Genomic DNA, 68,553 nt, shown 5'->3' on the forward strand with positions numbered 1-68,553 from the left:
GACCTTTAATAAATTAGGCTCCCCTTATTAACTTCGAAAAAATACATCTTAATTTTTAGACTTTTTTAAAAAATATTTTTTAGTTGTAGATGGATACAATACCTTTGTTTGTTTGTTTATTTATTTATCCACTTATTTTTTATGTGGTCACGCATGCTAGGCAATGCACTGAGCCAGAACCCCAGCCCAACTCTCTAGAGGTTATTCATCAAGAAAATGGCGATCTTCATGCTGGGCTCTGCAGTAGACATCATCGAAGCCAAGCAGACAGCCCTAAGTTAACTCTGAGCCCTGCAGACGCACCTCGTCACGACAGGCTCAGGACAGACGTTCCCTCTGCGTGCCAAGCCCGGTGCCAGGTCTAGAGTTCCTAAGTCCAGCCGACGTGCGTTCCCTCAGACGGCAGTGACAGGCCAGGAGCTGGGGGAGCCTTCTCTGACCTCTGACTGTATCAGGGCGAATGGCAGTGACTTCACTGAGTTCTATCAGGTTGTGGAAAGTGCCCGATGACAATATTGGAGGGCTCCGTGGGCAGGCCTGGTGGGAACTGGAGTTTTATTTTAAAATGGAGAAATTAGGCTAAGGCCCTTCTTGGGTTAAGGCCATCCTTACACTGATAACAGAATATTTTTTTATCAAATCATAAAATATTAAACAGCATAAATTAATCCCCACCTAAATCTGTTATTTCTACATAAATCTGAAAGAGCCTACAGCTACAGACAATTTTAGCTTGGAGAATCCAGCTTGGTAAAGTGCTCTCCTAACTTTCCGTTTTACTTGAAGGATGTGAATACATTTAATATGCAAAGAAGTCAGTGACAGCATCACACTGCACTGATGTCCTTGTAGTAACCACGCTTAATTTTTAAAGAGAAGTTTGGAATCCGTAGGGTAGGGGAATAAACCCAAACAGCAGTCGTTTGTTTAACTAGTTATACAAACCCTGATTCCTTTAAGACTTGGCTTCCGCGAGGAATAAAGCCTACCTAGACACAGACAATTGTTGATAGATAAGACACATCAATGCTCAGTCTTTGCTTCCTATTGTTAGGGGACAGATAGCGGGAACATGAAGTTAAGAGAATAAGTTCATAAAATGGGCCCACTGAGCTGACCCCCATGTGCTGACCCCCACTGAGCTGACCCCCATGGGCTTTCTTTTCCCAGAAGCCACTTACCTGCAGCCCTGTCTGGCCTACGTGGACAGGATATGTCACATTCCTCAGCAAACTGCCTGTTTCTGCTGGAGAAATGCAGGCCCAAAGTAATGTTGATAAGTTACCCCGAAGGGAAGGGGGACACTATTATGACCAGATCCTGAAACTCTGGAAGATAAGCAGAGTCCCTCCTAACCATAAAATCTGTAAGAATGTGGTCAAGAATCCAATTAGAGGGCTGGGTTGTGGCTCAGAGGGCTCACCTAGCGTGCGGGAGGCACTGGGATCGGTCCTCAGCACCACATAAAATAAAATAAAGCTATTGTGTCCACCTATAACTAAAAACAAATTTAAATATATATATTTTAAAGAGTCCAGTTAGAACCAGCCAGCATGGGCCAAGGTGACATAGATTTGTCATGGCACTGGGGACTTGAAAATCTGATGTCTTCTTGCTGTCAGTCAAAAGTGAAGAGGTGGACCTGGGCAGAATTCTCTGGAAATTTATCTGAGATTCCCAATTAAACTTGTGTGTAGGAGAGGCATGCTGTCCCTCTCCTGAGAGGACCCACTCTCTCCCTTGAGAGTGTCCCCTTCCCCTTTCCTATCCCTTTAATGAACTCATTCCTGTTACTCGTAGGGACATGTCTGAGACCTTGATGACTTGATCGCAAGAGTTGGGGTGAAGCCTGGCAGGCTGTCCTCGCCTGATAAGAGGGAAAGGCCAGAAGATGGGGTGGGGGAGACACCAGACCAGATGTTTCTGACCCCAGAGTAAATGATGTCACTGAGAATCCAGTGGCAGCTGATAAGGATTGAAAGGGGGGTCAAAACCCCCAAATTTAGTAAAAATAGTACAGCTAATGAACAGGGATTCAGCCAGCGGAAACAAGGATGCACTGGAGCTGGAGAGCCTGGTGAGGACCTGGCATCCCATCACTTGTCATCCTTCCTGAGCCTCTGCGTGATCGTCACCACTCTCAAACTCTACCGCCCCATCTGAACCTTGGTGAGAGCCGCAACTTCTCCCTAAGACCCCCTCCTCCATGGGCTGTCCACTCTACACCAGGAAAAGCCTGCTTGGTTGTCTGAGTGAGTGGGCATCTGCTGGACTTAAAGCCTAAGACTTAGGACTTTTGAACTTAGCCTGCAGAGAGGATGTCTGTCACCAGCCTGTCATGATTAGGTGTGTTTGCAGTGCTTAGACTGAATCTAGAATTGTTTGCTGTGAAGTGATTATGTCTGTTGCAGTGCCCAGCATCAAGGATTGTCGTTTTCTTGGTTAAGAACCTACAGAGTGAAACTGTATGGAGTGATCTGAGTGAATAAAGCACTGAAAGGGGCAGAAGCACACGGACATTCTTTATCTCTCCCCTGCCTACGTCGCACTGTTGCCCCCTTGCGACACCTTTATTTCTCAGCTCTGACAGATAAACTGTGTGTCTGCCTGTCTCCTTCCTGTAGTGCGTGTGCTCAGGGGCAACCAACTCGGGAAGAAAAGATAACACCGTCTCCCCTTGTTGGGGAGGGGGAGGGGAGAAGAGAGAGAAAAATAAACCTTGGAGCGTGAGGACCACATTCCCACTCTGAGGGGACCCTGCTGTGCAATCACAAAGGCGGAGTGCAAGGAAGGGATTTGTAGGGTCAGCCAGGGAGACCAAAAGGAGGCAGGCTTAGTGGAGATCTGGCTTCCAGGCGGACCCCCGGGCCAGCAGGGTGGGGGCTCCAGCGACTGGAGTTGTTACTGGGCTTAGGGCAGGAACATGGGTTCTTAGAGCCCCTTGTCCTACAGGGTTTGTGGGGGAGCTGGCTAAGGTCCAGCGTGGCCAGGAGACCGGCTGGTTGAAGGTGGTGTTTCTTCCGCACACACGCAGGTTGTTTGGTCCTTTGTTCCTCAGTCACCTCCACTGACCTGGCAGCCTGGCCTTTTTGGTGAATCTAATCTGTCTATTTCCTGCTGCCTGGGGCACTGGGGGGTGGGGAAGGGGACGGCTTGGGGTCAGTTCCATGGGGAGGCCACTGCAGGGGTGTGGGAACATGGGTCGTAGGTCACTCTGGCAATTTCACCCCCCCCCACAAAAACATTAAAAAAAATAAGCCTTGGAGCCGTGAGGACTACATTCCGACTCTGAAGGGACCACCGGGTGAACCTGAGGAGGCAGGGAGCAGCCTACTACTAACAGGAGTGAGAATGGCAGTCGGCCATGCAATGGGGGCAGAGTTCAGCCAGCTGGCCACGGTCAGGCTGTGTAAGAAGAGACAGGTTCTCCCTTGTCTGCCGTCCGGAGGCCTACGGTGCTGTAACGAAACTTGGGCAGTAGACAGGGAAGCGGGAGAGGCAGGCGACGCTCCACCGCCTCCCGAGGTGGTTGTTGAAGCTTCTGAGTAGTGGTTACTGCAGAACCAAGTCCTCCTGCCCCCAGTCCAGCGCGGGAGGAGGCCAGGGAGAGGCCAGCTACTTACTACTGGTAGGAAGATGGCCCTTCTTGTCCTGGGAGGGGAGGAGGTGACAAGCCATGCTAATCCGGCCTCACTGGACAGAGTTAACTGGGGGACCAAGGTGGCAGGAACACAAAAAGCAAACGGCATGTTGAGGCTTAGCTTTTTCTTAGGGTACCATTGCACCAGAAAAAGAACCCAGCAGAGCAAAGGTTAAGGAAGAAATTCAAACAATCTGGTCACAGGGCGCAGAACCTGAGGCAGTGTAGCAGCAAGAGAAATTCCCTGAAGAGTTACGAAAAAGAGGTACTTCCTCAAAGGCTGGAGGGGGAGCCCTTGGGGTCTGGTTGAGGTATTGAGAGGAAGGTCAATGGGAATCTCAGCTGATGGAGTTTGATCCAAACCTGCGCAGAGGAGACCGTCCGAAATGTTATTCACTCTGGACACATTGGGAAGCTGAAGGCCTGACGTATTAGGGCCACCCATGAGAAGGGGTCGGCCCTAGGATGGACACCTGCATCCAGCTGGGGTCGGAGCTCCCTCTCCTGCTCCTGGGTGGTCATGTGAACTTGAGGGAGCTCTTGTGTATAAGTTCTCCAGATTCTGAGAGAGGCTGAGGGTGATTGGCAAAACCCCAGGAATAAAACTTACCATCAGCACCAGAAGCCCATCTTGGGCCCCCACTTGGTGTAGCTCGATTCTCAAAGCCAGGCTCCTCTAGGAAGCGTGTCAGTTACAAGGGCACCCGCCTTAGGAGTCAGGCCAGCGCTTACAGGAGTCCTCAGTTTGGTCTGCTATGAAGCATGGCATGGCTGTGCACAGGTGGGACGAGGCGGCCCTGTTGAGTCCAGTAACATTAAGGGTGACGGCCGATTACAGCCAGTGAAAGGGCAATGGCCTTGGCCCATGAACTGAGAGCGGGTGGTGCCATCCTGCTGCCACGTCGCCTGGACGTAGAAGCGCCATCTGTGGGTTGGGATAGAAGCCTGAGAGAGAGTAATGATTAGTAAAAGAAGGAGAGGGTTGGCGAGAAACCTTGAGTTTGGTGGGCCCCAATGTGGACAGGGGCCTTCCTAAGGAAGAACACATGGTACCAGGGGGAGTGGCCCCAGAGCTTGGCCACTGTTGGGGTAGTAAGTATGACTGGGGTCCCGTCCAGCGAGGTTTCAATGATTGAGGATGCAGCTCTCGAAGTAAGACTGCGTCACCCGGTTGAAGAGGGTCCGATTCAGTTCCTGGTTGTGCTGGGACAGAGGTAACAGATGGTGCAGGAAGACAGCCGTCTGCGTGTTCCCTTAGGAGTCTGTGTAGAAGGGTGAGATAGGGCAGGTAGGACACAGGGGAGGAGGAGTGACTGGAAAGGGCGCCCATAGAGCAGCTCAAAGGGACTCAGGCCTGAGGGGCCTCTAGGGACTGGCCAGATTCGGGTGAGGGCCAATGGCAGGAGATTGGGTCAGGACAGCCAAGTTCAATAGCAAGGTTAGTGAGATGATCCTGGAGAATGCTGTCAGTCCGTCCACCTTACCCGAGGATGGGGGTCGGTGGGGGATGGGGAGCCTCCAAGTGACGTTGAGGCCTTTGGAGACTCGTTGAACCTGAGAAGTGAGGGCTGGACCGCTGTCTGACTGGACAGAGGTGGGAAGTCTGGACCTGGGAATGATCTGCTCGATGAGGATGGAGGCGACAGTGTAAGCGGTTTCCCTGGGGGTAGGGAAGGCTCCCATCCAGCTGTAAGAGTGCTGTCCCCAAGTCACAAGCAGTTAGGTCCTGTGCCAAGGCCTGACCAAGGAGGTGGCGACTGTCCCTGAAGCCTTGGGGCAGGGCTGTCCAGGTCAGCTGTTGAGACCTAAAGGACGCAGGGTCTTCCCATGTGAAGGCAAAGAGGTAATGAGAGTCGGGATGGAGGGGCGCTGTAAGGAAGGCAGATTTAAGATCCAGGACAGTAAAGTGGGTGGTCAGAGAGGGGATATGAGAAAGAAGGGTGTCAGGGCTGGGAACCACCGGGTGGAGGGAATAACCGCCTCATTGATTAGGCGGAGGTCCTGGACTAAGCAATGGCCCCTGAGGGCTGGTGTACGGGCAATATGGGAGTGTTGAGGCGCAGTCTGGAGGAATGAGCAGTCGCTGGGCAAGTAATGGGTCTAGGATGGGTTTAAGTCCCTCCCTGTGGGTCTTGGAGATGGGAAATTGGGGACAAGAAGGAAATTCAGTTTGGGGTTTCAGCTGGAATCGACTGGCTTGTGGTGGGAGGCTGTGACTTGCTGGGAGGCGTCCCGACCTGGGGACGCCTAGGTCAGGGGCAATGGGACGGTAGGTACTGTTGCGTATTAGAGAGGAGAGGATTAGAGGCAGAAGAAGACGGTGGTAGTCTTCTTGGAGTGTAGTTGGAGGGTGGCTCCTAGGAGTTGGGAAATTTCTGCCTAGAAGAGGAACTGGACAGGATGGAATGACCAGAAAAGAGTGTGTGAAAGGGTGTCCTCCAGGGCACAGGCCAGCCAGCAGTTCGGTTTGGGAAGGAGGGTTTGCTGTCCATAACTGAGATATGGGAAGGAAACAGAGGCCCAGAGTGGGCAGGCAAGACAGAATAGGTAGCCCCATGTCCACAAGGAAGGTCATGGACTTACCCGCTGCCTGGAGCGTCACCCTGGGCTTGGCCAGGGTGATGGGGGTCCTAAGTCCGGGCTTCTTCAGTCTTCTGTGAACCCCAGTAGTTCAAGAGAAGGGACTGCCTGGCTGGTCACACCCCCACGTGGAGGCGCCGAGGAAGGGCCAGCCCGGGGCAGTCACTGTTCCAAAGTCCTGTCTGCTTAGAGGTGGGGCACGGCCTGGAGGGGGCCGTGGGTTGGGCATTGGTGGGCCGTGACCTTCGCATGCACATTTGAAGCCAGCCCCTGGTGGAGAGGAGCCCACCTGAGCGGTCGGCCTCAGGCCCGCTGCCAAGGCCTGGGCTTGGGGTGTCACCTTCTTGTGCAATGGAGCCTCTTTAAAGGCCAGCTTCACCAGGTCTGGGATAGGGGTCTGAGGGCCCTCCTCAGCTCGTTTGAGCTTTGGGTTCGCTGGTAAGAGGGCCTGGTGGGACCGGGTGTGGGCGCTGACGGGAGAAGAGAGTGAGTGGGTGGAGGAGTCCGTTGTCGGGGGAGGGGAAGGGTCCGTCAGTAGAAGAGGTGGGTGCAGGAATCGTGGCTGCAGGAGACGGGGAGAAGAGGGGAGGGTCCTGGAGTGGGGGAGGAGGAGCTGTGGTAGCAGGAGGAGGGGGAGGGGAGGGGGAGGAGGGAGGGGGAGGAGGAGGGGGAGGAGGGAGGGGGAGGGGAGCAGGAGAAGGGAGGGAGAGGGGAGGGGGAAGAGGGAGGGGGAGGAGGGAGGGGGAGGGGAGGGGAGGAGGGAGGGGGAGGAGGGAGGGGGAGGGGAGGGGGGAGGGGGAGGGGAGGGGAGGAGGGAGGGGGAGGAGGGAGGGGGAGGAGGGAGCCGGTAGGTGTGGGCAGGGGAAGGCGGGAAGGTGGGGTGAGAGCAGCTCGGGTAGGTCTGAGGACGTGGAAGGAGTCGTGGAAGAACAGTGGAGAGGGTTTGGGATCTTCCCTGGCAGGGAAGACTTGAGCAGGAGAACAGACAGAACAGAGGGTGGGGCGGAGCGGACCTCAAAAAGCCTGAAAGTGCCTCCAGATGTAAGGGACTTCTGCCCGCCTCCCAGTCTGGTGACAGAAATGTCCAATTCCAGGCGGTTTCGGTGTAGGTCTTGAGTGAGCCCTAACTTGGCAAAATTTGAATAGAGACATCCACAGGACTTTTGGGGTCTAAGGAGGACTCGGTGTTTCCCAAGACCTTCCGGCACCCTCGGGGGTGGGTGGGAGCAGAAAAAGGCGTCCCAAGTTCTGATGGCATTCACCTGAGGAACAGATAAGGGCTTGGGGGCGGTTGAGGCGTCCCTGTAATCTGCCAGGGGCCCAAACAGATCGGAATGGCTCACACAAGGCCTGGGAGTCTCCGCAGTCCCCGGGCCTTGAACGGAACGGGTGGGAGTCTATGGCACACGCGTGGCTTACGGGCAGACCCCCGCGGATGGAAAGGGGCTGGAAGGTCAGGGAACATGGAACTTACCCCACTCTTGCCGGCCCAGTGAAGGGAGAGGGAAGGAGCAGCTTAGGAATTTCCCGGTTCCTTTGAAGCCGGGGTGATGGACCTCAATCCCTCCCGGGTTCGGCACAAGATGTCAGGCCAGACAGCTGCGACCAAAAGGAGGCTGAGGGAGGCTTTGTTGAGATTTCGCTCCAGGGTGGAACCCTCAGACCAGCAGAGCGGGTCTAAGGAGAAGCGTGGGGGGCTCCACTGGACTGGAATTTTTACTGGGCTTAGGGCAGGAAGGGAGGGCTTGGGACAGGAAAAGGGGTCTTTAGAGTCCCTTATCCAAATGGGGTCGATTGGCAGAGTTGGCTAAGATCCAGGATGGGTCAGATGACCCGCTGATTGACAGGTGGCTCCGTCGGTGTCTGGTGTTCTTTTGAGCGCAGGTTGCTTGGTGCTTGGTTCCTCAGTCACCTCCATCGACCTAACAGGATCTACTTAAGGGAGAAGAGGTAGAGCCCGCCATCCGGAGGGGCCTGATGTAGAAAAGCCCAGGTTGGTGTGCCAGCCTGGGAGTTTACCCACGGTTCTGGGCAGAACCTGAGCACAACCCGGTAAACAGTTCTAGATGCCCTCCGGGTTCACCTTCTGGCTTTTCACCTGTTGGACAAAGGAGCTGGTGGAGGTGTTCCCACAGGTGAGCCTCAGGGTCTCTTACGTTTGAAATAGGCCTGGCTGGTGCTCAAGACTAGGTCTCCCTGACCCCCCGGAGGTGCCCTCCCTGTGCTTAGAGAAGACTGACCATTGGGGTTTTCATTCATTATGACACTGAGTCTTTTCTTGCTCAGTAAAGGAGAAGATTTGCACATATTGGCTCTCCCCTTTGTTTTTATTCATCCCTAGCCCTACAATTTTTACTTCATATTGAATTTCCCCATGTGCATTTCATTTTTCACCTCACCCCAACGTGTGTTCAATCCCCCTTTTGGGGGATTTCCTCACACCCAGGACCTCACTGGAAGGAAGCTTGCAGAGTACCACAGAGTCCAAAGACCATGCCTGTTGCGAGGGGCAAAAGGTGCGACTTATGCAGTCCAGGGGGAGAAATAAAGAATGTCCATGCCTTCTGCCCTTTTTAATGTTTTATTCTGTCAAATCACTCCATACAGCTTCACTCTGTAGGTTATTAATCAAGAAAACGACAATCCTTAATGCTGGGCACCGCAATAAACATAATCAATTCACGGCAAATAATTCTAGATTAATTAATTCTAAGCACTGCAAACACAATCACGACAGGCTCATGACAGACATTCTCTCTGAATGCTAAGTTCGAGTGTCAGATCAAAAGTCTCCAGCCTTAGTCTTGAAGTCCAGCAGATGTGCACACTCAAGACTGCGGTGATCAGGTCTGGAACCAAGGCAGGCTTCTCCTGGGGTGGAGCTGATGGCTGGCTTAGGAGACCATGTCCTAGGGAGAAGTTGCGACTCACCAGGGTCAAGATGTGGCTGTAGAGTTTGAGAGCGATGAGAACTACACAGAGATTCAGGCAGATGAGAAGAGTAGGGATGACAGTCCAAGTCCTCACCAGGCTCTCAGGCTTGTGTGCATCAGGATCAGCAGGCTGAATGTCTGTTTATTTACTCTATTATTTATACTAAGTTTGGGGACTGTGACCTCCATTTCAATCCTTATCAGCTACCACTCTCAGTGACATCTTTACCCTGGGGTTAAAACATCTGGTCTGGTGGTCCCCGTCCTGATCTTTTCTCTTTCCCTCTTACAGGGAGGTCAGTCTGCCGGGGGCTTCACTCTGAGCTTGTCAGGGTGGGGGGAGTGACTTGTTTGTGTCTGAGGGCCTTACTGGAGGGCTCCCGAGGTGTGCCTGGTGAGACTGCAGGTTTCAGAATGGAATATTTAAAGTTGCTTAGGCTTCAGGCCTCAGGCCACCTTCACAGTGCCACACACTGGAACCCTGCCAGAGTCACGGTCAGTCGCTGGAGGCAAGCCGGCCAGGCTGTCCTCCACGAGGGCAGCAGCTGTGGACACTCAGAGCAGCTTAGGGCCCCAGGAGGAGCCTGGCAGCTGCCTGAGCTGGGTGGGGCTGGTGTTCCGTCGCAGGCCTGTTCTTACGGGAAGTTCAGCAGCTTTGCCTCAGGATCCAAACTTTGGAGCCTCTAGATAAAATGGCTCCCAGCCTAAAAGAGTGACTCCGTCGCTGATATTGATCTGCTGCCAAATCCGCCCACATACCAACCCCCCGGGGGACTTCTTGCTGTCTTAGGTCCCTGTGTGTTCAGTTTCGTTCAGGGACTCCTTGCATTCCTCCCGTCCCGTTTTCCTGTCTTTTTTGGGTACTGGGCATTTAACTCGGAGGCACTGCACCGCTGAGCCACGTCCCGATGAACCCGGCCTATTCCACCTTAAGGTTCTGAGCCATCTTGTCACAAAGTCATGAAAAGTTGATTTCTGTTTTACTATAAAATACTGAGATTTCTGAACTTGCCTGGGATGCCTGCCCGTGCCTTGAGCTCACCCACGCCTGGCTTTGCCTGACCAGAGAGCAGCCCTCCCTAAAACCTGAGTAGCACCTCATAAGTCCTGGCTCCCCCTGACCAGTCACAGCCTCTGAATTCACTACTTACCTTGAAGATCAGGCCACGGAGATCCTTACCCTGCTGCCTGCCCTTGCATGGTGTTTGCCGGACCCTGTTAGCCCCAGGTCCCAGGACACCCCCTTTGTAACTTTGTGCTATCTAAACCTTTTCTTCCCTGAGAGCTGGGCTGAAATCTAGGTGAGACACCCCCTGGCCAGCTCTCTTGTGTACACAGTACAAGTCTGCTTTAATTTGCTTTAAAATTGGACTCAGTGGTGTTTTCGTTGCATTGCGGGTTCAACCATCCCCTGCCCTATTTTATGTTTCATTTAGAGACAGGGTCTCACTGAGTTGTTTAGCACCTTGCTTTTGCTGCGCCTGGCTTTCTTTCTTTCTTTTTTTTTTTTTTTTTGGTAGTGCTGGCTTTGAACTTGCGATCCTCCTGCCTCAGCTCCCCGAGTCTCTCGAGTCACAGGAGTGCGCTGTGACCCGCCTGGCTCCCATCTGCTTTCCCTGATGTGATCTTGTAGCAGGGCCCGCTGCCCCTGTGGGAGAGAGCGCCCCCTGGGTTTCTTTAAAAGGGACGAGTTTTTCTTTTCCTCTTCTCCCTCCTTAACCTGGGGGCTGAAAACAAGATCACCTAGAGTTACCTGTCCTGCACAGGGGGAAGAACTGGAAAGTGACAGTCTAACAGGTGGATGTCAACACAGCACCGGGTGCACCCTGGAGTAGCCTTTGAAGAGCGGCTTCCAAAGCCCTGTCCCCCTGCTGCGCAGGACCACAGCCTCTGGGCAGGAGCCCGTTCCTCCTTGGCCAGCCAAGAAGCAAACTTGTCTTTCCTTTTTCTCACAGAGCTTCTTGTTGTTATGCTGGCTGTGGGATTGGCATTGTCACAGCACACAGCTATCAGTAAGGATCCCGTGGTTCTGAGTCACACAGGCACCGCCCTCCGCGAGGGCTGGGCCCTGGAGCTCGCGCCCTCAAGCCCCAGGATGGCTGCAGCCTGGTCTGGGCAGAGGCTGCGGGGTTGCCCGGCCCTTTCCCGGTGCGGCCCACCCACTTCTGAGCCTCTCTGGATTTGGGTCCTTGGTCAGCCTCAGGGCCGTGAGGGCCTTCTCTGAGGAGGGTGTAAAGTCCTGGCTGAGCCTCTGGGTGGTCTCCAGGGAGATTCCGCTTTCACTCTCCGCCCGAGGGCCTTTCTGAGGAAAGCTCACCCCTCCCTCACACCAGCCCCACCCTTCATCACCACTTCAGGACCTGCCAGCTCTGCTCCCTGAGCCACCCCTAAAAGTCTCCAACCCGAGTTTGTGTTGCCTCTCTGTCTAGGGAGAGACGGCCGTTGTTGCCAGCTCTGACACATAAACTCCGCCTTGCACCCCTTGCCCGCCTCCTGGTTCCTCGCTCTCCTTTCAGAGGGTCCTTTAAGCCCTAGGTGGTGCATGGAACCCCATGTTGGGTTGCAGGAAACCAAACGCGGGTGGAAAGTGGGTGGGCAAGGCAGAAGGGCTGCTCTGGACCTGGCCAGCAAGGGCTCCTGGGTGGGCAGTCCCCAGTTTATATCCGCAACCTGTGGCCCCACGTCCCTGGGCTCTGACGGGAGGAGCTCTGGGTGGCCACCTCGGCAATTAGCTAATTTTAGAATCAGGAAGCTCTGCACTGGATCCAATTAAGGCTGAATACTAAATTTGGGGGGTACCAGGGATTGAACTCAGGGGCACTCAACCACTGAGCCTCATCCCAGCCCTATTTTGTTTTTTATTTAGAGACAGGGTCTCACTGAGTTGCTTAGCGCCTCCCTGTTGCTGAGGCTGGCTTTGAACTTGCCATCCTCCTGCCTCAGCCTCCCGAGCTGCTGGGATGACGGGCGTGTGCCATTGAGCTCGGCCGAATACTAGATTTTGAAAAAGAACCACCACTTTCTATTTTGCACACTCAGGGCATCTCCTGTGGAAATGCCCTGCCTCACCCTCCTGCGGCTGGGCCAGAGGCTGCCCAGACCCCTGTTACAGAAGATTTAGGGAGTCTTTCGATGGGGACTCATAAGGACTGTGGGGGGAGGAAGGCAGAGCTGAGGGTGACGCCCTTGGAGCTGTAGGGGCTGACTGTGGCTGGCCGGGTGCAGGTAGCTGGGTTTTCCCTGCTCCCTGTGGGTCCGCTCACGTGAACAATTGACAGACAAAGGGACATAAGACTGTCACCACTTGCCCTACACCAGGCCCTGGGGCTATTTGGGTGGGAGTGTGGTGGTCTGGAGAGTGGGGAGGGGAGTGGGTGGGCTGAACTTGGCTGGCTGCTCAAGGAGGGCACTGGCCAGCTCAGCTGGAGCCTAGACCTAGACCACACCCAACAGGGTCAAAACCAAGCAGGCCTCCCTCAGGCCAGGGTGCAGAGTCCAGGGTGCGGCCAGTGGTGCAGGACCGAGCTTGGAGGGCCACGTGGCCGTCTCCCTGGCTGCACCGGCCCTTTGTTGGCAGTGCCCCATACAAGAAATCAGGCCCATGCCCAGGTCATTCAGCAAGGTCACCTTGACTCTGCAGAGGACCACAGTCACAGGCTGAGCCGCACTGCCCCTTGCGCTCACAGGCAGCGCTGTGCGGGGCGGGAGGTGGGCGTGCTGGGTGCACAGCTGACCCTTGGCTAATTCTAACACTGGGGCAGGAAAGGCAGCGGGGCTGTGGTTAAAAAGGCTGCGAGTGGCTGTCACCGAGTGGCTGTCACTGAGTGGCTAGCTGAGCACTGTATTCTGAGAAGGGACCCAGACTCTCTGGGTCTCACACTGCACACTCGCCCTGCCTACCACCCTCACAGTCTCCCTGCCCCTCTGAAGGGTAGTGCAGCTTGGGGACCCCTGGCCAGGGGCCTGTCCTCCTAGGCACTGCACTCCACGTGGGCAAAGATGTCCCCCTTTAGGCCACTTGCTGGGGTCAACTGCCAATGACACCCTAGCAGCAGCCAGCACCTCTTGGCAGGACAGTCCCTGTTCCCATTCCTCCTAGTGGGGCCTTCCTGACCAGGCAGTGGGGCTGGCCCATCTCCCACCCCAGCCACCACGGGTTTTCTGACACCACTTGCTGTGGGGAGGGGTTCCGGGTGGAAACGGGCTGGCCAGGTATGCAGGCGGCCTGCGAGCCTCCCCCTGCAGCGGTGCTCCACCCCTGAGCGTCACCCCAGTCTCCATAAGTTGACCCTGCAGGCCGGCTTCCCATCCTCTAGCCTCAGCCTCCGGGGCGGCTGGGCTCTGAGGCTTGGTCTTGAGAAGCAGCTGCAAGAGCAGGTGTGGCGCTGCTGGGCGGGGACGGGAGAGGGTCTCATCCCTTGCTGATGGCGCCGGGCCCTTCCGCACCCAGCCTCATCGTGCAGCCGGCGGAAGCTCCCGGCCTCGCCGGGGAGCAGGGTCTCCACTGGAAGGCTGCCTGTGCACCGCCTGGCAGTTCGGGAAGGAGAGCCCTCGGGCCAGGGCAGTCGCTGCTTTTAGTTGCTGAAAGTCACTGAGTATAATAAGAATTTTAAGAGACCCTCATTTTCAAGAACCTTTGAGCTGTAGGTCAGAACAAGAGGCTGAGAAGCCATAGGCCCGTGGGCACAGGCCTGTGCTCCCAAGGTAGGGAGGCTGACCAGGAGGTCAAGTTCGAGGGCAGCCTCCACAACTTCAAGACCAGCCTCAAAGTAAAATAAAAAGAGGCTGTGAAGGCCCTGGGTTCCATTCTCAGCACCAATGAATTAATCAGTTAAGTAAATTAAATAAGAATAAATAAAGGGAAACCTCTGCAGTTGGCGGCAGCACGGCCCAGCAAGGAGGCTGTGGAACCCAGCGGTGGCTGCAGCACCGCCAGCCCGGTAGGGCTCAGGGCCCTGACGCCGGAGGCTGGAGCCCAGGCCTTGGGCAGGCCTGGTGGGCACAGCCTGCTCCAGAGACTTCCCCAGAGCCTGGAAAGCAGAGGGCTGCCGGGCTGGAGGCCAAGGCTGCCTGGACCCCTGCTCAGGGCTCTGGGCTGAAGGCAGCAGCAGGAAGCGGTCCCCAGGAGCCAGGTGGACAGGCTTGGAGACAGAGCTGGCCCACAGGGCTAGAGGGAGGGGGAGACGGGAGTGCCACAGCCTTTGGAATCTGGAGAGCCAGGGGACAGGCTGAAGCCAGCTGCCCCCGCAGACTCCAGGGGCAGCCACAGGAAGATTAGGACAAAGCAAACAGAACTGTGGGCAGCAGAGAGCAGGAGGAAGGCCTCCAGGGCTGATCTTCCAGCAGTTTCTCTGCCCTTCAAAAAGGCCACCTCCCCTACTCCTCCCTGCACTGGGCCCAGGAAGGAAAGGGAAGGGACAGGAAGGAGGGTGTGTGGTTCTTAGTGGCTGCTGGGGGCTCACAGCTGCGAGCTGTGGCTGGGGTGCGGTTGGGGTGCCCTGCCAGGGTCCACTGGGAGTGCAGGCTTGCTCTGCAAGGTGGCACCGTGAGGAGGCGGGCATCTTTGGAGCTGAGCCTCGTGGGCAGCCCCTGGGTCAGTGAAGGGTGGCTCTTGGGGTGGGTTGGCAGAGCCTGCTGGCCCTGCCTGGAGATGCCATGCTTGCTCCAACACCCCCCCCCCCAGCCCGCTGTCCCCACGCCCATGGTCATGAGGCCTTCAGCAGCACTGGGCCGAGGCAGGTGCCATGGCTGTGAGACGCCCACCCTGAGCTCACTCAGCCTCTTCTCTGTGTGAAGTCGCCTGCCCCAGGCGTGTCCTCACAGTGAGGCCGGACTGACCAGCGGGCAGCGGACACTCCTGCTCAGTTCTGCCGGCTCACAGTCCCAGGCCAGGCCGCTGACAGCCTGGGTGTCTGGAGAGGCCCTTTCTGGCTGTGCTCCCACATGGCAGAGCCCGAGCCCCCTGGGCCTCTCTTCTGAGAGCCTCCCACAGGGGCTCTGCCCCCTCACCCAATCCCCCTCTGATGCTCCAGGGATCTGACATTAAACTTGGGGGAGCGATGAGGCCATGCAGTCCTCCTAGACACACCCCCGTCTCAGATGCCCAACACACTCTTTCCCTTCCAGTGGCCCCAGAGTCCGCTGAGTAGGCTACGTCTCGCGTCTCAGGTGAGCCTGTCCATCACAGCAGGGTGGGGCCAGGCCCCATGAGTCAAGCTGGTCTCCCTGTGTGGCTGGAGGTCCCACCAGGTATGTGCTTCCAGAGCCCGAGGGGGACAGGCACAGGCAGACGTTCCCACTCCAGAGGGGGGAGCGGGGAAGTAGGAGGTGTCACGTCCCAGGCCAGCCCACAGCCCAGCAGGGCACGGGGGCTGAAGGTTCAAGAATGATCTTTCTGGGCTGGGGATGTGGCTCAAGCGGTAGCGCACTCGCCTGGCGTGCATGCGGCCCGGGTTCGATCCTCAGCACCACGTACAAACGAAGATGTTGTATCCGCCGAGAACTAAGAAAAAATAAATAAATGTTAAAATTCTCTCTCTTTGTCCCCCTCTGTCTCTCACTCTCTCTTTAAAAAAAAGAAGAAGAAGAAGAAGAATCTTTCTGCTGGGCACGGTGGCACACACCTGTGATTCCAGTGAGTTGGGAGGCTGGGGCAGGAGGATGGCAAGTTTGAGGCCAGGGTTGGCAACTTAGTGAGACCCTGTCTCAAAATAAAATCATAAAAAGGGCTGGGGGTGTAGCTCAGTGGCAAAGCATCTTTGGGTTTAATCCCCAGTGACAACAGAAACCCCACAAAAGCCCCACAGCTTTCTGACTTAATGCTCCGCCCGTAGGGATGGACCCTTTTCAGGTGTCCTTTTCGAACACCTTCAAGGATGGGCCACCTTCCAGACCTGGTGGCAGTCGGCGTCCCCCTCAGGGGTGGCAGAGGAGACCGCCCTGACCCTCTTGCTCTGTGCCGAGTCACCGGCTGTCCCATCTCAGGCTGGAACTGTACGCCAGTGTCCCCACTGGCTTGGGGAGTCGGGGACGGCTCTGCCTGTGCGGCTGGGCTCCTGGGGTCTGTCACGGCCTGCCCATCGTGGGTCTCCGTCTGGGCCCACAGCTTGCAGTCCAGGCGGTGGCCATGTGCGCACAGAGCTGAGGAAGGCGCGTGGGTGGGGGCCGTCAAGGGCTCAGGCCCGATGTTCTCGCAGCCCAGACCCTTCTGCCGGCCCTGAGCTCGCTGAAGTGCAGGCCCACGTGGACAGGCCCCTGAGCTGAGGCCTGGCTTCCCTAGGGCAGGGGCCTGGCTGCAGGCGGCACACCAGCCGTGCTGTAAGGCCGTCGGTGGCACACAGGCCGCCGCAGCCACCCGGGAGCTGAGGCAGGAGGATCACCAGCTTGAGGCTGGCCTCAGAAAATTATTGAGAACTTGGCTCAAAAAAAAAAAAAAGAAGAAGGAGGAGAAGGAGAGGAACCGGTGTGTGGCTCTGTGTTGGAGTGCCCTGGTTGGTCCCCAGCACCAGGGAGGCTGCTTCTCCCTCTGAACAAAGGCGTCCCACACAGAGGTCCCAGCCTCCAGACGGATCCAGGGCAGGCAGCGCGCCTCGGGGGCCTCCCGCTCCAGGTCTTGCTGCGGGAACCTCAACAGAGTGTGTGCGGGACAGGCGCCGAGCATCCCAGGTGTCTCCTAGCCCAGGCCCTGGGCCCATCTTGTCCTGGTCTAACGCTCATCAAGACTCAAACTGTCTCCTTCCCCTGGTTTTGGGGGGCCGTTCCTGGGCTGCAGGAGACTCCATCTGACTCCATCTCCCAGCAGAGCTGTTGGCTGCCAGCCCTGAGAAGAGCTACCCCCTGCCCCACCCGCCGCCCAGACCCTTCAGACTCCTCTGCTCCTGCCGGGACCCTGTCCCCAGGTCCCCACCTCCAGGCCCCGGAGCCCCTGTGGTGGAAATCTCCCCGGTCTGGGGGCCCCTCTCCTGGAAGGCCCAGAGGCCCCGGCAGTGACTCACCGGGGAAGGGAAGTGGCCTTGGAGAGGGGTCTGGCGGAGGCCCAGCTGGGCTGAGCTCCACACTCTTCCAGAAAGCCCCTCCTGCAGCCTGGGCCAGCGGGCTCCCAGGGGGAGGTGGGAGGGCAGGGTCCTGCCAGAGCCTCTGGTTGGGGGGCTGGGGCGGCCCCTCCCACCACCCTTGCCCTGGACTGGCTCCACAGAACGTCCAGAGGCGGCTGTCGGCCATCCCTGCCCCCACCCACCCTGGGCCTTTGGCCAGACACTGGAAAGAGAGGGCAGCCTCTGGACCCCTGCTTTTCCTTCCCCTGCCAGGGCTGGCCTCCAAGCCCAGGGTGGGAGGGGAGTCAGCAGGGGAGGGCACAAAACAGCAGTTCTAGGGTGAACCCGACGGCAGGGTGGCCAGGGCTGCGCACTGCACCACCAGGTTTCAGGCTCCAGGCCCCTTCTTGCCACTGTGCACATCACACACTCACCCAATCCTCAACCAAACCCACACTCACAGTCACTCCTGTGGACACTCACACCCACTCCTCTTGCACACCACTCACTCCACTTGTATCCCAACCCCCACTACTCTTGCACACCCACACCCAATCCTCTTGTATACTCTCACCCACTCCTCGGGCATACCACACTCACTCCTCTTGCACACCACACCCAGTCCTCTTGCACACCCACATCCACTCACCAAGCACACCCACGCCCCCTCCTCATGCCCACTCTCACCCACTCCTCGGACATACCACACCCACTCCTCTTGCACACCCACACCCACTCACCAAGCACACCCACGCCCCCTCCTCATGCCCACTCTCACCCACTCCTTGTGCACACCACACCCACTCTGGGTTGGGCCCAGAGGCAAGCCAGGCCACCAGCTGCTCTGGGGACGGGGACGGGTGCTGACTAGCAGCGCTGGTCCCTGGTTGCACCGCAGGACTGGTGTGGCAGAACTGGAATCCAGGGGATGGAGTTCCTTTTGCCTCAAGTTCACCCGCATTTCTGAGGCCCCTGCTGAGTGGCGGTGGCCTGAGACCCCCTCAGGTGGGTGTGTCCTAGCACACTGTGGGAGCTGCAGGGGCAGTGGGCTGGGCTCAGGGCTTCCCGGGTGCAGAGCCCAGGAGCCCAGCATCCATCTCGCAGACAGGTGGGTGGACCCCGGAGAGCTCCTGGTCCAGCACACTGAGGCGATGCTGAATCTGGGGCTCTTGTTTTTTCTTGGTATACATCAACATTTATTAGTGACCATCCCTCTGAAATCAGCAACAATATTAAAAAAAATAATGATAGCACTACTTGGTCAAGCAGAACTAGCAACTTTCATTTAAAAAAAGTACAAATCTGTTAAAAATTTCAATCAGTAAACACATACATGATACAACATACTAGTTATGTTAGATGCTACAAACCAATGTGAATCCAATGGAACAGAAAAAACCACACATTTAATCTTTAAGAACCATTTTTTTCTCTATATATTAGCATTTTCTCAAATGCATGGGAAAAATGAGGTCAATGTACAATGTGCAAGGAACAGGGCCCCCGAAATCACATATATTTATATATATATGTTACTATGTCTATATAAAACCTTTCTAACACAGAACACAGGCGCTGGGCCCAGCCAGGGCTGGGGAAGGTGCCCACTGTCATGCCTAGGCCAGAAGTTGGTGAATAAAAGAGTAAACAATGACAAGCCCCCACCCCAGGAAATCCTGGTAACATGGCATCTATAACAAGGTCAGCAAATCACAAACATCCTAAATAATTGTTTCATAAATCTTTTTTTATGATGATTAAAAATAAATGTTGTTTCCTGCCCAGTAGCTGCTGTTGGAATCATTGCTGCAGCCAACACACAATCCGTGAGCCTGTTTCCGCCTGCCCCAGGAATGGTAAGGGTTTGGAAAACCTTTTGTTGGGGTGGGACGGGAGGGGGGTTTTGGGAAGGGTGGTTCTTTGTGTAAAACACGTAGGTTTTCAACACAGCTATAAATACAGAAACGTCACCTGGAGTTATATACAGTAAGACTTTGGGTTCTCCATGGGGGTAGGACCAGGCTGACGGGTCCCGTGGCAGGCAGGGAGCCAGGGCGCTGCGGGGAGAACCAGGGGGGCTGGAGCACCCCTGAGGCAGCAGGCGCCAAGGGCTGCCTGCTAGGATGTGCCGGCCCCATACGGGGTTCGTTCAGGGCAGCAAGCCCAGCTGAGGGTAAGAGGGGAAAGAACGGCATCAGAGAAGGAAGGTGGGGAGCTCAGCCAGACCCTGCAGGGGCTTCCTGCAGACCTCGAGGGCAGGGATCAGGCTTAATCGGGGGCTCTTAAAACGGGGGTGGGGGGTGGGGGGTGGAACCCTTACGATGTGAGCCCTGGGCAGTGCAGGGGCCCTGGAAATAACCAGGAGATGGGCAGCAGGTGCTGCCCAGCCTCCCAGATGGGGACATCCAACTCCATCTGGGTGCAGCTAGTGGAGCCCAGCGCCGGTGCCCCCTCTGGACGCTGGTCAGCACCATCTAGTCACGAACATGCTGGCGTGTGGGAGCCACAGAGGCAAAGAACCAAGCTATTGCTACGACTTCTGCGCCGGTGTGAACCGAGCTCAAAACTCCATCAGCGTGGGCATTGGCAGACTCGCTGGGGGCTGCTTAGTGGGGTTCTTCTGGGGAAGCTGGCCCAGGTCAGTGGGGGACAGGGCAGTGCCAGGCAGTCTTGGAGCGGAGGCACCCCCTGAGCAGAGCACTGTAGGATTGGGTCCCATGGAAAGGCCAAACCGGGAACTGATCATCGAGAACTCAGTGGATTTCAACATTGAAATAGAGGGACATCTCTTTATGTAGAGAAAATATTCCTGAGGATCAGATAGATATATTTAAACTTATCAACATTGGGAAGTGCCACATGAGACACTGGGTGGCATGTGAGCGTGTGCATATCTGTGCATCGTGTGCACGCATGTGTAAATCTGCACACGTGAGGTAGTAGGAGGGGCCTGGAAGCTGCATTTCTGGGTGGGGCTCAGCAGGTGCCTGTTATTCTCCCACCCTGTTGGCCAAGGGCCTGCCCCTACCTGGGGGAGAGGCCTGGTGACCTCCCTGAGGGTCTCTTCCCTCTCTCCACACCAGCTTGCTGTGGGAGGATGGAGTGTGTATGTGCTGTGGCTGCTCATGGGAAGAGGGATCCTGTGAGCTCCAGCTGTGCCTGCCACTCTACGCATGAAGCCAGGATCAGTCACCTTGGCTAGGGATACAGCTCAGTTGGTAGAGTGCTCGCCTCACACCAGGCCCTGGGGACAGTCACCTCTGCCAGGCAGGTGCAGTGACTCAGTTTATAATCCCAGAGACTTGGGAGGCTGAGACAGGAGGATGGTGAGTTCAAAGCCAGCCTCAGCAATGGTGAGGTGCTAAGCAACTCAGTGAGATTCTGTCTCTAAATAAAATACAAAATAGGACTGGGGACGTGGCTCATTGATTGAATGCCCCTGAGTTCAATCCCCAGTACCACTCTTCACCCTAAAAACATCAGTCACCTCCACACCCTCAGTGATCAAATGGGGAGAGAGACCCCTTGCAGCAAAGCAAGGTCCTGGTCTGGTCCCTGAGGTGGTGGCGTTAGGGTCTGCACAGGACTTGCACACAGGGATGGCGTGGTCTGCTCCCAGGGCCGAGGCCGATTCCTGTTTGTTTCATGGCACGGAGGAGCTCGGTGTTGATGGGTGCAGGGCTCATGGGAGCCTGGCGTTCATGGGTGCGGGACCTGCAGTGTGAAGGGAGCAGAGCTGCCGAGGCTGGGCCCACCCTGGGTGAACTCCGACCCCTCTTGGGACCACAGGCAGCACCCCGCACAGTCCCGGGCTGTGGAAATCCTAGTGCACTGTGCTGCCCGGGAGCGAGGGCAAGGAAGAGCACCTGCAGGTGTTGGGTGAAGATGAATTTCCCCCAGACACCTTCCACTTGAGACTGGCCGGCCGCCCCGGGGCCTGGGATGGGAGCGCCTACTGGGTCGGTCAGACACGAAGTTGGGAGCGGCGCCCCGTGAGAACGTCACCACATCCCATGGGAAGACGACGCCTCGGCTGTGGGACGCATGTGCAGCCTGGCCCTCACCATCTGTGGTGTCTGGAGTAAGGCGCGCCCCTCTGAGAACGGTGTGAAGGCCCCTCTGTGGTGAGGTGCGGAACAGGCTGGGCACCAGGGCAGCGCGGCAGGCGAGCTCCCTGCACATTTCTTAGGCCCCAGCCTGCCTGCGCCAACTCAGCCTCCACTGCCTGCACAGCCTCTCGGCGAGTCCCGCCGACGTGCCGACCAAGACTGCCCTCTGGCGTGGGATCCCCACGGATGGCTGCCGTCTGCCAAGGAGAGTGGGAGGGCCAGGCAGGTCCTGAGCCCCGGAGGACCGCCGTCCTGGGTCAGCAGCTGTGAGCAGGTGGTGGGTCTGGGGGTCTGCAGGTCACAGTGCCCTGGGTCAGCAGCTGCCTCCACAAGGGACCCGTGTTTTGGCCGCCCTGCACCCCTGGAGGGGCCACTTCTCACCGAGGTTTCAGGGCTCTCTTGGTAGCGGAACCCACAACGGTGGCAGGATTTTTGGAGGAATCTTTCTTTAAAGAACCCTGGCTGGACGGCAAAACCGGGCAAGAAGGCAGGGCATCGAGGCCCTGGGCCTGCTGCCTCCCTGAGACTGGAGACCCAGGAGAGCAGAGCAGGAGTCCTGCCTCCCAGAGGCAGGGCCCGTGGTGAGGAGGCTCCTTGGGAGGCAGGAGGCCTCCCTGAGGGTGCTCCTCCCAGCTCCCTGACTCCTGGTCTGGGGGGGACCAGCCACCATCCTGGGGCGCTGCAGGTCCCGTGGGGGCTCGGGATCCCGCAGAGCCCTGCAGCCAGGCCGGGTGCGGATTGCAGGGGAGGGGGCTTTCCCTGAGAATAAGCAGGTGTCCCATGGGGGGGAGCTGGGTCTTGGGGACCCTGGGAACCTCTGGGCTTCCCAGACCTGAGAGGGAAGAGCTGGGGTCACTGGGGGCTGGGAAGGAGCCAGGTGACAGAAGGAATCAGGAGGCAGCACCTGACTCTGCTAAGGGCCTCCTCACACCACCTGGGGACATGGGCAGGTGCCCCCCCTGGAGGGAGGGGGCCAACCTGGGAGGGATAGGAGCTATTATCCTATGCTTGGGGACAGAGCTGACCTGGCAGGGGCGTCATGGAACCCTCAGGAATCGGCCACTCAGGCTGGGGCTGAGGGGACCCTGGTTGGGGCCAAACCTAGAGAGACCCCTTGCCACCTGCTGAGAGACCAAGGACGTTCACGGGAGAGGCTTGCTGGACAGCATTTATTTCTCCAGGCAGGTGTCCTGTCCGAGGGCCTGGGCCTGTTGGGTGGAGGTTCACCCACAGTGTCTGCAGAAGGCAGGGGCTGCGAGCCGGGTGTGGGGGGCAGGTGGGTGCTGGGGGCAGGTGGGTGCTGGGGGCAGGTGGGCAGGAGCCAGGGCCTGAGCAGGCTTCCCTCAGGGTCTTGCCGTGCAGCTGGGCGTGTTTGCAGGGCCCGCGGTGCTGTGTGCGGGTGCAGTGTGCGTGCTGGAGGGGGGGTGACGTTTGATCCCCTGGGCGGCCAGGTGGGCTGTGACAGTGCCCTGCTTCCTGGAGGAGGGCTCCAGGGGTGTGGAGATCCTCACAGCAGGGCCCAGAGGAGGGCGGGGGCCAGGATGAGCAGAAGCCGCCCTGCCGGGGGCCCTGGGGCGCGGGCCACCGACGGCGGCCTCTCGGGGCGGGGCCTGTTGCAGCGGTCTTGGAGGCAGCAGTTCACGTCCCTCAGCTCCAGTCCTGGGGGAGTCTGCTGACCCAGCCCCTCCACCGTGATCTCAGGATGAGTCCCCCAAGTCTTCCTCTGGAAGTTCTGAGAAACGGCCTCACAGGACGGAGTGCAGCCACTGAACTCCACTGGGTGTCCTTTGGGAGAGGGAGAGAGGAGGCGCCTGGCCTGGGCGTCCTCGGCCCCCCACCCCAGCCTACCGCTGCTTCCTCTGTAGGAAGCCGCCGCCCAGGACCGTCCTCCAAGCTCTCCAGCAGATGAGGACCCCCGGGCCGGGTCTGTCCCTGAGGCCATCTGGCCTGAGGACAGAGCCCTCTGAGCCTTCCCTGGATAAGGTGGTGTCCTTCAGAGACCCCCACCCCACACCCTGGGTGGAGTCCTGGACTCACCACTGCCGTAGCCTTCGGCCGCACTCAGGATGGCCTGGAAGCAGATGAACCCCTGGGGACACTCGGTGGGCAGGCACTGGCCGCTGTCCTGGGTGCCATGGCAGGAGTAGCACTGCAGGCCCAGCGCTGCACAGGCAGGAAGGGACGGTCCCTGAGAGAACCACAGCCGACCGTGGCCTCTGCCCACCCTCTGGGGTCCTGGAGAGTGACCCCACAGAAGTGCAGACACACAGTCCCTGGAGGCAGGCCCCTTGCCCCTGGGAGAAGTGCGGGACGCCTGGGTCACTCACCATGCCTGGGGCACAGCAGGAACAGCAGTAGCGGGAGGCAGAGCACCCTCATGGCTCCGGGACTGCACAGGATGGGGTCGCTGCCCTCCCGGATCCTGGCCCTCTCTGGCTCTCGCGGTGCAAGCTGGGCCTGTGTTGGCAGGACCCTAGGAACCAAGGTTTGGCTTCAGATAGGTTTCCCTCAGCCCCAGCCTAAGTGGCCCATTCCTGAGGGTTGCATGACGTCCCTGCCAGGTCCAGCTCTGTCCCCATGTGCAGGTTAATAGCTCATCCCTCCAAGGTTGGCTCCCCGCGTCCATGGGGGCACCTGCCCATGTCCCCAGGTGGCCCCTGCCTGCAGCCCAGCTTCCCTGCAGTCCTGCCCGTCCTACTCACTGGCTGAGGTCTTCGGCAGGCGCCAGCATCTGGAAGTGCTCGCCCAGCGGCCAGGGATAAGTACTCCCACATCCCGGCTGCCCCCCCTCAGGAATGCTGGGATGCGCCCGCCCGGCTACACCCTCAGCTCCTGGGGCAGCCTTCCTGGGAGGCCAGCTGCCCTGTGGTGGGGGTCTCCTCAGCCTGGCCCCTCCTCACCCCAAAGCTTTCTCTTAAGTTTGGTGGGATGACAGGCTGGAACCCAACCTCCTCCTGAGCCAACAAGCAGAGATCCCAGGAAGCGGAGTGTCCCTTCTCCACGCCTGGCTGGGACGTGGGGACCTGTGCTCCCCCTCAGCTGCACTGACGCTCTGGGAGCTCCGCACGGCCGCAGGCTGCCTTGCCAATTGTCCTCCCTTCACGTCCCGCGGATGAGGCCGGCAGAAGGCCCTGCTCGGCCCCCTGGCTCCTGCTTCTTTCCAGCAAGGCCCTTGGCAGCCTCCCGGTGGGCAAGCCCTGGCCAGGCCTGTCCTCATGAGTTTCTGCAAGAGCACGTCCCAGAGCGGCTCTGCCATGGGTGTCCTGGGCTCTTGGGGCCACAGGCTCCTACCCCAGAGGTCTCTCTGAGGGCGGTGGCCTCTGTCTTAGGGCCAGACGGTCTACGGTGGTGTCCAAGTCCTCTGGTGGCGAAACCTTTGTCGGGTGTCCCCAGCAGATGGGGTTCTCCCCCTAGTTTCCTAAAAAAGAGTTTCTTACCACCAAGATGCCTTTGTCATTGAATGTCGTGTGGAACCATCCGCAGGCCGCGGGGCCTGGAGTGTTCTTTGATCGCCATTTCAACTGATTTCTTTTGGATCAAGCTTAGGTTTTCTTGCCAGTTTTTCTTTGGTTGCTTTTCTGCGGTTGTGTTTTTCAAGGATATTGTCCTTCTATCCAGGACACTGGAATTGTTGGCTTGGGCTGTTGGGAATATCGGGAGCTCAGTTGAGGGGGAGGGAGGGCACAGTTGGGGTTGGAGTGGTCAGTGTCGGCCACCGGGCCCTCAACGAGAGCGCGGCCCAGGTCCTAACCAAGAAGCAGCTGAGCAGAGCCTCCTGCAGGTTTATGGGACTGGGCCTCCCTGGAAAAGGCCCTCCTGGGCGGCTGGAGGCCCTGCCTCTGCTGGGAGGACCCAGGCAGTCGGTGGAGATGCCAGGTGTGGACGGAGCAGCGCTCTGGGTCCAGCGCTTTCTAAACGTCATTCTTGGCCTGCTGCGGTCTGCTCTGCCTTGGGCTTTCTCTGAAGCTGTGCCGTCTTTTGAGGTGCTTTTCTTGTGGGTGGGGACAGGTCTGTCTGGTGATGGTTCAGTGAACCCGGGAGCCTCTTCATTCTAGTTACTTGACTTCGCGTGTTGTCGATCCGGTGGGGCCGGGGCTACGTGTCCTGGGCTCCTCTAGTCTTCATGGGAGTCTGTTCTGTTACAAAGAGAGAGGTCGGACCCTCCGGCCATGCTGGGCCTCTTCATCTCCCCGTACTTCATCTTGGACCAGCAGCTGTACCTAGTGACTCCAGCAGAGGGCTCTGGTCCCCACAGCGTGGCCAAGTTCTGTCCTGGGCCCAGGCCAGAGGCCTGAACCTGGGGTCCCGACTGCTGGACTCGGTGACCAGCCTGCATCAGGAGCAAGAGAAAAACAACATGAAAAGGGAGAGAAAGCAGACTGAAGAGCAGCTGGTCCCCCTGACCACAGCCTGTGCCCCCTCACAGGAGGGCATGTGAGGTGGGGGCTGCTGTCCGGCGGGAGCAGAGCAGAGCTAGGGGTGCAGTCCCTGAGTTCTGCTGCGCCCTGCTGGCCTCAGGGACAGGGCTCCCATCCTCAGCACGAGGGCATCGCCTGTGGAAGCCCTGGCGGAGACAAGAAGGGACAGACGGTGGGACAATGCTTAGGGCTGGGAAAAGCAATGTGTGGCTTCTCCAAAATTCCCGGTTTTATGGGATCCTGTTAAAAGAGGAGCCTGGACAAAATTTGGTCAAGAAGAGGGTCCTTGTCAGATGTGGCTTGAAGAAACAGGAGTCTGTGGGCAGGCCCCGGGTCTCAGCCCCCCTGTGACCTCAGGGTGCACAGCAGGAGAGCTCTGAGCAGGCAGGCAAGGGCACCCAGCCCCCAGCAGCACCTGGGCCTGCCCTGCAGAGCTTCTGTGGAGAGTTCCTTAGAGGAATACGCCCATAAGCCCTCTCTGTCTCTCCCAGGAGACCTTGCAGGGGGTCTTGTGGGCTGGGGGGCCTCTGAGATTTAAGGTTCCAGACTGTAGAAGGTAGGTCACACTGGGGCCTGGCTCTGGGACGGAAGGCACCAGCCCACCGACGGGTCCTCTGTGGCTACCAGCACCTACCTGTGCTGAGGGGCCTCCTCACAACAGCTCCCTGCAGCGGACCCAACATGCAGGGTCCCACAGAGGGTCCTGGGTGGGCTCCTGGAGGAGGCTGTGGAGGGAAGGAGCCCCGACTTGGGTTCCCTAGGAAAACAGGAAACGCTAACTTGGCAGAGCCAGGCAGAGTCCCCAGAAGTGGGTATGGGGGTGCTGCTGGGAGCCTCCAGAGGGGCACCTGACGCCAGAGTGTGTCTGGAGGTGCGCGTTAGGACGGAGAGGACGCTGAGGCTCCAGAGCCCAGCTGGTGGTGCACGTTAGGACGGAGAGGACGCTGAGGCTCCAGAGCCCAGCTGGTGGTGTGCATTAGGATGGAGAGGACCCTGAGGCTCCAGAGCCCAGCTGGTGGTGCACATTACAATGGAGAGGACCCTGAGGGTCCAGAGCCCAGCTGGTGGTGTGCATTAGGACGGAGAGGACCCTGAGGGTCCAGAGCCCAGCTGGTGGTGTGCATTAGGATGGAGAGGACCCTGAGGCTCCAGAGCCCAGCTGGTGGTGTGCATTAGGATGGAGAGGACCCTGAGGGTCCAGAGCCCAGCTGGTGGTGTGCATTAGGATGGAGAGGACCCTGAGGGTCCAGAGCCCAGCTGGTGGTGTGCATTAGGATGGAGAGGACCCTGAGGCTCCAGAGCCCAGCTGGTGGTGTGCATTAGGATGGAGAGGACCCTGAGGGTCCAGAGCCCAGCTGGTGGTGCACATTACAATGGAGAGGACCCTGAGGGTCCAGAGCCCAGCTGGTGGTGCACATTACAATAGAGAGGACCCTGAGGGTCCAGAGTCCAGCTGGTGGTGCACATTACAATGGAGAGGACCCTGAGGCTCCAGAGCCCAGCTGGTGGTGTGCATTAGGATGGAGAGGACCCTGAGGCTCCAGAGCCCAGCTGGTGGTGTGCATTAGGATGGAGAGGACCCTGAGGGTCCAGAGCCCAGCTGGTGGTGTGCATTAGGATGGAGAGGACCCTGAGGCTCCAGAGCCCAGCTGGTGGTGTGCATTAGGATGGAGAGGACCCTGAGGCTCCAGAGCCCAGCTGGTGGTGCACATTACAATGGAGAGGACCCTGAGGGTCCAGAGCCCAGCTGGTGGTGTGCATTAGGACGGAGAGGACCCTGAGGGTCCAGAGCCCAGCTGGTGGTGTGCATTAGGATGGAGAGGACGCTGAGGCTCCAGAGCCCAGCTGGTGGTGTGCATTAGGATGGAGAGGACCCTGAGGCTCCAGAGCCCAGCTGGTGGTGTGCATTAGGATGGAGAGGACCCTGAGGGTCCAGAGCCCAGCTGGTGGTGTGCATTAGGATGGAGAGGACCCTGAGGGTCCAGAGCCCAGCTGGTGGTGTGCATTAGGATGGAGAGGACCCTGAGGCTCCAGAGCCCAGCTGGTGGTGTGCATTAGGATGGAGAGGACCCTGAGGGTCCAGAGCCCAGCTGGTGGTGCACATTACAATGGAGAGGACGCTGAGGCTCCAGAGCCCAGCTGGTGGTGCACATTACAATGGAGAGGACCCTGAGGGTCCAGAGCCCAGCTGGTGGTGCACATTACAATGGAGAGGACCCTGAGGCTCCAGAGCCCAGCTGGTGGTGCACATTACAATGGAGAGGACCCTGAGGGTCCAGAGCCCAGCTGGTGGTGCACATTACAATAGAGAGGACCCTGAGGGTCCAGAGTCCAGCTGGTGGTGCACATTACAATGGAGAGGACCCTGAGGCTCCAGAGCCCAGCTGGTGGTGTGCATTAGGATGGAGAGGACCCTGAGGCTCCAGAGCCCAGCTGGTGGTGTGCATTAGGATGGAGAGGACCCTGAGGCTCCAGAGCCCAGCTGGTGGTGCACATTACGATGGAGAGGACGCTGAGGCTCCAGAGCCCAGCTGGTGGTGCACATTACAATGGAGAGGACCCTGAGGGTCCAGAGCCCAGCTGGTGGTGCACATTACAATGGAGAGGACCCTGAGGCTCCAGAGCCCAGCTGGTGGTGCACATTACAATGGAGAGGACCCTGAGGGTCCAGAGCCCAGCTGGTGGTGCACATTACAATGGAGAGGACCCTGAGGGTCCAGAGCCCAGCTGGTGGTGTGCATTAGGATGGAGAGGACGCTGAGGGTCCAGAGCCCAGCTGGTGGTGTGCATTAGGATGGAGAGGACCCTGAGGGTCCAGAGCCCAGCTGGTGGTGCACATTACAATGGAGAGGACCCTGAGGGTCCAGAGCCCAGCTGGTGGTGCGCGTTAGGACGGAGAGGACGCTGAGGGTCCAGAGCTCAGAAGGAAAGCATTTCTCCTCTGTCAAGTTCCCCGGCCACACAGGGCCCACCATGGGAGATGCAGTGGGAGCCCTCGTCACAGGACCTCCACTGGACATGCTGGGCCTCCTTCCTTCTGATTTTTAATGCCTTTGTTGCTTCAGGCGTTAACATTTGGGGTGAATTTGGATCTGATGGAACTTTTAGGATATGAAATAAAGGTCCCAACTCTCCTGTTGGTATGCCTAGACAAGGCCTTATCCAATTTACGTCTCCTAATAACTTTTGAAAGTCGTTAAGTGATTTGAGTTGATCTACTCGTATTTGAATTTTTGGTGGATGGACCATGGTTGAGGATAATAGAACTCCTAAATAATTAATTGAAAAATTTAATTGTACTTTATTGCAATCTCTAGAGTATAATTTTTTAATAAGTTTGTAAGTGTGGCATAACACTCCAGCAATGTGTTTTTATCTTTGGGTGCTAATAACACATCATCCATATAGGGAAATACTTGTAGTTCAGGATTTTGATTTCTAAGTGGCTGGATTGCTTTGTTAACATAGATTTGACACATAGTTGGACTGTTAGCCATCCCTTGAGGGAGTACTTTCCATTCATATCTCTGATCGGGACCTTCATGATTCAGTGCAGGGATAGTAAATGCAAAACGTGGACTATCCTCAGGATGAATTGGAATTGAAAAAATAAACAATCTTTAATATCTATAGCTAAAACATACCAGATTTTTGGCAAAGCAGACAATTGAGGAATCCCCAATTGAGCAGGTCCCATAATAACCATCTCATTATTAATGGCTCTTAAATCTTGCAGTAATCTTCATTTACCAGATTTCTTTTTAATGACAAAAATGGGAGTATTATCGGGAGATACAGAAGGCTGTATATGTGCCTCCGCTAATTGTTGTTTGACCAGGTCATGGGCTGCTTGTACACTTTTATTTAGTCAAGGGCCACTGAGGAACCCATACTGGTCTTTCTGATTTCCAAGTAATTTTTATTGTCTCAGTGACCCCTCCTGAAAACCCAATCCCTGTCTATCTATTTCTTGATCTATTTGTATTGGCGCCACTATATTTTGTCCTTTTTCTCCTAATCTTTTTCCTTTCCTAAAACCTTGTCTAGCCATAATAGTGGGCGCATTTGGATTGATGTTATTTGTTAATGTCAAACCTAATTGATCTCAGACATCTCGTCCCCATAAATTTATGGGAAGATGATCCAATACATATGGTTGTATAGTTCCTTCACATCCTTCAGGATCCTTCCAATCTAATACCATTGCACTTCTATGGGGATTAGTCGCCACTCCTAGGCCTCAAAGCATTTGAGTGGCTTGTTGTAATGGCCAATGTTTTGGCCATTCTTGACGAGAGATGATGCTAAGGTCTGCACCTGTATCCAGTAGCCCATTAAATTCATGACCTTGAATATTTAGTTTTAGCATTGGGCAAGAGTCTAAATTTAAAGACAGCATAGCCCAATTTACACCTGTGGAGCCCAATCCCCTGGAACCTCTTTCTACAGTACAACTGAAAAAATTTATCATGCAGGCTGGGTATTTCTAATAACTGTGTTATTCTATCTCCTGGTGAAATTACTGATGTATCTCTTGGAGAACTGGCTATAATTTTTATTTCACCCTCATAATCGGGATCAATTACCCAGGACTTATCATAAGTCCTTTTAGAGTAGAAGAGCTGCGTCCCAATAATAAGCCTACTGTTCCTTGGGGAAGAGGTCCTTTTACCCCTGTGGGAATGATTTGAACTCCCATCTCTGGAGTTAGTACTGCTCTGGCAGAGGCGCAGATATCCAACCCTGTGCTCCCTCTGGTTTGTCTGATGACAGATTTAATGGACAATGTGTCCTGGGCACTACCCTGATGGTGTTGCTGGGTTTCTCCAGTGCCCCGTATATTTGTGGTCTTGGGCCCTGGAGCATTGGGCTCCCCTGTCCATTTTTTGGCAATGGAGCCTGATGCCTTTCTCCACGATATCGTGGGTAAATACCTGGTCCTTGTCTGTTTTTGATAATGGAGTACCCTCTATGGTGGTTTGAGAACGGCATTCATTAGCCCAATGTCTCCCTCTATGGCATCGTGGGCAAATACCCGGTATTCTACTCCTTTGATACCTAGTTTTGTTAAACCCTCCTCCTATGGGTAACTCCTTTTAAAATGTCCTGTTTGCTCACAATTGTAGCATGTTTTTGGTCTGGGACATTTTAAAAGAGTTGCCCATAGGAGGAGGGTCTTACAAAAACTAGGTATCAAAGGAGTAGAATACCGGGTATTTGCCCAATCTTCATGTTTCCATGGTCTAATGTCTTATCTGCACCAACGATTTGCTTACTCATAATCCAGTTGTTTTATTAATGGCATTGCTTGTTCTGTATCCCCAAAAACTCTGGTAGCTGTTTGAATAAGCCTATCTACAAATTTAGCATAAGGTTCATTAGCTCCCTGTATTACCTTAGATAATTGACCTTGTAAATCTCCATTTCCTTGTAAAGTCTTCCATGCCCTAACTGCATCTGCAGCAATTTGTGAATATATGGCAGGATCATATCTAACTTGTTGCTGCCGATCCTCATAAGGTCCCTTTCCTAACAACATATCTAGATTTCTTTGAGGGTAACCGGCTGCTGCATTTCGCCTAGCCGTCTCCGTGCAAAATTTCTCATTGGCAACCTTCCATAACAAATATTGCCCTCCATTTAGCACAGCTTTACACATACTAGCCCAATCTGCTGGCGTCATGTCCAAGTTAGTAACAGATTCGACCATGCTTGCAGTGAAGGGAGCTTGGGGACCATAGGTTGTTACAGCCTCCTTTAACTGCTTCGCTGTTTTGAAATCTAAAGCACGGTGAATTCGCTGCCCTCCTGCCTGCTCAAGTACAGGGCATGCTCATCTTTGAGGTCCTGTCTCAGGATCCCATCTATAACCCATAGGTGGCGCTGTTGGTTGGACACTTTCGCCCTCTGGTGATAGAAAGGTGTTAGTAGCAGCCTCCTGTTGTAACTTTTCCCCTGATGGTTCTTCCTCCTTTACATTTTCTTCCTCTGGCTGACTAGCTCGAGAGACCTTTTCTTTTACTTGATCTTCTACTATAGTCTGAACTGAAGGCTTTGGACTAGGCAGACAAATCGTACCAACGTCCATAACGGTAATGTGCCAACCGGCAGAGTTCCTGGGTTTTTCTTTTCCTTTTCCCTTAAATCTTCACCATGACGGTCCCACTGTGATCTATCTAACAACTCCTCCTTAAGAAGCCATGGGATACGTTTTTGTACTGTATCAACATGTGCCCCGACTGTTTTTGGTTTTACTGGGGTGCCTCCTTCCTCTAAGAATTTACTTAATATTCTTTCAGTTTGTTTTTTGCTAATTTCTGACCCCATATTTCTGCTACAAGAATAATGCAACTCAACAAGATAACTCAAAACAATACCGTGCTGCAGTCTGGCTGGGCACAAACCCAGAGCCACTGAAGCAGGAACAAACTTTGTTTTTGAACTGCACCAAAACACTTCACACATGCTCCCAGGGAATTCTCCCAAATGCCACGCGGCTTGTCCAGGAACCAGCCACCGGAAATATCTCCTCCGGAAAATCCCTCCTCCTGCACTTTCCCAACCAATGGGAACTCTCCGGGAATCCCCACGAGAACTCCAAAGTAGCAGAAGAACTGCAAAGTAGCGGCAGAGGCGGATAGTAATGCCTCGCCTGTCAATCAATACTATTGGCAAAATGCCAGGGGTCATTCTGACTCAGCTGTGGCTCTCATCAAAACGGTAGCAAAACGGAACAAAAAATCGTTGTATCAATTTTCCTATTTTCTTGACATGTACATTTGTGGTCTATTTCTATCTCTTCCTCAGGGGCGAACAACTTCAAACCTTGAGCCAACCATTTTTCCCAGTCTGCCTGAGAAAGTTCTAGGGATAGGCAGCTTGAAACAAAAACAAAACAAATCAAAACAAGAACACACTGTTTTTTGAAATGGTCACCCATTCTCTTGCCTTCCCTCAGGGGTGAGCAATTTCACTTACTCTCGAAGCTTCAGGCGTTCCCCCACAGGCCACCAAATGCCGCAGTCTGGCTGGGCACAAATCACGAGCCACTCAAGCAGGAACAAACTTTATTTCCGAACTCATGGGAACGTCACCCACGTGGCTCCTCCAGGAACACACCACACACCGACCAGAACTCCCCCCCAACTCTCCCGGAACACCACCCGGCTGCATGCGCACTCACTGTCAGAACCGTGAGAACTCAAGGGGAACTCCAAAGTAGCAGGCGCCCGAGGCGGACAGTAAAGGTCTAATATACAAGTGAATACACAGCCTGTTTCAACCCAGCGTCATCCAGTCACAGCAATTATAGACAGCTTAACTTAATACCATCATCTTAGTGGCTCGCCTCTCAACCATTACTTCTGGCAAAATGCCAGGGGCCACTGCGACTCGGCTGTGGCTTTCAGCACTTGGGGACATTAGCATTTACTTTCCTCAAGTGCTGCTCTGGTTTCCTGGACTCCATTCTTGATTCTGCTCTCCAGTTTCTTTATCTTACTCCGTATTAGACCCGATTTACCCGGCTACACTCACTCCCGATCTGTGAATGTGGCTTCAGTGACAAGGACAGCCCTCTGTGGGCCGCGCTCTGTGGAAGACTCTCGTGGGTGAGTTCTGAGTCTCCTCTGAAGCGCCTCTCAGGTTCTGCAGTCTCCTGAGTCTCTGGAGGACAGTGGGGCCTGGGTAGCTTTTGTCTTGGCTGGGAATGTGGCTGCAGACTGTGCTCCTGACCAGGGCTGAGATGGTGGGTCCAGTCCCTGGTTGACAGGAGCAGAATCACGGGGTTGGTGACTAGGGAAAGGATCTGACCGCGGGGTTTGAGGAATGACATCACCTGAGGCGCAGATGTCCCCTGCAGGGAGAAGTGGTTGTAGGGAAAGGTGCAAAGGCAGCGTGGGCTCTTTGGAAAATCCAGACAGCAGATGTCCCCTGCCTCCGTGACGATGGAGAGGAGGGAGGATCTTGTCCAGCCTGGCCAGGGGTGGAGTGGTGGCATCTTCCAAGAGGCCAGGCTCGGCTGCTTCCACTGGGCTCCACCCCTGTGCATGCAGACCACAGAGATGCCCACGTGGCTTGGGGCGAAGGTCTCCATGGCCTCCGTGCAGGTCACGGCTCCCTCCTGCTCTGACCTCCTCCATCTTCCCCAAGGCTTCCCCAGCAAATTGTGCTGTTTTTGTAACACAGTAAAGAAAAAAAATTATCTGCAGAGAGAATGCTTTCCAAAGACCCTGAGTGTGTTAGCAGCCAGGTCACTGGTCACTGATCACCTTTTCACCTTGTTGACCCCAGAGCTGGGGCCTGCGGGAGCTTGTCCCCATCACAGATGGACTCCCAGCTAGAACTGCTGGATCCACATGTTTGAAGAGGGAGGATGAGGAAGAGGAGATATGGGAGCTCTCAGTTCTGCTGTTAGAGAAGGGTCTGGGCATGGATGAGGGGAGGGTGGGGGCTCACATAGGAAAGTTCTAGACCACAGGGATTGGGAGGGCGGGAGTGAGATAGTGAGACAGGAGGGTGGGGAGTGGGACTGCCAGAGGGTGGGGAGTGAGAAGGAAGGGTGGGGAGGGAGAAGGGAGGAGGGAGAGTGAGAAGGGAGGGTGGAGAGTGAGAAGGAGGAGGGAGAGTGAGAAGGGAGGAGGGAGAGTGAGAAGGGAGGAGGGAGAGTGAGAAGGGAGGGTGGGGAGTGAGAAAGGAGGGTGGGGAGTGAGAAGGGAGGGTGGAGAGTGAGAAGGGAGGGTGGGGAGTGAGAAAGGAGGAGGGAGAGTGAGAAGGGAAGGTGGAGAGTGAGAAGGGAGGAGGGAGAGTGAGATGGGAGTTTGGAGAGTGAGAAGGAGGAGGGAGAGTGAGAAGGGAGGAGGGAGAGTGAGAAGGGAGGAGGGAGAGTGAGAAGGGAGGAGGGAGAGTTAGATGGGAGGAGGGAGAGTGAGAAGGGAGGAGGGAGAGTGAGAAGGGAGGGTGGAGAGTGAGAAGGGAGGAGGGAGAGTGAGATGGGAGGAGGAAGAGTGAGATGGGAGGGTGGAGAGTGAGAAGGAGGAGGGAGAGTGAGAAGGGAGGAGGGAGAGTGAGAAGGAAGGAGGGAGAGTGAGAAGGGAGGAGGGAGAGTGAGGAGGAGGGAGAGTGAGATGGGAGGGTGGAGAGTGAGAAGGGAGGAGGGAGAGTGAGAATGGAGGGTGGGGAGTGAGAAGGGAGGAGGGAGAGTGAGAAGGAGGAGGGAGAGTGAGATGGGAGGGTGGAGAGTGAGAAGGGAGGAGGGAGAGTGAGAAGGGAGGGTGGGGAGTGAGAAGGGAGGAGGGAGAGTGAGACAGGAGGGCGGGGAGTGAGAAAGGAGGGCGGGGAGTGAGAAAGGAGGAGGGAGAGTGAGACGGGAGGAGGGAGAGTGAGAAGGGAGGGTGGGGAGTGAGAAGGGAGGAGGGAGAGTGAGAAGGGAGGAGGGAGAGTGAGAAGGAGGAGGGAGAGTGAGATGGGAGGGTGGAGAGTGAGAAGGGAGGGTGGGGAGTGAGAAGGGAGGAGGGAGAGTGAGAAGGGAGGAGGGAGAGTGAGACAGGAGGGCGGGGAGTGAGAAAGGAGGAGGGAGAGTGAGACGGGAGGAGGGAGGTCCTCACAGACTCCCAGTGACCTTTTTGGTGGCCACTCAGAGAGCCCTGGAGAGAAGCGCTGCCCCCTGGGGTGAAAGGGGGTCCTGGGAACTTGGACAGGGCAGTGACTGCAGCCAGGGCACCTGGGCTGGGCAGGAGAGCAGGTGCTGACCAGGGCCGCTCCTCCATGGAAGCCCACCCTCTTCTGCGCCTGGAGGACCCCGGGAGGCGCTCCAGGACTCAGGTGAAAGCTCACCTGTGAAACACTCTCTAAGCCTCTGTTATCTCAAATTTGGCTAAAAGGGTGTTTGACACAGACCCCTAACAGTCTGCCACTTTCTCTCTAAGGAGGGCCCAGATCAGACCAAGGGATGGGACAAGTCCGTCCTGGAGACACAGGCCCAGACCTTGGTGCACAGTCGGAAGTGTCCTAGAAACAGTGGTTCAGAGACTGGGAATTGCCAGGGTGAAGCTGGCCGACGGTCCCTTCCCAGACCAGGTGCCCCAGGCGCCTCTCAGCTCGGTGCCCAGGCCTTCCACTGGGTGGCGCCAGTGGGCCTCTTCGCAGGCCGGCTCTCAGCACCCGCAAGCCTTGGGGACCCTGGAGGGGATCTGCCCGCCAGCCCCACAGTAAAGGGCCAGATGACACGGAGCCCCACATCCCTCAAGACTGCGGGGTGGACAAGACAGGGCCTGTGACAGGCCCCAGTGAAAATCAGAAAATTTCAAAAAAGCTCCACGTGGCTTTCCTCAGTCCCTGTCCCTGCCCTTTCCAGCCCCACCCCGGGGTGGAGGGGGGCTCTGCTGGCCCTTCCTGCAGGTCCAGGCTGGTGCCCAGGGCGGAGGCAGGTCAGCTCTCCCCCCCTTTAGGGCAAATCCAGTCAGCGGGACTCCAGATTTGTGGGCCTGTTCCCTGCTGGGACTCCCAAGAGCCCCCAGCCTTCTGGCCCTGGGCTCCGCCTGCCCACTGCCCACGCCCCGGCACAGCCAGGGGCCATGCGCAGCCTGGGCCTGGGGTGCCCAGCTCCAGGGTCTCCAGTCCCCCCCAGGACGCCCCACCTCTCTTCCCTCTCCCCTGGGCCAGGCCCCACAGCAAGTCCTCCTGAGGGCCTGGAGCCCCAGCTGCCCCACCACCCCAGCTGCTCCTGGCTTCGGGGTGGGGTCAGGCTGGAGGGCGAGTCCAGAGAGGAGGGTCTCTGAGCCCCGCTGAGGCCCCCGTGGTTCATCTCCCCTCCCCGTTCTCCATCCCGGGAGGCAGCAGCTGGAGTCCAGCCGTGGGGAAAGGTGAAGGACGCGGCAGAGTCCTTGGGCAGGAAACCCCTGGCGTGTGGCCAGCAGATGGACAGGCCGTGGGGGGGGGCCGCCGCTCTGGGGCTGTGGACGCTGAGTGGGGTGAGGCTGCGGCCCTGCGGGGCCGGTGTGGCCTGGCTGGGGGCAGCAGGGGGCCTGACCTGAGCCTTCAGCTTATGGCCACAGGCAGCTGGGGGCACTCAGCAGGGCCAAGAGGTGAGTCCTCCAGGGCCCAAGGCCCCCACGGCCACCCACACAGCAGAGAAAGCTGATTGAGCCACAGGACAAGGGACACGGTGCCCAGACCTCTCCAAACCCTGACCACGTCATGAGCCACAGAACTTCAGTAATGTCCAAAGAATGGTGTGTGTGTGTGAGGTGTGTGAGGTGTGTGGTGTGTGAGGTGTGTGTGTGGTGTGTGATGTGTGAGGTGTGTGTGAGGTGTATGTGTGGTGTGTGTGTGTGAGGTGTGTGTGAGGTGTGTGTGTGGTGTGTGTGTGAGGTGTGTGAGGTGTGTGAGGTGTGTGGTGTGTGTGAGGTGTATGTGTGGTGTGTGATGTGTGAGGTGTGTGTGAGGTGTATGTGTGGTGTGTGATGTGTGAGGTGTGTGTGAGGTGTGTGTGTGGTGTGTGTGTGGTGTGTGTGAGGCGTGTGTGAGGTGTGTGTGTGGTGTGTGTGAGGTGTGTGGTGTGAGGTGTGTGGTGTGTGTGAGGTGTATGTGTGGTGTGTGGTGTGTGAGGTGTGTGTGAGGTGTGTGTGTGGTGTGTGTGAGGTGTGTGGTGTGTGGTGTGTGAGGTGTGTGAGGTGTATGTGTGGTGTGTGGTGTGTGAGGTGTGTGTGAGGTGTGTGTGAGGTGTATGTGTGGTGTGTGATGTGTGAGGTGTATGTGTGGTGTGTGGTGTGTGAGGTGTGTGTGAGGTGTGTGTGAGGTGTGTGAGGTGTCTGTGTGGTGTGTGAGGTGTGTGTGAGGTGTGTGTGAGGTGTGTGTGAGGTGTGTGTGAGGTGTGTGTGAGGTGTGTGTGTGGTGTGTGTGAGGTGTGTGGTGTGTGAGGTGTGTGTGAGGTGTGTGGTGTGTGAGGTGTGTGTGGTGTGAGGTGAGTGTGAAGTGCGTGTGAGGTGTATGTGTGGTGTGTGGTATGAGGTGTGTGTGAGGTGTGTGAGGTGTGTGGTGTGTGAGGTGTGTGAGGTGTGTGTGAGGTGTGTGTGAGGTGTGTGGTGTGTGAGGTGTGAGGTGTGTGTGAGGTGTGTGTGAGGTGTGTGTGAGGTGTGTGAGGTGTGTGTGAGGTGTGTGTGAGGTGTGTGTGAGGTGTGTGTGAGGTGTGTGTGAGGTGTGTGAGGTGTGTGTGAGGTGTGTGTGAGGTGTGTGGTGTGTGAGGTGTGAGGTGTGTGTGAGGTGTGTGTGAGGTGTGTGTGAGGTGTGTGGTGTGTGAGGTGTATGTGAGGTGTGTGGTATGAGGTGTGTGTGTGGTGTGTGTGAGGTGTGTGTGAGGTGTGTGTGAGGTGTGTGTGAGGTGTGCGGTGTGTGAGGTGTATGTGAGGTGTGTGGTATGAGGTGTGTGTGTGGTGTGTGTGAGGTGTGTGGTGTGTGAGGTGTGTGTGTGGTGTGTGTGAGGTGTGTGTGAGGTGTGTGTGTGGTGTGTGTGAGGTGTGTGTGAGGTGTGTGTGAGGTGTGTGTGAGGTGTGTGTGTGGTGTGTGTGAGGTGTGTGTGAGGTGTGTGGTGTGTGAGGTGTGTGAGGTGTGTGTGAGGTGTGTGGTGTGTGAGGTGTGTGTCGTGGTGTGTGTGAGGTGTGTGGTATGAGGTGTATGTGTGGTGTGTGTGAGGTGTGTGGTGTGTGAGGTGCGTGTGAGGTGTGTGGTATGAGGTGTGTGTGTGGTGTGTGTGAGGTGTGTGTGTGGTGTGTGTGAGGTGTGTGGTGTGTGAGGTGTGTGTGAGGTGTATGTGAGGTGTGTGTGAGGTGTGTGTGAGGTGTGTGTGAGGTGTGTGTGAGGTGTGTGTGAGGTGTGTGGTGTGTGAGGTGTGTGTGAGGTGTGTGGTGTGTGAGGTGTGTGTGAGGTGTGTGTGTGGTGTGTGATGTGTGAGGTGTGTGTGAGGTGTGTGTGAGGTGTGTGGTGTGTGAGGTGTGTGTGAGGTGTGTGGTGTGTGAGGTGTGTGTGAGGTGTGTGTGTGGTGTGTGATGTGTGAGGTGTGTGTGAGGTGTGTGGTGTGTGAGGTGTATGTGAGGTGTGTGGTATGAGGTGTGTGTGTGGTGTGTGTGAGGTGTGTGTGAGGTGTGTGTGAGGTGTGTGTGAGGTGTGCGGTGTGTGAGGTGCGTGTGAGGTGTGTGGTATGAGGTGTGTGTGTGGTGTGTGTGAGGTGTGTGTGAGGTGTGTGTGTGGTGTGTGTGAGGTGTGTGTGAGGTGTGTGTGAGGTGTGTGTGTGGTGTGTGATGTGTGAGGTGTGTGTGAGGTGTATGTGAGGTGTGTGTGAGGTGTGTGTGAGGTGTGTGTGAGGTGTGTGTGTGGTGTGTGGTGTGTGAGGTGTGTGTGAGGTGTGTGTGAGGTGTGTGTGTGGTGTGTGATGTGTGTGGTGTGTGTGAGGTGTATGTGAGGTGTGTGTGAGGTGTGTGTGAGGTGTGTGTGTGGTGTGTGTGAGGTGTGTGTGAGGTGTGTGTGTGGTGTGTGTGTGGTGTGTGTGAGGTGTGTGTGAGGTGTGTGTGAGGTGTGTGATGTGTGAGGTGTGTGTGTGGTGTGTGTGAGGTGTGTGTGAGGTGTGTGTGAGGTGTGTGTGAGGTGTGTGTGTGGTGTGTGGTGTGTGAGGTGTGTGTGAGGTGTGTGTGAGGTGTGTGTGTGGTGTGTGGTGTGTGAGGTGTGTGTGAGGTGTGTGTGAGGTGTGTGTGAGGTGTGTGTGTGGTGTGTGATGTGTGAGGTGTGTGTGAGGTGTATGTGAGGTGTGTGTGAGGTGTGTGTGAGGTGTGTGTGAGGTGTGTGTGTGGTGTGTGGTGTGTGAGGTGTGTGTGAGGTGTGTGTGAGGTGTGTGTGTGGTGTGTGATGTGTGAGGTGTGTGTGAGGTGTATGTGAGGTGTGTGTGAGGTGTGTGTGAGGTGTGTGTGTGGTGTGTGGTGTGTGAGGTGTGTGTGAGGTGTGTGTGAGGTGTGTGTGGTGTGTGATGTGTGTGGTGTGTGGTGTGTGAGGTGTGTGTGAGGTGTGTGTGAGGTGTGTGTGTGGTGTGTGGTGTGTGAGGTGTGTGTGAGGTGTGTGTGAGGTGTGTGTGTGGTGTGTGATGTGTGAGGTGTGTGTGAGGTGTGTGTGAGGTGTGTGTGAGGTGTGTGTGTGGTGTGTGATGTGTGAGGTGTGTGTGAGGTGTATGTGAGGTGTGTGTGAGGTGTGTGTCGTGGTGTGTGTGAGGGGGTCTGTCCCTTGGCAGAGCCCAGCCATCAGGATTGAGGTGAGTGGAGCTGGGCCACACTGCCCTCTGGTGGCGAGTGGCAGTATTGGTGGTGACAGTGTTGGGCAGACACCTGGCCACCCCCCCCCCCCCGCCCCCCCAGGCTGACATACAAGTGAAGACCCCAGCGTCCACCACAGAGTCACAAGGTCAAGATGGCAGGGCGGTGGGACTGGAGCTCAGTGGAGGACAGGTTGGAGGCACCCTGCCCTCCCTGTGGCATCCTGGGAAAGCCTTCCACAGCCCTGCTCGCGCCCGGGGACCCCGGAGCCACCTCACCTGGGAAGGTCACAGGGCTGAAGACCAAGCCGTGCGCTCCGTGGCCCTGTTCGTAAAGAGGGCAGTTCTGCCGCTGCAGCCCCCAGTGCCCACACAGGAGGCCGGGCGCACTCACTGCTGGCCGGTGGGTCTGACAGAGGCCTGGACAGACGAGGACGCTGTCCACCCTCCCACTCCTATTCCACTACTCGGAGCTTCACAGCCCGAGATGGAGGGCGGCCCCTGCCAGGTCACAGAGGGCCTCCTGGGCCTTTCTAGCTGGCAGCTTCCTCTTGGCCCTCAGGAGAGGCCGGCTCAAGGGAAGGCTCTTGACCAGGACACAGCGGAGGCCCCTTCTCCGGGCCGCTGGACCAGTGCGTCCCTTGAAGGGAACGCCTCTCTCCCCGTGTTTATTTTGGTGTCTCCCTGCACATGCCCCCAAACCTGCAATGCCAGGACCGCCCACGTCACGCTGGGGTCACGAGTCCCCCACGGCACCCCAACAGCTCCCCATTGGAATGGGGCACCAGGAGGCTCCAAGCCAGCGTGACTTAGGGCACTTAGAGTGGAGAAGGGGGGTGTGGCACAGAGAGCGAAGCAGCTGAGTGCAGAGGGGGGCTCTGGGTGGGAGGAACTTGGGAGGGAGGCCGGGCACACCTGGCCTGTGTGGGCTTCCTGTCTTCTGGGGCCTGAGGACACAGGTGTGGGGAGACGGTCTCGGGCCAGAACAGCAGCTAAGTGGTCACGTCTGCCAGGCTCGAGGGGCAGGAGGAACGTTAGGAAGATGGGAAAAGGTGAGCCTGTCTGCACTCAGCCTTTGGGCCAGCACGTAGGGGCCTGTGGCAAATGCAGTGTGTCCCCAGAAGCCACACGTAAGAAGGCATCAGAGTGCAAGGTGAACGCCGCTACCCCAGGGCAGAAGAGAGTTTGTTTCAGTGCTGGGGATTGAACCCGGGGCTTGTACATTCTAGGCAAGTGCTTTAACTCTGAGCTCACCCCCAGCCAAGAACGTGTATTTAGGTAGAAATGGGCAGGTCATGGTGCGGCCACCAGAGCTGAAGAGCCAGAAGTGAACGGCATCTGGAGGCATCAGTGCCAGCCCACCACCTTCACTACATCACCATCACCACCATTATCACCACCACCATCACCACCAGCCCCACCACCTTCACTACATCACCATCACCACCATTATCACCACCACCATCACCACCAGCCCCACCACCTTCACTACATCACCATCACCACCATTATCACCACCACCATCACCACCAGCCCCACCACCTTCACTACATCACCATCACCACCACCATCACCACCAGCCCCACCACCTTCACTACATCACCATCACCACCATTATCACCACCACCATCACCACCAGCCCCACCACCTTCACTACATCACCATCACCACCATTATCACCACCACCATCACCACCAGCCCCACCACCTTCACTACATCACCATCACCACCATTATCACCACCACCATCACCACCAGCCCCACCACCTTCACTACATCACCATCACCACCATTATCACCACCACCATCACCACCAGCCCCACCACCTTTACTATATCACCATCACCACCATTATCACCACCACCATCACCATTTCCACCACCATCACCATTTCCACCACCATCTCCACCAGCCCCACCACCTTTACTATATCACCATCACTACCATTATCACCACCATCACCATTACCACCTCCACCACCACCACCAGCCCACCATCTTCACTACATCACCATCACTACCATTATCACCACCACCATCACCATCACCACCTCCACCACCATCACCACTACCATCACCACCATCTCCACCTCCATCACCACCAGCCCACCACCTTCACCACCAGCCCACCACCTTCACTACATCACCATCACCACCATTATCACCACCACCATCACCATTACCACCTCCACCACCACCACCAGCCCACCATCTTCACTACACCACCATCACCACCATTATCACCACCACCATCACCATCACCACCTCCACCACCACCAGCACCATCACCTTTACTACATCACCATCATTAGCACCATCACCACCACCACCACCACCACCACCATCATCACCTTCATTAATAGCATTACCACCATTAGAACATCACTGTCACTGTTGCCATCACTGTCAGTATCAGTACCACCACCACTATTGTCATCATCATCCACTATCTTTAACACCATCATCACCACCACTGCCACCACCATAAGGCATCTTTGGTGCCACCACCACCACTGACACCATTATCACTCTCTCTGGCACACCGCAAGAGCCACCTCTTCACAGCGTTGGTATCAGAAGTGGATAAGTTACTATACATGAGACTACACATGGGACACTTAGACTCAGTGGATAAGTGACTTCACATGGGACATTTAGACACAGTGATGTTGGTGGCTGTCTCCAAGCTCAAGTGATTCCCTAACCAGGCGTTTCTTCCCCCTCCTTTCCATACACCTAAGTCCCATTCATCCTTCCAACTTTAAAACTTTGTTCTAGGAAGATGGAAAGCAGAAAGCCCCAGAAGCCGGAGCCTGCTCGGAACCACGGTCGGGTAGCATCTGTCGGAGGGAGCTCCGGGGACTCCCGGCTCTCCAGAGGAAGGCCTATCACCTTCCTTTGCAGACCACATGCCTGTCTTCCATGTGGCTGGCACACAGCTTGTGGGGGCCAGGGTGGGCCAGGGGACCATTTTCTATATAAATGGGGGATCTGCGTTTTGATTTGATAGCTGCTGCTTTTGGTCTTTGAGGTGTGAGCATAGGTGGGCAGCCACTCTTTATTTTCCCTCTTCTGACCATGGCAAGACCTCACCCTCAGCTGAAGGAACTTCTAGGACATTTAAAGATCCTCCGCAGATTTCTCATCGCACCTTAGGAGGGCAGAAGCCGTGGGCTCTGCAAAGATGAGTCCCTGAAGGAATCAATCAGGAATCAGGAATCCTATAGCCTGAAAAACTGGCCTTCAAAAGCTTGGAAAAAACCAGGGCCTTCCCAGATAGACAAAGCCAAGGGGGCTTGTCACCCCTAGATCCACCTGCAAGGGGGCTTGTCACCCCTAGATCCGCCTGCGAGGCACATTCAGGAGTACGGCAGACCAGGTGGAGGCTCCGGGCAGAGGCCCAAGCTGCTCGAAGAAATAAAGACCTCAGTGCGATGTGGTGTTGCTGTCACAGTGTGTCACTTCAGTTTGTTTCCACATCATCTAAGAGACAACACACTGGGAGAGAAACACCGGTCTAAGCGCTACTATTACTGTAGTTTGTAAATCCACATTTTGTCTTCCACACAACTGAAGAGGATTAACAAATTAAAAAATCAATGATGTTTTTATGTTTTGGGACACGCAATGTACAGAGATGTAATTTTGTGACAATAACTGAAAGAGGGTGGGGACAGAGCTCTGAAGGAGCAGAGTTTTTGTATGTGATTGAAGTGGAGCTGGTATAAATTCCATTTAGAGTGTATAACTTCAGGATAATCATGGGGAAAAAAGACTATATTCAAAAGGAAATGAATATCGCTTCAAAAAAATCAACTATCAACTAGAAGACATTAGTGAAGGAAATGAGGGACACAAATTTAGGAGGCTTACAGAAAACAGACAGCAAAATCACATAGATAAGACCTTTTCCAGTAATCACACCAGGACTCCTTCCTAACAGAGCTGGGCTCTTCTGAAACCAGCCCCTCACTCCAGCCGTCAAGGGACACAGCCTGGGAAGACTGGTGTCTCCAGCCACCTTGCAACCCTTACCCCAGGACCAGGCCTCGAGATCCCCTTTGTCCCATCACCCGGAGGTCGGACATCTATGAGAACTTAAGTTGAACAAGAAATACAACACTTACGGCAGATTCAGAACGACACCGAGTCTTTGTGTTCATAGCATTAAAACTTCCTGGGTTCAAGGGACTTTCCAACTTGAACTTCTCTGGGAGAAATCAGTGCCCAGCTCAGCCTTCTGCCAGTGAGCACCCTTCTTCCACCCAAGAGCTGGTGGGGGCTCTCTGGTCATGAGGACCAGTCAGCTGGACACTCCAGGTCTCAGCAGTGACGGTCCCATGAGTCCAGCGCATGTGCACGGGTGGTGGGTCAGAGAGCCTCCCTAGCATTCTGCCTTGAATGGCAGGTCCTGAGGCTCAGGCCTCTGGCTTTAGCCATGGGCCCAGAGGAGTGGTAGGGAGGGGTGGGCTCACCTCCCGGAGCCAGGGCTCCTCAGGAAGTTGACGGCAGGTTCCTTCAGGACCCAGGGGCACAGCCCAGCTGGTCCAGCCCCAGCAGGGAGGCAGAAGCCAGGCCCAACCTCAGCCCATAGGGGCCGCGGCCTCTGCCCTGGCTCTAAAGTGGCCCTGGGTGGGTCTCTCACCAGGTGGCAAGGTCTCTGAAGCCCGAGCCCCAGCACCTAGCTCAGGACAGGGGTCAGCAGGCCATGGAGAGTGTTGTAGATTCCTTTATTGGGTGCAGGTGTGCGTGTAGGGAGTGTCCAGGGCTTGGGGGACAAGCGGTGGTCAGCCTAGTCTGGGATCAGCTTGGGCCTCTCTCAGGGCGTGAGGTTGACGTGGTGGCAGGGTTTCTGCACATGGTGCCCAGGGGGCTTAACCTCAGGTGTGGACACAGGAGCCCAGCCAGGAGTGTCTAGCACTGATTCTGCTCCAGGGGTCGGGGACATGACCTTCTCAACTGCACACTGCCTGCTGGGAAGGTCCTACCCTGGGCAGCCTGGCCTGGAAGCCCAGGGCCCTGTGTGCTAGATGCAGCTGGAGCTGAAGTCGGGCAAGGCCCAGCAGGCCTGGGGCTCTGGCACCTGCTCCAGCTCCAGGCTGCCTGCGGTCCCACTTCCTGCTGGGCTGGAGACAGCCTCACTCAGTCCACGTTGACCAGGGACAGGGTCGCTATCCCCTGGCCAGACAGCCACAATAAAGCATCCCATGCATCCTGCGTTTCCCCAAACTTAACAGGAGCGACAGCAGGTGGTGATCTGGCCCTGGGGGCTGCCCTGGGCCCTGTACCGGCTTTGTACTCACCACCCCTCAGGAGGAGTAATTGGCCAGAGCCGTCACAGCAAGAGAAGCGTCAGCTTTAAAGCCTTCTCTGTGCGAGGTGCTGGAGGCTGGGCTCAGGGGCGTCCTACCACTGAGCCATGCCCCAGCCTTTATTTTGAAATGGGGTCTCATTAAGTTGCTGAGATCGCAGGCGTGTGCCCCCATACCCCGCTTCAGTGCCTTTCAATACTATCTTGAGAGTGGTCAGGAGGTCCAGTCCACTCGCTACAGCCCAGGACTGCTGGCACTTGATGCTGGAGGTCACCACAGGAGTGACCACACCCACCTGGGATGACATGGTGGCCTCTGCACACCACTCTGCCCTGTTTGTTGCAAAATAAATGCAGGAACCATCGTGCTGTTTTTTAAAATCAGGTGAGGAAGAAACAGCTCTGAGAGGCGAGAAACCCAGCTCAGGTCCTCTCCTCCAGCCCCTCTGCTCAAGGCCGTGGCTGGCCCTTCGTCACACAGGACTGGGCAGAGCTGAGGACGGCTCCAAGCCCTTCCTCCCCTGGGCAGCACTCACTGCTGCCCGTGCATCTTAAGTCATTGGAGCTCAGGGGCAATGATGTGCCTGGGGGTTAGGAGCTAAAGTGGCTTTTAGAGACTCACATCACCTCCTGCACATACAGCACATTCCTTCACATTTCAGGGCCCTCGCTCAGCCGGTCCTTTGGATGGCAGCTTTTAAGCTGCTTCTGATTTTCTGTGGTCACAGCTTGCTCATCTCTTATGTGGGTCTTTGTGCTCAAATCAGACTATTTCTGTTGAATATGCTCCTAAAAGTAGAATTCTGAAAAATTAATGTCACACATTTAGAATCTCGGTGACTCCTGCTAAATTGTCCTTCTAGAAGGTGGCACCCAGCTGGGGGATGTCTGGCCTTGGTGGAGGGTTGGAGAGGACTGAGAGTCACAGCTGTGGCTAGTTGGGTTCTGATGGGCTCCCCGGGCGGGGATCCTCCCCCAGGCTCTGCAGAGCAGGGTCCTGTGTCAAAACTTGACACCCAGAGAGCCCTTGTTCTGTTCAGCTCAGATCACGTAGGAATCACTTCCCCATGTGATTCCTATAAATGGTACCTGATCTCAGCCTATTTGCAATGTACCCAAACAGGCTTTGTCACCTCCTTTTGTACGTAGGGTACAGGTATAGGTGGGGCTAAGTGACCGGTGAGCAGAGGGAGCTTTGATGGAATGTTCTTTCCAAATAAGGCAAAGGGTCAGGTTTCAGGGGTTGAGTCTAGCTTATAGTGTTGGTGGGATTGTAAATCACCGTGGAGTTTTCTCAGAAAAGTAGGCATGGAGCCACGGTAAGATCCAGGTATATATACATCAGTCTTTATTCTAAGGAATTAAAGTCGGCACACTATAGCAACACATGCATGTCCATGTGTTAGGGTCCGTAAACAAGTCAAGATGGCGCCTGGCATTTTGCCAGAGGGAGTGGTTTGTGAAGTAATGCCAGCGAGCCATTAAGTGTGGAGATTCCTTAATGACTGATTGCGGTAACTGGATGATGCTAAATTGAAACAAGCCGTGTATTCAGTTATGTATATATACCCCTGCAGTCCTACAATAAATGCTCCTGCTGTATCAATCTTCACAAGTTGCTCGTCACCCCCCCGGTTAGTTTGCCCAGCCAGACTGCAGCAGATGGTGGCCCGGGGGTAAGTGACGAGGAAAAGCTGCCAGTCCCTAGAACAGGATGGGAGCAAGTCTGCTCATCCCTAAGTAGATAGGACGAGAGGAAGGATGGCCATTTTGAGAAAATGGAGAAGATTGATGCAGTATGTTTGTGTCTTGTTTTGTCTTGGTGTGTTGTATTGTCTTTGTGACAAAAACATGGAAGGAGTGTTAAGTAAATTACTAAGGGAAGGAGGCACCCCAGTGGAACCAAGAGCAGTTAGGGCACACGTTGATAAGGGCCCAGGAACGCTAGTCAGGAAGAGGAAGAAGGTTCAGAGGAGGAAGGGCTATCAAGAAAGGAGTTGCAACAAAAGGCTACTACTGAATACCTTTCCTTACTGGAGGATGCGTGAAGCGATGTGGCCGCTGCCGGAGTGTGCGAGCTGGTCACAGCGCAGCAGGGACTTTCCAAGTGGCGGCTGCGGGGAGTAGGATGCCACTACCGTGAGCCCAAACCCGGACCTGACCTAGAGGCACAGTCTCGCAGGCTCTTGCTCCCTGTGCCTGGTGGCAGTTTGAGTCCTGGACACTCCCCGGGGCCGTCTGGGGCTGCCCGGGGATGCTACAGCCAGAGGTGGAGGACACTCCCGACGACCCTAAAGTTTGGCCATTTATTATCATTAAAGGTCCTGACCCAGTGAGCGTCTGTTTGTGTGTTTCCACAGGGAGAACAGCAGCGGATTTGGATTCCAGGGAGACTAACTAAAGTGATTTCTACAGACCAAAAAGATCCTTACATCTGCGGTAATGGTTCTCCCACACCTGGAGGCTAATGAATAATGAACACCATTAAGGCCTATTTCAAATGTAAAAAACCTGGAGATAATGTACTGCTGGAGTTCCTGCCTTCGGCCCAATGTCAGTGAGGACAAGGGTGGAGGGATTTCCAGTGTTGCTGAAAACCAGAAGAGACTTTGGAGTTGTTGCTGTTTCTGCTGCTACAGCTCAAGCTAGCTGCCTGCAGAAATTACCTGGACTGTGAACTTACCTGGACTGTGATTTAATTAATCTATTGAGCTTTGAACTTACCTGGACTGTGATTTACCTGGACTATGTGTTACTTATATGCATTGTGAACTATCTGTTGATGCAACGAATTGTGGTAGTACCAGGGTATCTTTGCTGACAGTGTCATCTGTGGTACAATTTTTCCAAGGGCTTCTTACTTGGAGCCATCAATTGGCTTGGTATTGTGGCATTTTGTATCCTCCCCTTCTGCTTGTAGCAGGTTATCCACAAGTATGGCTAAATAATGCTGAGCTGGTAGTCAGTGACGGGTAAGATCCAATTGCAATGGTACCAACCTAAGACAGGAGGCTGACAATTTGAGCTGGGTAAGGACCATATGTAGTACTGGACAACCTAAAACAGGCACGGTCCCTAAGCCACATACTTGTTATTTAAATTAAACAAAGGGGGGAGATGTTAGGGTCTGTAAACAAGTCAAGATGGCCCCTGTCATTTTGCCAGAGGGAGTGGTTTGTGAAGTAACACCAGTGAGCCATTAAGATAATGGAGATTGCTTAATGACTGACTGCTGTGTCTCGATTATGTCAATTAAGTTAAGCTGTATGTAATAAGATGATGATTCCTTATTGGTTGACTGTTGTATCTAGTTTATGTTAATTAAGTTAAGCTGTGTGTAATTAGTTGGGTATATATGCTTCTCTGTCCCGTAATAAAGCGGCTCCCACTCCTGCTGTATCAACCTTCACAAGTTGCTCGTCACCCCCCGGTTAGTTTGCCCAGCCAGACTGCGGCACCCATGTTTAGAGAAGCACAATTCACCCTAGCCAAACCATAGAGCCAGCTTCGTGTCCATTAATGGCAAAGAAAAGGTAGTGTGTATATATGCACAATGGAGATTTATTCAGCCATAAAGAAAGATGAAGTCAGGTCATTTGCAGAAAAATGGGTGGAACCCAGAACGTTATTTTAGGTGAAACAAAAATGCAGAAAGAAGATGCCCAGAGAGGGTGGGTGATTATTTTGGTGTGTTTGCTTCTCCTTGCTGGGGCTGGACTCTGAGCTCCAGGCCAGAGCTCACGGGGGCCAGGTCATGTGACACTGAGAGGAGGGGTCCGGCCACAGCCTTGACCCTGAACCAGCGCAGTCCAAGGAAGGGTCAGGATGTGGTGAGGCTGTGTCCTCCTGCAGATTCCTGGCCATACCCTGCCCAGGCCTTGGGAGCTGAATTTATTGGGAACATACCCTTCCTGCTCTCCCCCAGGTGCTGGTCACAGGGCATCCACTTCTGCCAGGGACACAGGTCAGCCCCTAGCCTGGACTACTGGTGCTCCCACCTCTGGTGCCGTTGGCGTCCTGGAACTTGGGCTCACTGCTCCCCGACAGTCGCCAGTGCACCAATGCCTTTCCCTCTCTGCCTTGATATCAGCCTTGCACTTCTGGATGCTTCCAGGGTGACCACGCGAACTCGAGGGATAGCGTTGTGGCGAGGCCCAAGCCATTGTCCTCCCACTCTCAGCAGGTGCTTTCTGCATCTTTTCAAGCAGTTTTTAAAAAAATACTTAGGGATCAGCTTAATTAGAAGGGAAGTATATAAGCCAAGAGCATCGGGGAGAGGTGTGGATGAGGAGGAGGTCTGAGCAGTCAGGCCCAGGGTTGTGACCATTCCCCACCTGGGGCCACACGGGACATGAGCAGAACGTGTCTACCCAGAGAAAACCTCACGTTTTTGCGTCTGAGGCTTCTATTGAGAGCCAGTCCCATCGAGACACCATGCTACACGACAGTCACAGTCACTGGAACTCAGGATCCCGATGGTGGAGGTAGACGCGCATCAAGTGTGCCCAGGTATGTGCAGAGCTTTGCTGACAGGCTGAAAGGACGTGGCCATTGCTCCAGGTGTACAAGGCATGGTCACCAACCATGGACATCAGAACTCTGAGGGCCACATTCCCAGGGCTTGGCCAAGGGTCAGTCCCAGCTCTAGGCTCCCTTGAAGACCTGCAAGGACTGAACAGCAAGACCTGCTCAGGACACATCTCCTCACACCCCTCAGGCACTATTTAAAACTCAGCAGAGCCCCATCATAGGGGAGATGTGTGGGTGGACGCTGAATGGATCAAGATCACATGCAGTCTTACTGAGCTGGGTCTGGGCTGTGGTGGGTTCGTGTCCACTGATCCTGCCCTGTCTTCTCACCACCATCTATCAGGGTGCTGAGGATTTACATATGCATCAGGGTATCAAGAGATGATACATGCACACAGTACAGCATTGTGGGCCAGCTACTCCAAAGGTTGTGATCCCAGCTACTCAGAAGGTTGAGGCAGGAGGATCACAAATTTGAGGCCAGCCTAGGCAACTTAATGAGACACTGTCTCAAAATAAAAAAAATATATATTTTAAGTAGCAGCTCAGTGGCAGAACACTTGCCTGCCATGTGTGAACCCCTTTGTTCAATATCCCCCCACCCTCCCACCCCACCCCCACAAGAAAAGCATTGTGGGAGCTACAGACTTGAATTTCCTACAGGTATTACCTGTTTTAAAAAGAAGATTGGAAAAGGGTTTTATTAATAAAGCAAATTATTCTTGGTTTAAAAAGCCTGACCTTAAAAAAATCTGCAAATAGAAGCAAAGTTGTGATCAGATTTTAAATCATCAGACAAAATTTTAGATATATGCAAAAGTAGGGGGAGTAATATACTGACCTCCCATATGATTATTGTTCAGACTAAACAATTATCACTCCTAGCCAATCTTGTTCCAATCAGATTTTTTAAAGAACCATTATCCATTTGTATCTTAAAAGACAATAACTTTTAAAGTGCACAAATGCTACCGTTATTTCATCTACGACATAACCTTGAGAATACCTTATGTTTCAGTTAGCTTTTGTGTCACTGTCACTGGAGGATCTGACAGGAACACCGCAGAGGAAGGAAAGTTGGTCTTGTCTCACTGTTTCAGAGCTTAGTTCTCTGACCAGCTGACTCCTAGCTCTGGGCCCCAGTGAGGCAGAACCTGGAGGCAGAAGGGTGTGGCGGTCACCCCCACACGCACGCCCCCAGGGACCTGCCCCCCCAGGGCGCCCCACCTACCTAGGTTACTGCCTGATTAACCCACACCAGTGGTTACCCGCCTGATGGGGCACAACTCTCGCCATCTGATGATTTCATTGCTGAAAACTTCTGCATTGTCTCATACTCAAGCTTTTGGGGGATATCTCATACCTAAACCATAACATTCGGCCCTGGCCCCCAAAACCTCATGCCAACTTCACAACACAAAGCACATTCAGTCTATTTCCAAGAGTCCCCACCACCTGAACAGTCCCACCATTACCCGAAAGTCCAAGTCCTAACCCTCTTTTGAGATTCAAGGCAAACTTCCCCCTTGCAAATCCGTACTTCATCCAGTCGACGCACTAAGGCAGCGACCAGGAGCCCTGCACTTTGGGGAACACCCCAGCTGGTGGACAAAGAAGTAGCCTCCTGAGGCCGGGTGGTGTGTGTCAGCTGATACCCAGAAGAGCTGGTGTTACCGCCAGTTTCTGACAATTGAAGCAGGAGGAAGTCAGCTTTTGCGGCTGTTTGTCAAGTGGGCTCAGTGACAGACAGGCTGACGGTCTGCCTTTCACAGCCATTGACCCCGCTTCCTACAGCACCTGGGGTTTCCTTGGAAACCGTGAAGAGGCCCTTGGCAGATGAGAAGGGGGAGGCTTCCACAAGCAATCCCCCAGCCCGCACCCAGCCAGGGTCTGCTCAGGGCTGGGTGGGTGCCTTCTGGCCCCCATGACTCCGCAGGCTGCCCAGCCTTGTGAGGGCAGAGGGGTGGGTGCAGAGCTGGGGCCTGGGGAGGGAGGCTGAGGCTCCTGACAGAGACAGGGGAGGGTGGGGTTCCCACAGGGAACTGAGATTGGGGGAAGTTTGGGGAAGCCAGCTCCTATAAGGCCTCTTGTGGGAAGTGGATAAAACATTTCAACTGTAAAGCTGACCCTGGCTGGGAGTAGGCAGCAGGGCTGCAGATGGACGTGCAGCTCAGAGACACTGACCGCCTCACCGGGCAGCTGCACCGGATGTGGAGTTGGCAGCAGCCTTGAGACGGGCTCCTCAGAGGGGTGTCATGAGGACTCGTGCCATGGTGGCCTTACTCCGCCAGGAGGACACTGCGTCTTCGCATCACTGTGGTGGGGCCTGTGGGGGTGAGCCTGGCCCTCCCCCAGGCTGGGGGCCCACGATGATGGACACTCCTGTTAGCAGTTTCCCACCTGCTGAGCCCCCGGAGGCTGCACACCTCTCCTGTCTGCCTCTGTGCACTGGGTACACTTTGGGACAGAGCCGAGCGGCTGCGGCTCTAACCTGGGCTTCCCTCCAGGCTTTGCTCGTTACTGGTTTCTTTTCTTTTCTTTTTTTTACAGAAAGAGAGAGAGAGAGAGAGAGGATTTTTTAATATTTATTTTTTAGTTATCGGTGGACACAACATCTTTGTATGTGGTGCTGAGGATTGAACCCGGGCCGCACGCAAGCCTGCGAGCGCGCTACCGCTTGAGCCACATCCCCAGCCCTAGATTTTAATTTAATTTCTCAAAACTTCCTTGACTGTTTTTCCTACAGGGGGTTTCTCATTAAACATTAACAATTTACGCTCCACAGCTGAATCATTTAGAGCAAACAGGTTCATTCTTTAGAAGTAGTTGCATTAATTGGGAAAGTCACGTTTTTTCCTTCATACTTAATGGTCCTATGAGAGGTCACAACTAGACTTATTAAAGGAATACAGAAACAAACCAGCCCATTCCCAGAAACATACTGCGCTCCTCCAGAGGATGGACACCTGGCGCCGTCCACCTTAGTAGGGCCTGTCTTTGCCTGCGTCAGGGGAGGGGCGCAGCAGGGAGCGGTGGCCCAGAACTTGCCTCCTCCTGCTTCTGCCTCCCGAGTTGCTGGGATCACAGGCGCCCGGCAGGCAGACGCAGGTGCCCAGAGTGAGACTTGAGGAGCCAGCGAGGAAGACGCTGCACACACAGCGCACACCAGGGCAGTGGTGCAGAACCCGCTTTGGCAGCGCCGGCAAGGGCTTTCAGGTCCTAGCAACTGTGAAGTGGCAGCCCTCAAGATCCCTCTAACAACTCAACACATGGCACTGGCCAAAAGGGCAGGACATCTCCAGGATCCACGGAGGAGGGACCTGCTTGGGTTGGGTGGGCTCAGAACCAGCACTGCAGCCTTGGGCATGGCTGCCACTCAGAAGACCTTGGCAGCCCGAGTGTCACAGGGCAGAGGACGTGAGTTCACGAGCCACATGAGACTGGGAGCACAGACGGAGTCTGGATCCTCAAGGCTGCGACTTCACTGAGAAGGTTCTCCTAAACCTCCTCTCCCAGCAGCGAGAGGTGAGAGGGAAGCTGGACTCTGGCTGAGGAGCCAGCCAGGACAAAGCCCTGTGCTGGTCCAGGAGTCACGCACCCAGCCGCAGAGGCGCTCTGAGCCAGTACTTACAGAAAGGGGCCCAGAAAGCCAGTCTCGGACAGATGGAAGAAGCCAACAGAAACGCTTCAGAGCAAGGAACATGGCGGAGCCAGGCCCCTCCAGGCCCAGATGCTGGACTCCTTGGTGTCAGGCCCTTATTTGTTGGTTTTTATTGGAGTGTTATAGTCATGTGTAGTAGCGGGGTTTCTGCCAACAAAATCCTACATGCACAGAAACCACCCCGGACATTCCAGTTCCTGTTCCTTCTCCCTCCCTGCCCTTGTCCACTCTGCTGATCCCCCCTTTGCTTATCCATTTTCCAAGCTTTAATCGGTGCTTTCTACACACACATAAAGGTGAAATTCCCTGTGGTATTTTTATATCTGCACATAATGCGGTTTTGTTACATTCATTCCATATTTCCTCCCCTTTCTCTATCTCCTTCTTCTACTCCACTGATCTTCCCTATATCTTTATGATATCCAATCCCTTCCCCCCTTGACTTCTTTCCCTTATTTTGCTTTAGTTTCCACATGAGAGATAACATCTGATCCTTTATTTTCTTGGCTGTCTAATTTCTCTTAGCATGATGCTCTCTGGTTCCATTCATTTACCAGCAAATGCCACTCATTCTTCTTTATGGCTGAGTAATATTCCATCGTGTAGATATACCACATTTTATTGAGCCACTCATCTATCGATAGGCATCTGGGCTGTAAGTTGGCTACTGTGAATGGTGCTACTATAAATACTGATGTAGCTCATCCCTGTAGTATGCTGATTTTAGTTCTTTGGATAAATACCAAGGAGTGGGACAGCTGGGTCCTATAGGGGTTCCATTCCTAGTCTTTCCAAAGGAGCTGTACTAGTCCTTTCAGATGTACTCCCCCCACATCCTTCCAGCATTCATTATCATTTGTGCTCTTGATAATTGCCATTTGGGGTCAAGTTTTGTAAAGACAAATGCATTTCTACATTTAATGAAGTGAGAAGGCCCTCAAAATACGACCGATCAGCAGTGGACTGTCAGGACAGCCTAGAGAAGGGCTAGGAGCACAGGGGGCAGCTGGAGTCGGGAAGCAGAGGGACGGGGTGAGCAGAGCTCCTGGAGAGATGCAGAGCAGAAGAAGAGCGGCTCAGAGGACAGAGGCAGATGAGGCTGGCACATAAGGGCACAGGGCAGCCAGACTGAAGGCCAGAGCTTCACTAGCAACGCAGGGAGCCGGCTGACCACAGCATAGGTGACTGCCGCAACGCAAGGCTGCAGTGGTGCTGAGCTGACAGGGTGCTCGGCTCCCACCAGGGACTTCCACGGGTGGTGTCCAGGGTGTCTGGGTCAAGCTGGTGGAAGGCAACTGACATATGCCTGTACATGGTGGGTGGACCAGAGAGGCCACCTCTCCCTGCCCCAGCGCTGCCGGCCAAGCCTCAGGCACAGACTGTGCAGGCTGCAAGGTGGGCTGGGAAGAAGACGCAGGGAGTATGCAGGCAGCTGACCGTTTCTGCTGCATCTGTCTTCATGATGCTTACACAGAAACACTAACTGGTCACCAACAAAACCCAGAGAACAGCTGGAATCTGGAGGTGCATGCCTAGTCACCAGGACTGGAATGAAGTGTGGAGGAGTAGGACTCACAGACCCAGGAGAAGGGCAGCCGGACTCAGGGGGCGAGGGCTGGCCCAGCCTTGCCCACGGGAGTCATGCTGGGAGGACTGGCATGCTCCGAGCTCGTGGTCCACTTTATTCCACAGGGAACCGTGGAGACGTCCTCCGTGGCCCAACCAGCACGTCCGGGCCTTAGGCTGTGACGCCACCCCCTGTGTCCTCCATTCCCGATGGCCTGCCCTTGACCAGGGAGAGGACACAACCCTTTGGGGCCACCTAGAGAACCCTCTGCCTGCCTGTTGCTCCCTCTGGAAACGGGCTGTGCTGCGTCCGTCAGCTCCGAGTTGGGGAACATCCCTGACTGGGCTTCTCCTCTCCCTGCGGAGGCTCCAGGGAACTGGCAAAACCCACAGGACAGAGAAGGAGTTCCAATGGCAGCAGGGAGCACAGGGGCCTTAGGAGCCCCACTTTCGCTCTTCACTGCACTGAGGATGGAGACAGGAAGTCATTTCTGGGACTGCTCCTTGGTTTGGGGGCTGGGGAACTGGAAAGCCAGACATCAGAGCTGTCAACAGGGCAGATCGAACCCCAGGACTCTGGGGGGTAGGCTCAGAAGGCACGCCAAAAACACCCACGGCCCCAGAGCCCCAGGAGCCCTGAGCAGACGGGGATCCACAGAGTCTGGATGTGGGGAGGGCGCAGGGGCAGGGACAGGACTGTCCAGGGAGGCCAGGCTGACGGCATCACCACACGAAGGACATGCTGTGAAAGCAGCCTGCAAGGCTCTGCTCAAGGTCGGCTCTGATGTCACACAGGAGACACCTGCCTGTGACACGCGTGAGTCAGCTGCGGATTGCAACACTCGGCTTTCAGCTGACATTTCCTCAGGAAGCACGGCGATTACAAGACGGAATAAAAAGAAGAGATAACAACCAAATCCTGGCCCTCCCCTGCTGACACCCACAGGGCCTTCCCCTTTGGCTCCAGAGCCTGCACCAGGGCTCCACCTGGACAGCCCACCCAGCCCACACCATCCCCAGTGCTGCAGGGCCTGCTCTCCCGACCTTCCTTGGGAAGCCTCCTCCCTCCAGACTCCCCTGGTGGCTGCCTGCAGATCCTGCTGAAATTCGCCTCCCCAGCAGACTCACCCCCTCAGCCCCAGGGGTCCTGTCTACAGGGATAAGCCAAGAACCAGGCAGGCATCAGATTCCCACCGTGTGTGCACTCCATGACGGGCTCTGCTGGGCATCCTAGATCCTGTGTGGTTCTGGGAGTGCCTCCTCTTGGGTCCACGAAGCCCTGAGTTCACGCAGCTGGCTGGGCCTCGGAATAAAGCAGAACCCCTGGCTCAGGGTCAACCTCGGGCACAGGGGCAGTTCAGTCCCTGCCTGCACCTGGTTGCGGTTCTGGGGGCAGGTCCGTCCTGCATGTGTGTGCCCAGAGCCCCACTCCACAGGGCAAGCGGGAGCCACTGCTGAAGTCCTCTGCCCTGGCCGAGCTGGCCCCAGGGAGCTGGAGGAAAGATGAGAGGCAGTGCTGATGCAGGTGAGCTGTTCTCCTAGGGACTGTTGTTGGAATCCACAGGCAGCCATGTTTGTCGAGGCCTAACCCAAAGAGAACAGGAGAGGAGAGAGGCAGAGAGGAAGGCCTTGTCTTAGTCAGCTTTCCTGCTGCTGTGACTGAAGGACCCGACCAGAACAACCACAGGGGAGAAAAGTTTAACTGGGGGCTCATAGTTTAGAGGTCTCACTCCATAGACAGCAGACTCCATTCCTCGGGGCTCATGAAAGAAGAGCGTGGCAGAGGGAAGCCCCTCACGATGATCAGGAGGCGCAGAGAGAGGTCTCCTCTTGCCAGGTACAAATACATAGCCCAAAGCCACGCCCCAGTACCCACCTCCAGCCACACCCTGACACTTCAATTTCCACTGAGTGAATCCCCAAAAGAGGGTTAATTCACGGGTTGGGTTAAGGCTGTCACAACCCAATCTTCTCCTCTGAACCCTCTTGCATTGTCTCACATGTGAGCTTTTGGGGGACCCCCACATCCAAACCACAGCAGGAATGGAGGAAGAAAAGAAAGCAAGCTGGGAAGTTGTACAGAGGGGTTCCCCTGCTCATGCCACAGCTTGCGCAAAGTGCTCATGAGCACAGATGACAAGTGGCTCACAAGGGTGGCTGCCAGAACCATAGCCTTGCACAAAGGCCGCCATAAAGCACTTCTGTGAGGACATCTGCCCAGAAACTTTCATCTTGGCTGATGCCACCTGCGTTGTTGGTCCTTGTGGACAAGGATGATTGCTTAAACATATCTTATGCAATCCTTCCATGATGCGTTTAAAACTTGAAAAGCTTTCCTGATGGCATTCCATCCAAGATAGGAGAAAGAAAAAGGTTTTTTTTGCTTTAGTTGTGGGCAAATTATGGCAGCTCCATGGTGACCGAGACCCCAAGGACTCATCTCTCTTAGAATCATAGGCTCAACTTCCCTGACTCAGGACGACTCAGACCCATGAAACAGTTGTGCCTTTAATTTTTTTTTTTTTTAACCATGCTATGCCTTGGTCAAAATCTTGAGCTCAGAGCCATAATAAAAGATACCTGTGGCCATGCAAGAATTTCCTTGTCTACCATGTGAGCTAGGAAGAGCCACAAATTGCATATAATTTTTAAAAGGTCATTCTTAAAAATATTTGTATGCCTGAGTTAACTAGTTAAGCAAACCTAAACCAACAACAAGAGAAACATTTCTTAATAAATTTAAGGTCATTTCTAAGGCTACTTTTCTAGCTAGTCCTAGATAAATGCAAACATCTGAAGAAGTTAGCTCTAATCTCACTTGAAAAAAGTAAAGGATATGTTTGTGGGTTTGTGGTGTGTTTATTCCTTCTCGAGTCAGGGTCTCCCTGTGCTGCCCAGGATGGTCTTCAGTTTTTGAGCTCAAGTGATCCTCCTACCTCAGCCTCCCAATACAGGAATTTAAAAGAGGCTTTTAAAAACCTACTTGCTATCCTTAGGTAGCTAGTCAGCCACGAATGGGTAGCAGGGAAAAGAGAAGGAAGAGCTACTAAGAACCGAGGCAGCCTTACTAGACATATGACCAACCTGGAAGACAGATAGGGGTTTGGAATGTCCACATCTCCCCAGAGCAGCCTGAAGCAGCTGCAGAAGATGAAGCCTCCAGCTCCTCAGTGACCCTAAAAGAACTTGGGGATCACATTTCTCAGGAGGCACTGAGGCAGGAGGTAGGGCTGAGAGGATGGCGGAACGTCCCAAGGTGTGGGCTGGGTCAGAGCACAGTGTGCCAGCGTGCCTGCTGGCATCTCCCCTGGCGTTGTAGACCTCTGTGCTGGCTCCGAGGACCACGCAAGTTGCCATAGCAACTCCACCCCAGGCTCTGGGAAGGATCCTCATCATAGAACTCCCAGCACAAGATGTGTATTTTAATTAGGTGAAAAAATGTGACTGATAGGAACAAACGGGGCTGTGTCTTCAGTCAGGGGCCTGGAAGGGATATGCGGCCACCCACTTGGCCCAGCTCTGCCTTACGGAGTGTACTTTTGCTTTCAATAAATCTATACTCTCACTGCTTTTTCTGTGTGTCTTGCTCAGTTCTTTGTTCAAGATGCCAAGATCCTCAGCACCACATAAAAAATAAAATAAAGATATTGTGTCCACCCATAACTAAAATAGATAAATAAATATTTAAAAAATAAAGATGCCAAGAAACTTCCACTTGAAACATTAGCATTTTCAACCATCTGCTATTTTCTTTGGCTAGTCTCCGGCCTAGAACAAGGAAATAAATTAAGTTACTTACATTTAAGAATATTGAGAATGTGACTTAAATAATAACTATGAATCTTTAGAATTTAGTTCAAACTCAGTCTTGATATTTTTAGTGCATAGGCTCACTTGCAAATTTTCAACTCTGTTGAACAATTGATGTTTTAGACAAGCCATAAATATTGAATATAGATGTTAAGAATTACACACAGGGGCTGGGGAGGTGGCTCAAGCGGTAGCGCGCTCGCCTGGCATGCGTGCAGCCCGAGTTCGGTCCTCAGCACCACACAGCAACAAAGATGTTGTGTCCGCCGAGAACTAAAAAATAAATATTAAAAAAAAATCTCTCTCTCTCTCTTTAAAAAAAAATTACACACATCAAAATATAACATTTTTTAAACTTTATTTTATTTATTTTTATTCTTTTCATTTAGTTGGACAAAATGCCTTTATTTTACTTATTTATTTTTATGTGGTGAAGATTGAACCCAGTGCCTTCCACATGCTAGGCGAGCATTCTACCGCTGAGCTACAACCCCAGCCCCATAACATATTTGAAGTGTGAAAAGTCTAAGATTTCTAGTTCTGAATTAAGATTTCTTTGTAAACAACAAAATGGATTTATGCTACATATTCAAGAATGCAATTAATCCAAGAATCATGGGCTTAATTGTTACAAAGGAAAAGGTAAGCCCTTCCATTTTTATTGTACTTTTGGCTTTCAGTCGACATTCGGTAACCATTCATTCTGTTTGGAAAAGCCTTTATTAATGAGCTTTTATAGCAAAACAAATTATGTTTTTCTACCTTACTTAGTACTTTAGTAGCTATCTTTATAGATCCCTCATGCACATAGAAAGCAGTGAACGTCATATCTTAAATGTCTCTAGAGATCAATATCCCAATTGGTTCACAGGCCAGAAAAAAATTCCTATTATTTTAAAAGATATCCTTATTACAACAAGTTCAAATTAACTTTATTTGTCAGAGATTTACTAAAGTCATGTGAATCAAAAGGCATTTGAACTAACTAAAAAGTTTTCTGTTATGTGAAACTTATCTATGAGCTAATTTGGTACCATGCAAGCAAACTCCATAAGTATATAAATATAAATGTGCACATGAGAAATTTCAACACTTGGATTTACCATTTATCAGTTTTAAAAGCCAGATTGTCTTAGATAAATGGATAGAGAAAATGTGGTATATGTACACATTCGAGTTTTATTCAGGCCATAATGGAAAATGGATGGAACTAGAAAGCATTGTTATGTGAACTAAGTCAAACTCAGAAAGTCATATCCACATATGAGAGAAAACTAGAGAGGAAAAAAAAAAGGAGAAGCAGGAAGGATCTATGAAAATCAAAGGGAGACCAGGAGATTAGAGGAAGGGGGCCTGGGGAAGAGGGAGGGGAATGAGGAAGGTAATCAACCAAATTATACTGTTAAATTGTACAAATATGTAACAATGAATTGCATTATGATGTATAATTACAATAAATCAATTAAAATTAAAAAACAAAAATAGCCATACTGTTATGTGATCTAGGCTTAAGCAATCTTTAAATGTTAAATTTTCATTCTAAGTTGAGATCAGGTAGAAAATTAACATCTTAGGGACTCAGACCAGCAAACTTTGAATAACTTTTTTTTTTTTTAAACTAGAGATAGAAAAAGCTCAGATAGAGAAGAGAAAATCAAAAGCCTTTAATTACACAAAACAGTATATAATTTAAGCATGTGGAATTAAAAAGTGAATCCACCAGAGGGGTGAGGGGAAGCATGAGCTCAAAGTAAAGCCAGCACAGATAGACTCGGAGAGAGGTTCATTTGATGAATCAAAGCAAGGACTGTCCTTGAGAGATGTTTCAGATAAATAAAATGAACTTTAAAAAGTCCCCCAAACCCTAAGGGATGATGGGCTAGATCAAGGTGCGAGTAAACAGGTCCTATGTGCATCCAAGATGACCTGCTCCTCCTTCCTTCTAACCTAGGAATGGGATATGTTCTTCCGAAATGGGATTTCCTATCTTAGTAGGTAAATCTAATAACCCATCTATCAGTTTCAGCTTGTTAATTGTCAGATCAGCAAACATAAAACAATTGCATTAAATCTGCATGGATTTTTAGATATACAGGCCATGTTGTCATCTTTTTCCAAATTCAAACACAAACAAATAAAATGAGTCAATATAATTCCCAGGAAAATTTTGTCCTCAGAATTTCACTTTGTTGATGATTACAAATAGCAAATGGCGATTCAAGTTCCAAACTGCTATTCAAGTCCCAAATGGCTTATTTAAGACTCATATGATGGCATACCTCCTTGTACCACAAAATGACCCTCTAAAGGTGCCAAGCCTTAAACAGCAGATATGAAATTCCTAGTGTGCACCTTAATGGGACAGCCTGGCTATACTCAACAGTCCAGACCAAAGCCTTTTTTCCTTACCAACAAAACATTCTTAGGTAGTTGAGGCTATGACAGAAAAGAATGGGGGGAAATGCTGAGATTTAAAATGTCTGTGGGCACATACTAAGATTTTCCTTGAAATTCCAACTGCAGGTTTGACTAGTGCATCAATCATTTTTGTTGTTGCTATGACCAAAATGCCCAATAAGAACAACTTACAAAGAGAAAAGTTTATTTTAGCTTATGGTTTCAGAGGCTTTGTCCATGGGTGGCTGGCTCTGGTGCTCTGGGCATGAGGTGAGGCAGAACATCAGGGTAGAAGGCATGGTGCAGGAAGGAAGCTCAGGACATGCTAAATGAGAGAAGGAGAGGAGAAAAGAAGAGAAGGAAAGGAGGGAGGGAAGGAGGGAGGGAGAAAGAGAGAGGAAGAGAATGTTGTGTATGTCATGGAAAAAATATAAACCCCAAAGTCATGCACCCAGTGACCTACTTCCTCCAGCCACACCATACCTGTATATTGTTACCACCCAGTTGATTCAGTGGATTAATCCACTGATCAGGTTATAGTCTTATAATTTAATCATTTCACTTCTGAACATTCTTGCATTGTCTCACACATGAGCTTTTGGGGACACCTCATTTCCAAACTATAATATTTTCCCAAGGCCCCCAAAATCTCATGCCCATCTCACAATGCAAAATACATATAGGCCAGTTTCAAGAGGCCTAACAGTCTGACATTACCCAGAAGTTCAAATCTTATCTGAGACTCAAAGCAAACTCTTGCCTATGATCCTCCATAAACATCAAAAACAAGTTACATATATCTAATCTATAAAGGCAGAGAGAACACATTTCTAAAAGGGAGAAAAAGAGCATAGAAAGAAGAAAGAGGACCAAAACAAGACCAAAATTGAGCTGGGCAAACAAACCCTGCAGTTCCATGTGCAACCTCTGGGGCACATGGCACCATGTTCTCTCCAAAGGGCTTTGTAGCTGTGCCTCTAAGACCTGGCTGGTTGCAGTCCACCTGGCCTCTCTCTTGGCGTGTCTCTACTTGATTTTGGCAGATTTCCTCTGCAGGCATTCCAGTTACTGTCATGTCTTGCAGGTCTCCCTCCTTTTGGCTTCCTCCTCACATCTTCATGCACTGCCTTTTCAGGGAATTTCTACAGGGATTCTGTCCCTGCTACACTTTGCTTAGCCTTCAAAGCCACCTTTGAAATCTACATGGAAGCCTCCATGACTCCCTAACTCCAGCATTCTGCATTCCTGAAAAGCCAGCACTACCTGGTTGATGCCAAGGTCTGCCACAATCACGGGCAGTATCCAAGACTCCAGAGACCACAGCTGCAGCAGCCCCTGAGAGCGGGGTGGTTATGCATGGTGAAACAACCTGTGAAAGCATGGTGCCCCATGGCCTTTCCTCAAAAATTTATTTTTACACCCTTGAGACTGAGATGGGTGTGGTCTTGCCAATTCCAAACATGCCCTCAAACCATCTTTCCTATTTTCTCTCTATAAAGTGCTTAGCATCTTTTAATGGCTGCAATCTCTTCAACAACCTCCATTGGCTCCATTTTATATGCATTTTTCTGGCCCTTGCAAGTGTTTCAAATCTCTCCCCTCTGATTTCTGCTCCTGATTATCACAGTTAACTTGGCTAAAAGTTGCAATGTCCATGAGACTGCCTGAATGTTGTGCTGCCTTAAAATTTCCTTCACCAGGTTATTTAGTGCATCACCTTTAAATTCAATTTCCTAAAAAGTCTCAGGACCTGGGCAAAACATAGAAAATTAATTTGCCAGAATGTAACACAAACATCCACTAGTCCAATTTCCATGAGAGTTCTTCCTTCCCTCTGATGCTGCCTGAGCCCAGTCTTTACTGTCCACAGGCATTCTGGTCTTCTGAGTTCCCACAAAAATCACTCACCAAGCTCTGATTACAATATTCTAAGTCTCCTCTATCCTGCATTTCCAAATTTTCCAAACTTCTCCCACAAATCAGTTTCTAATGCTTCTGAACCACATGATCAGGTTAACCACAACAATAACCCCACTTGTGGATCAATTACTTTATTAGTTTTTGGTTTTTTTTTTGCCAAAATAAACTTTTTCTCCTTATTGGTTGATTATAAGCCAGTGGCCAGGAAAGGACAGGTGTGTGGGGTGAGGTCAGGGAGCTCAGCCAAGGCAGAGAAAGGGGGAGGTTGAGGGCAGGCCACTCCTTTGACAGAAAACTCCACAAGCCAGCTCTCCCACCTCTCTGCATGAGGCTCAGACAAAATCCCAGGAACTCAAGGGAAACTGAGGCAGGTCTCGTCTCTAACATGCCCATGAGTGGGATCTGGGGAAGCAGTGTCCACTCACAACTCACTGCTACTTAAGGAAGAGAGACAGGGGTGGGGGTTGGGGCTGCTTCAGGCTTTGCCCACCTGACCAGGGCTATTCCTTGTGGTGGGGAGGCACTCAGTGACTGAGGAGCAGGGGCTGCGAGAGAAGGCCTCAAGGTCTCCACCAAGAATTCCTTGACCCTGGAGAAGGGTCTTTGGGTTGAGAAGTCAGGGGTCCTGGATGTAGGCAATAACAGGGGTCCTGAACTCCTCCACACTCCACAAGCCAAAATAATTACTCAGAGACCAATCAGCTCTGTCATCAGGGCAAGAATTTTTACTTCCATGTGCAGAAGCAATCAAAACCAAAGCAGGCATGTGGAACAGACCCTCTGGTCCGCCTTCATCCCTGAGGCACAGGTGCAAGATTACTGCCCAAGGGTAGGAGCTGACCCAGCAGAACAGCAATTAAGAAGGTCCTTAACAGGCACTCACTGGTTGGCTACTTCACTGTTTGCTGTTGGGTTGTTTAAAGAACCTTACCTTTATCATCCACCTGCCTCGCTCCCAAGGCCAGGGGCCCAGGGTGGAGTCCCTGAGCCTGCAGTCGGTCTCTGGCGGCCAGACCCTCCCTCCAACCCGTCTGCCCGTACTCCTGCCAGCTACTTGGACTTTCCCTCCAACCATGTCCCACCTGAAGCTAAATACTGAGTTCCACCAGCTCAATACTGAATTTCCCCACGTGGAGAAGGCCGGGTCCTGGGTCAGGACGCTGAGCCAGAGGTGCCAGGTCAAGGTCCCGCATCCGGGGAGGGTGGCTGCAGTTGAGCCCCTTTTTGGGGACCTATAATCTCAAGAGAGCATCTGCAGGTGAGGAGGATGTCGAAGAAGGCAGAGCCCAGCCTGGCCTTCCAGAACGTTCCACCCAGTGAACAGCCAGGAACACCAGGACAGAAGCCTGAGAGGTGACCTCGCGGGAAGGCTGAGGAGGATCCCGGAACCAACACGTTCCAGGCCACGCCCGGAGAGTTAGGGGGCTGCGACTTCCGGTAGGAAGCTCCCCGAGGGGCACAGCTGCCTGCGCCAAGGTTCCCAAGGCAGCCTAGGCTTCTGAGGCGAGGTTCCTGAAGAGGTGGCCGACTTCCGGGGGAAGGTTCGCAGAGGGAGGCCCGACTTCCGGGCGGAAGGTTCCTGACCCGGTGTGGTTTCCAGCCGGAAGAGCCGAGCAGAGGCCCACTTAGGGGAGGAAGGTTCCAGAAGTTGGGCGGCTTGCGCAGAACGTTCCTGGGCGGGGTGGAGGCTTCTTCCTGGAAGGTTCCAGAGGTGGGCCCGGCGTCTGCTGCCGCTTCCAGGGGGAGACGGCTTGGGCAGGGACAGTGAGCCCTGTGGAGTGTTCCAGAAGGGCAGCGCGCCTTCTGACTGGAGGGTGCCAGGCGCGGAGCGACAGGCCCGCGGCCCTCACGAGGGCTGAGCGGCCGCGCGCCCCTGGCCCCAGGCCGCCTGCCCTGACCCAGCTGGGCCTGCAGCCCCGGACCGCGATGCTCCCGACCCTCGTCCGCCACCCTGCCCCGCCAGACCCTCCCCTCTGGGCACCCTGCTCCCTGGGCCCTTCCCCTCCTGACCTCCCTCCGCTCCCCTCTTCCCAGCAGACTCCCCCACGGGACTCCTCCTTCCTGGGCCCTCTGCGCCTCACACCCTCTTCCCAGAGCCCTTCCTCTCCAGACGTGCCCCCTCGTGACACCTCACCTGGACCCTCCTCCCTCGTGGCACCCCTTGACCCATGGACCCTTCTCCCCCACTCCCCTCATCAGACCCGCTCCCCAGCCCCTGGCCTTCCAGAACCCCTGTCTTGGTCCCCAGGATTCTGCTGGCCCACACTGCCCGCTCCCAAGGCCGCATCCTCTCTCCTGTAGGACCTCCCCCTCCTGTCCTCCCCTGGACCCCATCCAGGCTCTTCTGGTTCCTTCCCACCCTCCAGGCCTGGCGAGCCTCCTCTCAGAAACCCCTGACACACCCAGGGCCCTGGACCCACACAGGGGTCCACTCTAGTCCTTAGACCTGCGGTCCCCTAGACCCCTTTGAGCAGATGCTCTCAGTGTTCCAATGTGTCACCTCAGAGACACTCTAGTCCCGAGACCCTCCTTCAGGATTGAGCCCACTTTCTCATGGCTTCTCCCTCTCCTCACCCCTTTGTCCTTTAGTCCCTTCCCTCAGTGGGCAGAGGCCCCCTCCTCCTGGAGCCCCACCCACGGGAGCTTCTGCTCCTGACCTTGGCCTCCTCTCCTGTGGCCCAAATCATCCTGGATCTCCAAAAGCCTGGACTTCTCAGTGGCCACCTGATCTTTCCCCTTTCCCTTCCTGGCTCATTATGGGGTCCACTGATGCCTGTTCAAGTGGAAACTGGCCCACCAGCACGCCTCTGAGCCTGCTCTTCCCTCTGGGCCCTCCAGGCTGCTGAGGCTAGCTCTGAGTCCCTCCTGCTTTCACCACCAGCCAGTGCACAGCAGGCATGCCTTCCACTGGGCATGATCTGGGCCACCTATTATTTGAAGTGTCCCCTTCAATTCCAAGCAGGAGGAAGTCCTAGTTCTCCTTTGGTGAGCAGCTTCTGGCTTCCTGTAGCTGAAGTCAGAAAGTGGACTCAGGGTTCCACCGTCGCTTTCTGCTGTCACCAGCCTGCCTTTTGACCTCTGTAATCCTTTGGGCCTGGAAGCTGGCCCCAGCCACTCCTCTCCATTCTGAAGCCTCCTCTGCTTGGGCTCTGGCTGACTTTGGGGGTCCTTGTAAAGGGTCACATCTCAAGATTTCCCATAGCAGGTCGCCCGGGAGCGCTGCCCCTCACTCCTGCCCCTCACTCCTGCCCCTCACTCCTGCCCCTCACTCCTGCCCCTCACTCCTGCCCCTCACTCCTGCTCGGTCGCGGTCTCCATCTGGCCTTCTCTTTTGAAGTCTGTTTGCCCTTGCAGACTCTGGCGTGCTTGCTCAGCACTTGCCGGTCTGTGTGGGAAGGTCAGCCACCACTTGAATTATTGCTGTTTCCCCCTCCCGCGGCCCCTCACCTTTTCCGGTAGTTTTTGGTGGTTTGTGTGTGATGTGTCTGAGACTGGGTTTCCTTGGACTTCCTCTGCTGTGGATCCACTGGCCCTTTTTAAGTTTGTGGGGTGATGCTTTTCACTGCTATTGGGACATTTCGGTACCAGTGGTCCTTCCAACGCTTGCTCCCTCCATGTGTGTCTTCTCCTTGTGCAAATCCAGTTGCGTGTGGGCTACACAGCTGACTCGCGTGGATGCAGCTCCTCTTTCAGCTGCTATGCACTCTGGCCTTTTTCTCTTTCTGGCTAGCGTGTGGACACTTTCCATAGGCCTGTATCACGTTTGTTGTTTCCTCTTTCCGAGTCCAGTGGGCTGTTAGTGGCGTCCAGGTGAATTTTAAATTTCAAATATTTTGCTTCTCTTGGTTTAGGAATATCCGTTTGATTCTTCTGATAGGTTCCAGTTCTGGGGGGAGGAGGGCCTGTGAGGAAGGCGGGAGGGGGGAGACTCCTGTGGTGGTTGATGCTGGGGGCGTGAAGTGGAGCTGGGAGCCGGCTTCTCGCTGACTGGCTGTGGGTCTCTTCACTTTCAGGTCCAAGCTTCTGCCCTATATGATGCTCCCCTTGTTCCTGCTCCTCTTTGTGGGGCTCCCACTTGTGGAATCCAATTTTACCAACGTGACCAAAGCTGTTCCAGCTACTTGTAAGTATCATCTCTTCTGAGACATGGAGGGCATATGGATTCTCCTAGAGTGGCCCGGGGTCCCAGGAGGACGTGGCAGGAATTTGGCCATCTGAGCTAGCTGTGGTGTGCATTGTCAGTGTTGTTGGGGAGAATTGAGGGCCAATTGGGCTGTGTTGGTGTGCAGGGGAGAGAAAGGAGGAAGGATGGCTTCCCTCAAAGAGCAGCTGACCCGGAGACCTGAGGGGGAGCTTGGAGGTGACCCTGCCCATTAGGGACAGCAAGAGAGGACAGCAGTGTCCAAGGAAATCCAGGAACCTGCTGGCTTCTTAGGGGAGCGTCCAGACTTCCTTGGAGAGGTGGGCCCCTCTGCAGAGCTCATGGTCCCCGCATGTCTTCCTGAGAAGAGGGAAGGCTCCTAGGTTGGCCTGGCTTCCCTCCTGGGAGCAGGTCTTGGCCAGGCTGGGACTGCATTGAGACCAAGCTGTGCAGGCTCAGGCAAGTCTTTGGGAGAGAGGGCAGGGCCAGCTACTGCATGGGGGAAGACGAGATGGTAATGGGTGGAAGGATACGTTGGGGCAGAAGGCCAGTGCCTGCTTTCCCTCCCTCAGGGACCTTCAACGTGCAGTGCCATGAATGTGTGGCTGAAAACACATTTGAGTGCTCGAAGCTCAGGACATGCTTATACGACCATAGACGCTGTATGACCGTAGCTGCACGTAAGTGTCCCTGTGCTCTTTTCCCACCTGTGGTCCATCATCTGGCTTGAGTGGTTTGGGGAGTAGAATCTGTATGGTTTTCTTTCTGCACCCTGAATTGTGCTGCTATAAACATGTGGCTGTGTCACTGTAGTATGTTAATTTTAGATCTTTCTGGGAGAATACCCAGGAGGGGAATAGCTGGGTCCTATGGTGGTTTCATCCCTAGGTTTTGGAGGGATCTCCAAACTGCTTTGCAGAGTGTTTGCATTAGTCTGTAGTCCCACCAACAATGGACAAGTGTTCCTTTCTCTCACCACGTAGCCAGTATTTATTATTGTTTGTATTTTTGATCCTTGCCATTCTGACTGGAGTGAGATGGAATCTTAATGTAGTTTTGATTTGCATTTCCCTGATTGCTAGTCATGTTGACATATTTTCATGTGTTTATTGATTTCTGTTTAGTTCTTCTGCCCATTTATTGATTGAGTTATTTGCTTTTTTAGTGCTAAGGTTGTTTAGTTCTTTGTATATTCTGTATATTAATCCCCTAT

At 54.2% G+C, this 68,553-nt stretch overlaps 2 protein-coding genes and 4 long non-coding RNA genes across 8 annotated transcripts in view; 3 read left to right on the forward strand and 3 right to left on the reverse strand.

Annotated features, from left to right (window-relative positions):
* Positions 1 to 6,087: 6,087 nt before the first annotated feature.
* Positions 6,088 to 8,783, forward strand: LOC144365371 (uncharacterized). Its single transcript, XR_013423710.1, has 3 exons — positions 6,088 to 6,658; positions 8,105 to 8,355; positions 8,667 to 8,783. It is a non-coding gene; the product is annotated as an uncharacterized LOC144365371 (long non-coding RNA).
* Positions 8,784 to 22,445: 13,662 nt separating this feature from the next.
* Positions 22,446 to 24,214, reverse strand: LOC101968079 (lymphocyte antigen 6H). 2 transcript variants are annotated; one of them, XM_078016580.1, is made up of 4 exons: positions 24,196 to 24,214; positions 23,623 to 23,768; positions 23,333 to 23,458; positions 22,446 to 23,080 (listed from the first exon to the last, which is right to left on the reverse strand). In XM_078016580.1, the coding sequence occupies exons 2-4, from the start codon at positions 23,672 to 23,674 to the stop codon at positions 22,803 to 22,805; spliced, it is 456 nt and encodes a 151-aa protein (XP_077872706.1). In that variant the 5' UTR covers positions 23,675 to 23,768; positions 24,196 to 24,214; the 3' UTR covers positions 22,446 to 22,802. The 2 variants fall into 2 exon arrangements, with proteins under 2 accessions (XP_077872706.1, XP_005316164.3); XM_005316107.5 differs by lacking the exon at positions 24,196 to 24,214 and adding an exon at positions 23,998 to 24,129.
* Positions 24,215 to 36,103: 11,889 nt separating this feature from the next.
* On the forward strand, positions 36,104 to 44,149 carry LOC144365372 (uncharacterized). Its single transcript, XR_013423711.1, has 2 exons — positions 36,104 to 36,797; positions 42,783 to 44,149. It is a non-coding gene; the product is annotated as an uncharacterized LOC144365372 (long non-coding RNA).
* Positions 44,150 to 48,852: 4,703 nt separating this feature from the next.
* On the reverse strand, positions 48,853 to 51,003 carry LOC144365273 (uncharacterized). Its single transcript, XR_013423575.1, has 2 exons — positions 50,852 to 51,003; positions 48,853 to 49,986 (listed from the first exon to the last, which is right to left on the reverse strand). It is a non-coding gene; the product is annotated as an uncharacterized LOC144365273 (long non-coding RNA).
* A 1,413-nt stretch (positions 51,004 to 52,416) lies between these two features.
* Positions 52,417 to 57,412, reverse strand: LOC144365373 (uncharacterized). The gene is made up of 2 exons (XR_013423712.1): positions 56,803 to 57,412; positions 52,417 to 56,656 (listed from the first exon to the last, which is right to left on the reverse strand). It is a non-coding gene; the product is annotated as an uncharacterized LOC144365373 (long non-coding RNA).
* Positions 57,413 to 64,706: 7,294 nt separating this feature from the next.
* The window catches only part of Gml (glycosylphosphatidylinositol anchored molecule like), a 21,359-nt gene continuing 17,512 nt past the window's right edge, over positions 64,707 to 68,553 (forward strand). Inside the window, exons 1-3 of one of the 2 annotated variants that reach the window (XM_005316351.3) lie at positions 64,707 to 64,910; positions 67,213 to 67,322; positions 67,913 to 68,020. In XM_005316351.3, the coding sequence (XP_005316408.2) occupies positions 67,232 to 67,322; positions 67,913 to 68,020 (199 nt within the window). In that variant the 5' untranslated portion in view covers positions 64,707 to 64,910; positions 67,213 to 67,231. Of the gene's footprint in view, positions 64,911 to 65,513; positions 67,010 to 67,212; positions 67,323 to 67,912; positions 68,021 to 68,553 lie in introns of those variants that run through there. The other variant, XM_078016589.1, reaches the window with a different exon arrangement.

This window comes from Ictidomys tridecemlineatus, chromosome 7, assembly GCF_052094955.1.
Source record: "Ictidomys tridecemlineatus isolate mIctTri1 chromosome 7, mIctTri1.hap1, whole genome shotgun sequence".
In the NCBI taxonomy this organism is placed as follows: domain Eukaryota; kingdom Metazoa; phylum Chordata; class Mammalia; order Rodentia; family Sciuridae; genus Ictidomys; species Ictidomys tridecemlineatus.

Coding starts and splice junctions, on each gene's coding strand:
- LOC101968079 (XM_005316107.5), bottom strand. CDS start 24,026: ATGCTGGCGCCTGCCGAAGACCTCAGCCA. Junction 23,459..23,622: donor CCTGCTGTGCCCCAGGCATG/GTGAGTGACCCA, acceptor CTGCCTGTGCAG/CGCTGGGCCTGCAGTGCTAC. Junction 23,081..23,332: donor GGCCGAAGGCTACGGCAGTG/GTGAGTCCAGGA, acceptor CCTCTCCCAAAG/GACACCCAGTGGAGTTCAGT.